A 57,928-nucleotide genomic window follows, 5' to 3' on the forward strand; every position below is an offset into this window, starting at 1 on the left:
TCTGATAAGATAATTCAATGAAAAATAAATTGAAAAATAAAAACAGTGTTCGGTATTTTTATTTATTTATTTTTACATTGGGTCCACCTCCACAATTTTCTTTAAAATGGTGACTTTTATTTCCGACTATGCTGAATACAAAAATATTTTCGTATTCAACACCGTCGAAAACCTATAAAAGTCGCCATTTTAAAGAAATTGTGGAGGTGGACCTGGACCTAATGCAAAAATTTACCCATTATTCTTTTTGTTGTTAAGAAGAAAATTCAATGAATATAATACGAAACTTTAAGAAATTAAAATTCAAATAAAAAACATTCATTGTAAGGTAAGTTTCACACAAATAACTGATATGAAACAAAATTTTAATGATTTTTTATTCGAATCAAGATAATAATTCATTTTTGAATAACAACCAAACGATAGAAAATTTTAAAAATATATCAATTTTTTATGTTTTAATCATTTTCAAATCAAGATAAATATTTTTTTGTATAATAAAATAACGATAGTAAATAAATGTTTTCTAACATGGCGTTGGCTGCTGTGATTTAATTGATTCAGCGTTTCAACACTTTTCAGCGTTTTATGTAAACTGCTTAGAAAATTATGACGATAGCACATTCCTTATTTTGCATAAGTACCGTCAACAGTTGTTAATGGTTAAGATAATGTAATTTTATTAGGAAAGAAAACTAATTGACAGCATGTTCACGACATTTTACATTCGTCTTCTTCTATATGCTACCAACTACAGCCGCATCAAGTTGCCTACGATCATTTTATAACGTCTTTCTAAGGCAGCTAATTCATTGATATGCAAATCAATGAATGGCAAACCACACGCCCTATGATCCTTAAATATCATCTCACATAAACCCGTGCCCAGATCGGCACTCATATTCCCAGAGCTTCAAGGTACAACTAGCCTTTCAAATCTGGCTAGATACAGCTGGTCTTCAACATGGCAAGACACAACTAACCCACACCGCATAATGACGCCAATTCTAAAAAAGTCTGACTGGAATTGTAACATTTCTCTCCTTAACAACGCACGTCTCAAAAGTCCGAATTGAATCATATTTTAATCTCTCCATTTCACAACGACGACACTTCCAACCCGAATCGTATTTTGATCGCTTCATTTCACAACAACAACGGTTTTCATAAAGTCTGGTCTCGAACCATATTTTAATCACCCGATTTCATGTCGATGATGGGTTTCATAAAGTCCAACTCGAATCATATTTTAATCTCTTCATTTCATGACAAATTTTCACAAAACCCAACTCTTGCATCAGTCATATCAACTTTACATTTTTGCCGAAATTAACTTGCAATGTTATTAAAAAAAAAAAAAAAAAAAAATTGACATCATGTTTACGACATTTCACATTCGTCTTATTCTATTTGCTGCCAACCACACCGCTTCCTCTCGCCTACGGTCTTTTTATAACATATGTTTTAGGGCAAATAATATAAAACTACAGATAATTTAATTTTTTTAAAAGAAAACTGCGACGATTGGTTTTATTTAAATGGGTGATCACGCATATTAACTTACTCGAACCATTACTTATTGTCTACGTCATGACACGTCATAGGAAACAGACAGTGTTAGTCAATTTGCTGACCCCGCCCAATTACATTACCGATTTCATGTTTGTTTGATTTTTGTAATGTTACTCTGTTAATTTTCGGTCTATACACTCGAGATTTGACATAAAGAGTATTGAGATTTGGAAAAATCTTTTTAATTGGTTTTCTGCGAGAAATTTGGCTGTCAAGGGGTGAAAATTCAACGATTTGACCTTTGAAAACTCTACCTAACTCCTCTACCAATTTTGAGTCTAAACACTTGAAATTTTAAATGTAAGTTACTTAGGCATGAATTAAACTTATTAATTTTATTTGAGCCCAAAAAATAAATGTAAAGGGGTTAAAATTGGGGTCAAAGTTTAAAAAATAATTTGACCTCTGCGGTCTCTACCAAATTATTCAGCCGATTTTTGGTCTAAATATTTGAAATTTTACATAAAAGGGTGTTCAGAGATAGGGCAGACTTTTTAATCGGTTTGGGTCGAAAATTTGAGCTTCCAAGGGGTCAAAGTTCAAAAGATTTGACCTTTGCGGTGTGTAGCAAACTACTCAGCCAATTTTGGGTCTAAACATTTGAAATTTATACATAACGGGTATTCAGACATACGGCAAGCATTTTAATTAGTTTTGGACCGAAAATTTGGCTGCCAAAAGGTCAAAATTGAATGAGTTAACCTTTGCAGATTCTACCAAATTCCTCCGCCAATTTTTGGTCTAAACTCTTGAAATTTTAGATGTAGGTAACTTGGACATGAATAAAACTTTGTATTTTGATTTAAGACCAAAATAATAAATGTTAAGGGGTCAAAATTGGGGCCAAACTTATAAAAAATTGACCTCTGCGGTCTCTACGAAATTACTCAAATTTTGGTCTAAGCATTTGAAATCTTACATAATGTGTATTAACACACAGGACAAGTTATCAACAGTACATAGGGCCCGGGCAAAGCCGGGCTTAACTGCTAGTTAAGAAAAAGAAAAAAAGTTGCCTAACTTCTTTTTTAAAATGTTTTCATCTAATGAAAATATCGTGGGTTCGTGCGTTTCCTCTTAATAGTCGTATGTATTTGTATTATTTATGTTATTTTTAATGTTATTATTAATGTTATCAACCTTGTTACATTTAAAAAAAAATTCGTCACAGCTTTCTGTTTTTAGAGTCTTGATCTTTAAAAAATATCGCGTCCTAAATTATGAGATGAAAAAATGAACGAATCTCCTAGTAAACGAGAGTTGTCTCCCTCTGCACGGGGACAGATTGTAAAACATTACCCTAAAAGACAGAGTACAATTCACTGCAGGCTGGTTTATCGTTAAGACTTTTCTCAATGCTATAACCCGCAACAACACAGTCGACATGACACCCTAAACCATCCTGCATTTGCTTCATGGAAGAAATTCTTTTCACGAGTTTTGAAATAAGATTCTAGCTATTCGTTGTGTCTCTTTGTGAAACGTCGAGTTAAGTGTGTCGTTTCGACTACATGATTACGAGTTGTGTTGCTCTCCTTTTGTAGGAAGTTATGCTGTTAACTACAGATACTAATTATTATTTCGTATTTTCAATTTTACGCCGGGAGTGACATCCAGTTATAATTGTTTTGATGACATTAACGCTGGCTGAAACAAAGTGTTTTAATATTAAAAAAAAACAAAAACACTAGCAATCATATAGAAAAGAAATTCTGTCTGAAATCTGAGAAAAGATTTGCCGAAAAATACGCCATCCCTACACGTCCCTACATCCATACAAAAATTACGTCCCTACATCCATACAAAAAATACGTCCCTACATCCCTACGAAAAATACGTTTCCTACACTCCCACAAAAAAATACGTCCCTACATCCCCACAAAAAATACGTCCCTACATCCCTAAGAAAAATACGTCTCTACATCCTTACAAAAAATACGTCCCTACATCCTTAAGAATAATACGTCTCTACATCCCTACAAAAAATACGTCCATATATCCATACAAAAAATACGTCCCTACATCCCTAAGGAAACTATGTCTCTACATCCATACAAAAATACGTCCCTACATCTTTAAGGAAAATACGTCCCTACATCCCTAAGGAAAATACGTCTCTACATCCATACAAAAATTACGTCGGGATCCTACATCCATACAAAAAATACGTCCCTACATCCCTAAGGAAAATACGTTCCTACATCGCCACAGAAAATACGTCCCTACATCCCTACAAAAATTACGCCCCTAGATCCGTAAGAAAAATACGTCTCTACATCCCTACGAAAAATACGTCCCTACGTAAATACATCTCTACATTCCTAAGAAAAATCAGTTTTGAGTGAAGAGCTATTCTTGTAATAGAAAAATAATCAAATAAAAACAGATAGCAAAAGTCCATGAACAAAGCTTTTTTACTAGAACTGTTCGCCTGTCGAACTCTGTTCCACTAGCCTGCTTCCTAGCTGATTACAACATGGTTGTCTTCAAGTCCAATGTAAACAAGTTCTTGTTGATCTGTCCTTTTAAATAATCAAAATATGTCATCCCGATTATTAAGTCTTGAGTGGCAATTCATTCTTGTAAACCTTTATCCACGAGTGGTTTCTGGGCCTTGGTAAGTGGTGACCTCTATGTAAGACCCCCCCCCCAACAAAAACAGAACAGTTGTTTAAAACAGAGATGACAAAAGAAATAATTCTACCATAGAGAAAAGAAAATTGTCCAATTGTGAATACTGTAGTTGTCCCAAGCAAAAATTAAGAGTATAAGTTCAATCAGAGAAGCTTTGAATTGTAAAAAATTCCAGGTAAAGAATATTAACTCCATCACACGGTGGTTCACAGTGACCAACATAGTTATGGTCAGCCAGTTCTGAAATCAGCAGCGAATATTGCAAACCTGTGGACCAGAGTAGGTTCGAAATCAGTTTTGATGGTGTGTAATCATGTCTTCAGCTGACCTCTTAGGCATCTTCGGCAATCTTGGAGTGGTTCTGGAGCTATTGCTTCGTGGATAACTTGTGTTGTGGTGTGCAGTGTGGCTGAACCAACAAAGTCTTCTCTTTAAAAGAGGGATAATACTGCATCGCATCAAGATTAGTGCAGTTAGATTATATTTGATACTGACTGGTTCTTTTTTGACCTGGCCTGAAGCTTTTTGTGCAAAAGATAGAAAAACTAGTTAAGTAAAATAAATATTGCGAATAACACTTTCTAGAAATGGCACAATAAAAACATTGGTGTCTAACAAGGCCCTGAAAATTTGTTATGAATGTCTTATGCTCATGTCAAAGGAATATTAAGTGTGTATTACATAAAACAACTCCATACAACCCACAAACAAATGGTGTTGCAGAGCGAATGGTACAAACAATAAAACTTTTGTATACATATTGTTGTAGGGATCAATAGCTTTTCACTAATGGTATGGAACGTGGCAGTGGTTCAGTGATTAATGCTATGAACTGACGACCTACGTGTCTCAAGTTCGAATCCAGCTTGTTCCACAAAAAATTACTTGCAGTTAGAATGTTGGCAACCTTCATGTGGTCACTTCCGTAAGTATTTTCTAGAAATAATTCTGACTGTAAAAATATTGGGGGAAAACCAATGTTAACAATAGAATCATTGGATTCATACAATACTAACCTGAGTGCCCGGTGTTACTCGGGTGTTTGGAGGTGTGTGTTGAGCAAAAAAAAAAAAATAAATAAAAAGTGGTAGTAGGCAGGCAGCCAGGCTTGAACCCGTGACCCGAAGGCAGAAAAGAAAGTGAAAGAAAATCTGACGTCTTACTACTACTCCATGACATGACCAGAAGTTCGGAACGTTAAAATTAAGCAAAAAAGTCAATCCAACCGATACGATGACTTGCAAAAATGGCTCTCAAAAACTCGACCCCTCCTTGTAGAAAACTGCCCAGTTGAGGGTGAAGGAATGAATGTTTTGGGCCAGTTTTTCGATAATTGTCGTTCGAGGCGTCGAGCTTCAAAATGATAGTAATCTCGTGAAAATCCGTCGCTTCTGTCGAAAGTTTTAGACAAACATACAAACATACATACATGCATGCATACGCACATACATACAGACATTTAAACAGACAGATGAGATTTATATTATAGATGATGATGACTTATTGTATGTATCTATTGCTTTTTTTTGATAAAAATCAAACTGCCAGGAAACGCACAGGATCAAATAATTAAACAATAACAATACTGCATTGAAAAAAAAATATTTGTGCCAATAACACAGTGGAAGAACAAAAAGTTAAAATAGGTAGAATCAAGTATTAATGTACCAGGTGGATTGCTATTTGGGTCTAAGCTTGAAAATCCGACAAGATAACTTTACATGTAAGAGATTAAAAATACACGGTAGATATAGATATAAATATGAATAGAAGTTCTCATACCTGAAACCAACGCAATCAGTATTCTCAGAGGAAGTTGGTGGTGCATCTTTTCTGATGGATGTAACTCAACTAACAACATATCATATATTACATGTGGGAAAGCAATTTTTATAATTAAGAAACAAAAAATAATTTATTCACTATTCATTTGTGTATGCTCGGCCTAACTTTCACAGGAAACATGAGTTGGAACAAATACATTGAGAGCATTGCCAAGGCTGCTGCAAAGAAGGTGGGCTTTCTCTACTGTGCTAGAAAGCTACATACGCCTGAAAGTATCCTGCACCTTTATAAGGCTACCATTCGCCCATGTATGGAATATTGTTGTCACATTTGGGCTGGTGCATCTGCTGCTTGTCTTTCACTCCTGGACAGGGTTCAAAAGAGAGTCGCCAACCTGATAGGTCCTGAACTGTCATCTAGACTTCAGCCCCTGTCCCATCGACGAAATGTTGCATCCCTCTGTCTGTTCTACAAGTAATTTAATGGTGAATGCTCTGACGAACTACAAGCACTTGTACCCTCGATGTAAATACCCCCGACAAACCTGACAAGCAGCAAAATCCCACCCCTACACAGTAGAGATCCCTAGATGTAAGAAAGCCTTCTACTCTAATAGTTTCTTCCCCAGGACTGCTAGATTTTGGAACTTCCTTCTGGGATTCTGCTTTCCCAACTGTACTGACATGCAGAAGTTCAAGTGTAATGTGAACAGACATCTTGCTGCTCATCTCCCTTCATAATGTCCCTGCAACTTATGTCTCAGATAGTAGTCCCCTACTTCAAAGTGGCACTGTGACTTGTTTGGTGTGAAAATTGAATTTATATATATATATATATATATATATATATATATATATATATATATATAATTAATGAAAACAAAGGGATGTAGTGTTTACCTGATATACACAATGGTAAACCTCAAAACTACTATAAATAGCAGTATTTATATATAAAAAATGTGACCTTCATCCTCGGCTTAAAAGGAAAAAGTGATTTCAAGTGGGGGGAAAAAAACAAAAAAACGTGAAAGCTCATATTTTTTTCCCCACTTGAAATCACTTTTTCTTTTTAAGCCGATGATGAAGGTTCTCATTTTGGATTTCTCTCTTCTTACTATTAGGTCCCATTTGACTAGGGATAGACTTCTCTTTGGACTACTGCACTGCCCGGGAAAAAAACAATTTGCATTACTTCAGCTGTTTTGAAAACTTTCCAATCGGATTATATGCATCATCACGCTGGACTTATTTTAGAATACATTCTATCTAAAGAACTATTTTGGATCAACTCTAGAGGAGTTTCACTCAAGCTGAAATATTAGGCACGGTTTGTTTTTATATTAGTTTTTTACATATCCAATATTTTTTAATTTTTTAATTTGACAATTTATAACTACAATAAATTGCGGTTTCACTTAATGCCTTAACTAGCAAATTCTAGCATTGCTACAAATATAATTTGCTGATTTCTTTATGTCCTCTGATGAGAAGAATAATATAATGGTCAACATCATGAATTTTGGAATATAACTTTTTGTCATTTATTCTCTCTCTCTCTCTCTCTCTCTCTCTCTCTCTCTCTATATATATATATATATATATATATATATATATATATATATATATATATATATATTATTAGTTTTTTGGTAAAAGAAATCCAACAGAGTGCTCAATTAAAAGGAAAATCCGAAATATAACAGCATAGTATATTTGAATTTGTTTGTTTATATATATATATATATATATATATATATATATATATATATATATATATATATATATATATAAACATATATATATATATATATATATATATATATATATATATATATATATATATATATATATATATAAACGAACAAATTCAAATATACTAGTATAATGAACTTCAAACTAATATTTTTTCCAAAGTTCTTAATGCAAAGAAGGGCTTGTAAATATACATTATATAAACATTTAAAAACCCTACATAAATGCCACTATGTTTCAGTACTTCCTGTGACTTGTCGGGGCGGAAACGTGATAATGAAAACAATCTATCCAAGAGAGTCAGAATTAGAAATTTCAGCTCATCACATTCTCTAATTTGAATCAGCTGCCCAGACGATGACTCAGTCGCTCAACTTCAATCCACAATGAGGAGAGAGAGTAAGGTTCTGAATATTCGTGCATACTATAAATATCCAAACACAGTGTTTTTCTCTATTTTTTTTTTACTGTTTTTGTTTTCAGAGACAGCACACACGTCCTGCTTAGTTCCTCGACAGACATAATAAGAAACACAAATATAAACTGCCAAACATAACAACAGCATATATATCCAAGGTTGTGCAAAAAAAGAAGTGCCTCTCATTGCCTTCTGCTGCCCTTGTCAGGCTCTTTTTGCCTTTTGCACCAATGAGCAAATGCCACTTTTTTTTTTTTTTTAGTTTGAAGAGCTGGTAGTACAGAGATATTCATTAAAAAGTTTTTCTTTTTATTTCTCTTTTTTCTTTCTACAAAGAATCCAGAATGGACCCTAGCATACTGCTGCTAGGGTCACTGTTATCTCAGAATATCTCAATTCCTCTATTCGACTTTCTTTTTTTATTTTGCATAATTAATAGTCATTTCAATTTAGACCATTTCATTTTTTTCTTTGGCTGAGTTAGACTGGCCGGTGCCATTATCATCTGGCATCACAGACCTCCTGCATGAATTCATTGGCTCGTTTTGAGACGTCAGTCAGCTTACTACTTGTAATTTCAACATTTTAGGGGTTAATTTCTGGAACCTTTTTATTTGGCATCCCACAGAAGAGACGTTGCGAGCCTGTCTCTGTCTTATCGTTATTTTCATGGCAAGTGCTCGTCTGAGCTCCAATCTATGGTCCCCCCCCTCATCAAACATTCACGAGAAACACTCGTCTGGCTGCAAATACTATCAATAATTTCCCCCACTCTTTATCTGGGCCTAAATCTAAATGTAGATTCCATGAACAAAGCTTCTTTCTTAGAACTGCACGCCTATGGAATTGTTTTCTGTTTTCCTGCTTTCCAGCTGACTACAATATAGCCGTCTTCAAGTCTAACGTAAACACGTTCTTGAGCTGTTCCTCTTAAGAAATTCAATTTGCCAAATTTACACTTTTAATGATTACTATATTGTCCTTTTGACCACGGTTCACTCTTTAACCCGTATCGTCGAGTGGCCTCTGGACCTTGATAAGTTGTGATTTCTTTGTAAAAAAAAATGAAAATAAGAATAAACCCAACTTATCATCCAATTTGTGAATGATTAGCTGTTGGCCATTAAGAATTGATCATTTTAAGCCCTCCGCAGCCCGAAAATCTGGTGAAAAAGGTACCAGTGTGAAAGGGGTTATCTTGGCTGCCACCTAATTTTGTTCCCTCAATCACGCCATAATTTAAGGCTTTTTGTTTGAGCCTTTGCAGTGTTTCTCTATTTTTTTTTTTTAACAAGAGAAGTTTTTACCTTTACTATTGTTTCCCTTTCTTTGACTGAGGTTCGATAATGAGGGAAGTGATTCGCATTCAGCTCTTTGTTACAGACCGACCCCCCCCCGCCCACTTCCAAGATTTCGATGGATAATGGTAACCACTTTTTTCCACTGAGAAAGTGACAATTTTACGACTGGTGTTACTAAGGAGTAATTTATTCAGCCTCTTACTATTGGTTAGAGTAAAAAGTTAATTGGCTTGTTTTTTTAACCAGTCTGCACTCAATATCAACTTCTGATCCACCCTGGAGCAATATACAGCCTTAAAGAAGTCTTAATTTTCCTCACTTTGATAGGTAAGTGGACCATGTTATTCCACTCCATCTTCTGACCATTCGCTAGGTTCACTGTTAAGTCAGAATATCTCAATTCTCCCATCTTTGTTGTCAGCTCCTCAAAAATTGTTGTTTTTAGAAGAGAGATCTCTAATCCAGTGTTTATATTAATCTACCTCTTATCCATGTTAGAGATTTGGTTGCAGAGTTTGAATCTCTGAGCTCTTCTTTTTGAAATTCTTCTTTGCATTTTCTCTTTCATCGATTGGATCCATTTTTGGATCGCTTCCATCACATTGTGGACACCCATGTCCTTTAGACTTCATATTTCTTCAAGGCCCTTCCTTCTTTGTGAGAGACTTGGCATGGTTACATGTCAGTGTCCCCAACTTTTTATCAGGTCTGTGGTATAGGGTGGATTTCAAGGAAATATTTCCTTTTTCTGGAGTGAAATCATTTGCTTAATTCTCAGGTGATCATGGAGATATTTTCTATTTGGTATTTTTGTTCTTTGTTTTATTTACTGAAACACTTTTTTTTCTGTCAAGTTTTCACCTAAGTAGTCATCTATATATAAAGTAGTAACGTTTGTGTGTGTATGTGTCTCTCTCTTACAGCCCACATCACTGAACCGATCATGACCCAAACTGACATGATGATGTCCCCCCCCACATAGAGACGGTGCACACCATTTTTCAAGGTTAAAGTCCAAACATATGTATATATACTTTACTACAGCACACACCACTCGAGCGATCATGACCAAACCTGACATGATGATGTCTAGAGATAGTTCCCACCATTTTCAAGGTCAAGGTCAAAGGTTAAGGTCGGGAATTTGCTAGTATATATATATATGCATGTGGGAGTGGAAGTCAATATTTGTACAAAGCATTGCTAGATATCATGGCCGATGGCGCCTGTCCCAGTGACTTAATGGATAGAGCTACTGATTATAAACTTGGTTGTTGGTTCGATCGTGGGCTTAGAATGAGTGCTGGTCTAGCCACACTGAAGAGCTATGATACAACAAAATAGTCTGTCTTTGGATGACTATATAGATGCCACTTCTTGGGTCGAGAACTTTCGATCATTGATATAGCCTGCTACTGCTTTAGCATAAATGCAAAGCTCTTTGCAAATAAACAAATGGAATACTGTGAGAGTGGTAGTTCATATTTATATAAAGGTTGTTAGATATTATTGCCAATGGCGCCTTGGAAGTGTTAACGATGGACAATGTATGAGCCGGATTCTTTGTATTCCTGTTTGTTGATTCATATTTACTAGAAGGTAGACAGAGAAGCCAAGACAGAACTGCCAATTCAGATAGTGAATCATGTCGGGGTCACCAGTTTAGAAGATTGCTATGGTGTGTTGAAACAAAAAAGAGGAAAATAGCATTTCTGGAGATATTTTTCACTTGGATTATTGCTAGTAGTTTCAAATGCTATCTGTCATGTCTTGTTGCTGGGTTCCCATAGGCCGCACAGTTGCTTTATGCTTAGTAACATGCAAAAAAGTTTTTTAAAAAAAGAAGCAGGTGGGGGAACTCTGTAAAAAGTACAGCCCTTATTAAAACTTTGGAATTCTTTTCTTTTTTTTTATGTTGCCTTTCCATTGTTTTGATATTTTATTCAGAAAGTGAAGAATAATATTGACATTTTATTTGGAAATTCAAGAATCGTTTAACATTTTATTTAAAAAAAATCAAGAATAATTTTGACATTTTATTCAGAAAGTCAAAAATAATTCTGACATTTTATTTGGAAATTCAAAAATCGTTTAACATTTTATACACAAAGTCAATAATAATTTTGACATTTTATTCATAAAGTCAAAAATAATTTTGACATTTTATTCAGAAAGTCAATAATAATTTTGACATTTTATTCAGAAAGTCAAAAATGATTTTGACATTTTATTTAGAAAATCAAGAATCATTTTAACATTTTATTCATAAAATAATTTTTTTTTTTAAATACGGCACCATCTCGCATGTACTTACAAGACCAATGTTACAGGGTTAATTAATTCATATTTAAAACTCTTCAGTCCATAAATTATGTCCATAAATTATATTTTTTGTTCAAATCCGACCTCAAGACAAAAACTATAATCCAACATAAATAACACAAATCAGACAAAATTATTTGTAATGTAATTAAAGCAATTGCAGCGTGGAACTCATTAGTTACTTTTTTTTTGCACACAGTCTAAGAAGGATAGACTGGTGGTTGGCGTACCAAGAAGTCATAGGTTTGGTTTGGTTGTTTTTGTTTTACGGCATATCAACCCATTTTAGTTTATTTAAAGCTGAATCCAGTTATTTGGAAGAAAATTTTTTTAATCAGAATTTTTTTTTTCAAGTCGGTTTCTATTTAACCCATAGTTGGGACCCAAGCAGGTACTACCACTTTGGGTCAGAGTGGATCTGGAAGCAATGGCAATTAAAGGGTAGCTCCATACTACCCAAAGCCCGCAAGCTGAGGCCTCACCATTGGATATAGTTTAAGGTCATATCCAGGACCATAAGCCATAGTCTATATATATAAAAATGTAATTCTGGGTTCGTTCAAAATCGATAAAACCATATTTCTACATTACCAATTTATTTGAAATTTTCAAGCAATCGATTTTTAGAGTCGATGGATGTTTCTATGCTATTAAAATAAATTAGCATCGCCAATTATAAAAATATTAAATAAAATAAAAATATTTTTGTAAGCCGATACTGCGGATCTGTTTTGTTGGTAGAACTGAACTTCCGTTTCAATTCATTTCATACACCACGATTTGACGAGATGAATTAGAAGATTTCATTTTCTGTTTACTCGATAAGTAAAAAAAAAATTCATTTGTTTATCTTCCAAATTTTTTAATTTAAAATTTTTTTCTTTATTATATCAGACAAAAAAAAGTTGCTCACTTGCGTTTTGAGTTGAAGCATAAAAGTCGAAGTTTTTTTTTAAACAGTTGTTTCGATATAAGAAAATATGAACTCTTTTATTATTAAAACTATAAATTGTTAGGTGAAAGTACAGATTTTTGTCGAAGAAAATTTACGGATTGGGAACGTGCTTAAATAATATTTGGTGCTAATGCATAGAGTGACCCGCGCTATTTTTTAAATCGTATTTCCACGTTTAATTAAAGTTTTATATGTTTTTTATTTGATTGTAAGGTTAAAGTACAGATTAGGTTCAAAACACCGTCCCCTCCCCATGTAAAGAATGGCTTTTTAAATAATAACGTTATTATTTCAGCACGGATCACTCTCTGCATGAGTACCAATTAATGTTTTGTTTTTTGCTTTTTTTTTTACTGTAGTTGTTTTTTGTTTTTTTAAGAAAACCTTTTTTTAAAAAAGTTGAAAGTACACTTTTTTTCTTTTTACAGAAGTTGTTTTATATAAGAAAATATGAATGCTTTTTCTTTATTAAAGAAATTGGGTACTCATGCACTTATTGATCCGTGCTGAAATAATAACATTATTATTTAAAAAGCCATTCTTAACATGGGAAGGGGAGGGTGTTTTGTACCTATTCTGTATTAAAATTGAATTAAAAAAAAAATGGTAAATTTTTAGATTTAAATAATAATGTTATTATTTCAGCACAGATCACTCTCTGCATGAGTACGTAATATTTTTACTTTATTTTTTTCAGCCATTCTTACCATAGAGAGGGGATGGTGTTTTGTAACTATTCTGTGCTTTCAACTAACAATTTATTATTAAAGAAAGATATCGTGAAATTATAAAAAAATAAAAAGATTATTGTGAAAGTTGAATTTAACTTGAAAAACAAAAAAAACGTGAACAGTGCGTTCAACATTGTAGCAGGAGCTTATTTGGCAATAAGGTTACGTTAGTCGATTAATGGGTGCTAATGCACTTACTGATCCGCGCTATTTTTTAAATCGTATTTCCAAGTTTGATTAAAGTTTTATGTGTTTTTTTGGTATTTTTTTAGATTAGGCCCACCTCCACAATTTTTCTTTTAAATGACGACTTTTGTAGGTTTTCGACTATGCTGAATACGGACATTGCATTGAAATTTTGCAGAAATAAGTAGTTATCGAGATATAAAAAGTTGTATAAATGCATTGTAATCTCTGGCGGCCATCTTTTTTACGCGCGCGCGTCATAAAGAAATCTACGCATGTAACAAAGATGGCCGCCAAAGAATATAATGCACAAAACAACTATTTATATCTCGATAACTACTTATTTCTGCAAAATTTCAATGCAATGTCCGTATTCAGCATAGTCGAAAACCTTACAGTCGTCATTTAAAAGAAAATTGTGGAGGTGGACCTAATCTAAAAAAATACCAAAAAAACACATAAGACTTTAATCAAACTTGGAAATACGATTTAAAAAATAGCGCGGATCAGTAAGTGCATTAGCACCCATTAAATCGACTAACGTGACCTTATTGCCAAATAAGCTCCGGCTACAATGTTGAACGCACCGTCTCACATTTTTTTTGTTTTTCAAGTTAAATTCAACTCTCACAATATCTTTTTATTTTTTTAATTTCACGATATCTTTCTTTAATAATAAATTGTTAGTTGAAAGCACAGAATAGTTACAAAACACCATCCCCTCTCTATGGTAAGAATGGCTGAAAAAATAAAATAAAAATATTACGTACTCATGCAGAGAGTGATCCATGCTGAAATAATAACGTTATTATTTAAAAAGCCATTCTTAACATGGGGAGGGGAGGTGTTTTGTACCTATTCTGTACTTTAACCTTACAATTGAATAAAAAAAATATATCATAAAACTTTAATTAAACTTGGAAATATGATTAAAAAAATAGCGCGGATCAGTAAGTTCATTAGCATCAGAAATTGTTAGGTGAAATACAGAAAGTTTCTACCAAGAAAACCGGTATTTTTTCAGCCATTCTTACCAAGGGGAGGGGATGGTGTTTTGTCACTATTCTCTGCTTTCAACTAACAATTTATTAAAAAAACAAAAGGTAAATTTTCACATTAGGTCCACCTCCACAATTTTTAACATGGGTAGGTTGGGGGTGTTTATTCCGAAAGCTGTTCTTAACATGGGGAGAATGGTGGTAATTATTCCAAAAGCCGTTTTAACAGACCAAAGACAGGTAAGAGGTTAAAATCCGTGGTTAAGCATGGGTGTTGATTTATTCGAAAGCTGTTCTTAATATGGGGAGGTTAAAAGTGTTTATTCATGGCCGCCAGTAAATTATAGTGCATAGTACAGGTCTTTATATCTCAAAAACTACTTGCCTCTGCTAATTTTAAATTAGATTTTCTTATTCAGCATAGTCGAAAATTGTGGAGGTGGACCTAATGTAAAAATAATATGCTATGGTACGCGGTACCAAAAATAAAATTAGACAGAAAAATACTGCCTTCGGGGTTGTACTTGGACAAAGACTTGAAAAAGTTGTCAACAAAAACAAATATATAACAAGTACATATTTTCAAAGCATAATTTTTAGTGTTTTTATTGCTTTTGTACTACTATACATATAGATTCGAAAAAGTTGTCAAAAAATAAATGTATAACAAATATTATCAAAGACAAGATATGTTACTTTATTACCAAAATGGATAATTTTTTAGTTTTTTGAATGTAAAATGTTTATTCGGCTCGAAAAAACACAGCGTTTACTGCTATATTTGAAACTTACAAATGGCGGCAGACTCTGTGTTAAACACGTTAAGTTTGGGAAAATGAGTTTAAACTAAAAAACTATACAAAATACTGCTAAAAACCACCGAATACCTGTCTGCCTATGTCACGGTAACATATATTGAGTGAATTTCTGACAGTATTTTGTATAGTTTTTTAGTTTTAACTCATTTTCCCAAACTTAACATGTTCAACACAGTCTGCTGCCATTTGTATTTTTCAAATATACCGATAAACACTACATGTTTTCGAACCGATTAAACATTTTACACTAAATAAAAACACTAAAATCTTATCCAGTTAGGTAGAAAAGTAACTTATCTTGACTTTGATAACATTTATTTGTTATACTTATTTTTCAACAGCTTTTTGTTTCTGTGTTTAGTAATAAAAACCCATTTTATTTACTGTAACGTTTAGTCGGCTCGAAAAACAGTGTTGATCAGTGTATTTGAAAAATACAAATGGTGGCGGACACTGTTGATGAGGTTAAGTTTGGGAAAATGATTTAAAACTAAAAAACAATACAAAATACTGTCAGAAACCCACTGAATATGTCAGCCTATGTTACGATAACATATGATCAGTGGGTTTCTGACACTGTTTTGTATAGCTTTTTAGTTTTTAATTGATTTTCCCAAACTTAACGTATTCAACAGAGTCCGCAACCATTTGTCTTTTTCAAATACATCGATAAACACTGTGTGTTTTTCAAGCCAATTAAACATTTTACATTAAATAAAAACATTAAAAAATTATCCAGTTAGGTAGAAATGTAATTTACCTTACCTTTGCTTTAATTTATTCGTTTTTGGACAACTTTTTTGAATCTGTGTATAGTAACACCCTCGCCCAAATATTAATTAAAAACTCACATTTTTTAATACAATAACAAAAAAAAGACTCTATTTAGCGTTTCAACGTTTTAGCAACGTTCAGCTTAATCCACTGAATGTTGGTTGAGCCCAAGCCATGATTGACGGTAACTCCTGAGGATCCGGATCCAATTCTGCAAGAGTACCATTTTTTTTTTCATTTTCGCCTTTTGATTTACTTTTTTTTTTTTTTTACTGTGCTAAGAATATAGGAAACATGCATTTTCTCTTTTTATTAGAATTTTCAATTGCACCAAATTGAGCCACAGCAACGCATGGCAGGGTACAGCTAGTGCATTAATATATCATTTTCAGAATAATATTAAATGAATATAAAAAAAACACATTCTGTTTTACTTGAGTGAGAAAAACATAAAATAGTTAATTAATCAAAAGTTTCACTCGGCCATGGAGACTTGCAATAGAGTATCTATAATTATATAGACAGTTTATATGCAAAAGAAAAGCATCAAATGTGTGGTATTTTTCCTCCCCTACTTGAGTATTTTTATGTCTAATATTTCTGGTGATAAGTAACAAGTTACTCCTGAGTCAATATAAACATGTCGGCCTTTCTTTTTTTTTTTTTTTTTAACATTCAATACAAAATTTCATTTTATTTGGTAAAAACTCATCTTAACATCCAATTGAAATAGGTTGACGGATTTTTCAATTTAATACTTTATTCACTAACACCATGGAATTATAATAATAACATATACCAATCATGTCATTAAAAATAATTAATAATTACAAGGTATAGGGGTTTCAAGATTCGTGGTTATTATTCATTGTAGAGTTGAAAGATGTCGGATTTTACTTCCAAAGATAGATTTTAAAGTTATAACTATGGAGAGTTCAATTTCAAGAGAGATAAAAAGCACAAAAATTTGGGCACATCAGTAGATGTTCAAACATCTAATTTCTAGAGTGCAAGGGAGATAATTCTGTAATCGTACTTATTTTAAGAGCTAGGGAAAAATAGTATTAATATTTATGGATTAAAATCAAGTAAACCGAATGTTTTGTTAATTACAAGCAAACGTATACACATCAGCACTTAACGGAACTTTGATACAACAGTTTTCTCCAGCATTAGAGCTATTTTTCATGTTTACACAGGTATTTGATAAAATTGTGAAACTGGAACATTCACGATGTTGTTGACAGACTTGGTCACAGCTGAGACCATTGCAATTTGGCATAAATTCTACGCCACAGACTTGATATTTTTCATTATCAGTCATCCTTCTCACTGTTAAATAAAAACAATTATAATTTCTATTAAAAAATTTCAGAAGAATCATTAAGTTATGCAAAAGTTGCAATAAAAGTTAATAAAAATATGTTACTAAATCTGTTCTTTTACTCTCAAATTAAGAAAAATTGGACAATGATTTTAGAAAAATTAATGTAAAATCACAAAACTAAATTCAAAATTTAAACATTTGAAAATTTTGTACCTTCAGTTTTTCCCCTTTTAAATTTTATCATTGAAATTTTACTTTTTAAATTTTAGATTCAAATTTTATGCATTAAAATTTTACATGTTCAGATTTTACACTCTTTTATTTTTCCCTTACAAATTTTACCCTTCAAAATTTTACCCTTCAAAATTTTACCCTTCAAAATTTTACCCTATCTGTCATGTCTTGTTGCTGGGTTCCCATAGGCCGCACAGTTGCTTTATGCTTAGTAACATGCAAAAAAGTATTTTAAAAAAAGCAGCAGGTGGGGGAACTCTGTAAAAAGTACAGCCCTTATTAAAACTTTGGAATTCTTTTCTTTTTTTTTATGTTGCCTTTCCATTGTTTTGATATTTTATTCAGAAAGTGAAGAATAATATTGACATTTTATTTGGAAATTCAAGAATCGCTTAACATTTTATTTAAAAAAAATCAAGAATAATTTTGACATTTTATTCAAAAAGTCAAAAATAATTCTGACAGTTTATTTGGAAATTCAAAAATCGTTTAACATTTTATACACAAAGTCAATAATAATTTTGACATTTTATTCATAAAGTCAAAAATAATTTTGACATTTTATTCAGAAAGTCAATAATAATTTTGACATTTTATTCAGAAAGTCAAAAATGATTTTGACATTTTATTTAGAAAATCAAGAATCATTTTAACATTTTACCCTTCAAAATTTTACCCTTCAAAATTTGCATTGTAAATTTTAGATATTCAAATTTTATCTTTTAAATTTTACATTTCAAATACTATCCTTTCAAATGTTCTCCTTCAAATTTTACACATTCAAATTTGACCCTGACAAATTTTACCTCCTCAGATTTTATCTTTAAATTTTACATTTCAAATTTTATCACTTTCAATTTTAATCTTTTAAATTTTATGATTTAAAATTTTGCATCTTCAAATATTACACTTTCAAATTTTATCCTTTAAAATTTCAAACTTTCAAGTTTTAGCTTTGCAAATTTTACATTAAAAAATTTGATAATTTCAAAATTTTACCCTTTCAAAAGTTACATTTTTAAACTTTATCTTAACAAATTTTAATTTTTCATATTTTACTCGCTTGGCATAATTGGCTTGGTATTAACGAATGTGTTTTTCTAGTCATTTGTATAAGCACCACAAAATGTGTATTGCTTTTCTTTTTTTTAAAATAATTGTTTACTTGGAATCGTGGTACAATGGATAAAGACATTGATTAACAATCAATTGTAAATGATGTAACAGTCACCATAAAAAACTATTTTCTCTAATGGATTAATACTTCCTTGCTGACTAATGCGGTCATGCACTGACCAGTCAGCCATGAGGATACAGTCACCGCTTTGATACAGGATTGGAACTGAGAGCATACTTTTTCCGCCAGTGTTGGCGGGAGCTGGGTGCAATCAGGTGGATGCTGACAGACCCTGGTTGTGGCAGCAGGACTCACTCAGTGCTGGCCTACAAGTCCAAAGAGACCCACGCTTGGCTTCAGAAGGAGTGCTACGACTTTGTACTCTTCTCTCACTGCTCCCTCTTCCTCCCCCGACCTGAATCTGCTGGACTACTTCTGTTAAGTTTTGAGACATTGTGTTGGACAAAGATGGTGGTGTAGTTCAGATCAGTAACCAAGATGGCGACCAAGAATCAAATGCAGTCCGTGGCATACTTAACCTCTTAAGTTCTGAGGTATTGTGTTGAACAAAGATGGCGGCGTAGTTCAGATCAGTAACCAAGATGGCAGCGAAGAATTAAATGCGGTCCGTGACGTAGTAAACGGCGAACTGATTGAATCCAAAATTCGACAATTTTTATAATAATTTTGGGACGTTTTCATTGGTTGTTTAGCACAGCCGATGGTTATAAAAATGATTGGCGAATCCATTCGTCTCATACCCCCATTACAAGTCAAAAACTCTTTACAACTTCATTTGGTCATATGTCAAGAACATCACCAACATGACCTCCCACAATATCAAAGCCAGCCTGATCGCTGCCATCCACTGTGTATTTGATGAGATCCCACCAATACTGGTGGAAAACGCATGCTCCCAGTTCCGAACCTGTATCAAGGTGGTGATTGAGGCTGAAGGCGGCTACATTGAACAAATGTCAACTCTACTATGTAATTAAGTTATCTGAATTGATTTTTTTCAATAAAAGTTTTAAAATAAAGCTGTAGTGTTGTTTTCTTTAGGGCGACAAAGTTATCATTCCACTCTGTACATAAATAACTTGCTAGTTAAAATCAAATATCAGTTTGCAAATCATTTAGGTCTGACATGGAAAATCCGACTAAATAACTTTATATGAATACGTTATTATAAAATGGTCATTCTTTATACTCACACCAGCTTTTCTCACAGATATAATTAAGCTTTATAGTTGAGGTATGCCCATCGAAAATCCATTTTTCTAAGTATACATAAATGGCACTTGTGTCACCCACATTTGGATTTCCTGGTCGCCACCAGTCGCTAGGAAAGTAGGTGCTGTCGTCTAGCCACTTCCAACCTATCAATAAATAAAAAAGGCTTATATGTAATATATCTTAGATCAGGGTTTCACAAACTTCAGGATACCATGGAGCCCCTGAGCAGGGCGAAGGTTTTTCATGGAGCACTAACAAACTAATTTCTAAAATAGATCTGAAAAACATTAATTTCAAATTTTAACTTACACTTGTTCATTTTTTTTTTTTTTTTACATAGGCATCACCACATTATCAAGGCCAAGAGGCCACTCAAGGATAAGGGTTAAAGAGTGTACAGTAGAAATTGGACAATATAGTAATCATTAGTAATGAAAATTTGGTAAATTTGATAACTTATATGGAACGGCTCATCAAGAACTTATTTACGTTAGACTTGAACACAACCATATTGTAGTCAGCCGGAAAGCAGGAAAACGGAAGACAATTCTACAGGCATGCAGTTCTAAGAAAGAAGCTTTGTTCATGGAATCTACGTTTAGGTTTAGGCACAGATAAAGAGTGGAGGGAATTATTGATAGTGTTTACAGCTAGACGAGTGTATCTTGTGAAAGTTAGGCGAGGGGGGACCATAGACTGAAGCTCAGTCGAACACTTTCCATGAAAATAACGATACATCAGAGACAAACTCGCAACATCTCTTCTGTGAGATAGAGGGTGAAGGGAAGAGAAAAGGACATCTCCTACGAGGCTACGAAGTCTATTTTGAACTCTATCAAGGCAGGACAAGTCCTTTCTAGCAGCTCCTTCCCAGATGTGGCAACAGTATTCCATCCTTGGACGTACCTGGCTCTTATATAGATAGAGAATTGCATCAGCAGTGAGATATCTACCGGATCGATAGAAAGATCCCACCATTTTTCCAGCGGCCTTGGCAACAGATTTGATGTACGTGTTCCATTTAAGATCAGGAGTAATGGTCAAGCCCAGAAGCTTGTCAAAACTTGAGGCCTCCTGAAGACGAGAGCCATTCATTTCAATTGATGCCAGATGTGGATCAGAATGTTGATGATGAGAGAAGCTTGGTTTTAGATGCATTAAAGGTAACCAGCCACTCCTTTCCCCATTGTACTATGTGCTCAAGATCAGAGGAGAGAGAATTGGAGAGAACTTGGTCATTTACTGTCTTAGATGTGCTACAATAAATGGTAGTGTCGTCAGCATAAATGTCTACAAATGATGTAAGGATGTGATTTGGAAGATCATTTATGTAGATCAGGAAAAGAGTTGGGCCCAGGATGGACCCCTGAGGGACACCGCATTAATACTGTGAGCTTCTGATTTCTGCCCCTCAACTACTACTCTTATGAACCTATCAGAAAGAAATGATTTAATAATTGAGAAGACATTTCCAGCTATACCATAGCTAGAGATCTTGTGAAGTAAACCTTTATGCCATACCCTATTAAAGGCCTTAGATATGTCAAGAGCAATTGCCCTAGAAAGGTTGTCTCCGTCGAGAGATTTGCTAATCCTATGAGATATAACTGTAAGCACATCTGCTGTAGATCTAGCAGAACGGAAACCATATTGAGTGTCACTAAGAAGGTTATTTTTGTTGAGATGGTTGATTACTTCTCTATTTAACACAGATTCCAGCAATTTACTCATGACGCATAGAAGACTTATTGGCCTGTACTGAGAGGGGGATGAACGATCACCTGAATCCTTAAATACAGGGCATACTGATGAAATTTTCCAGGGAGATGGGAAACTATTCTCCTTAAGACAACGTTTAAACAGTTTTGTAAGTATGGGCACTAGTTCAGGTTGAAGTTTTTTGAGTACTATAATTGGAATACCGTCAGGGCCAGTTGCTTTACTGGAATCAAGGTTTTGATTAGCTTGGCAACATCACGTACAGATATACGTATATCACATAGCGTGTTTTCTGATACAGGAGGAAATATTGGGGGTTGGCGGCCTTGGTCGCAAAGGGTAGAATTAGCTGCAAAGTTCTTTACAAAGAATTTGGCTTTGTCTGATGCTGATGAGATTACCTCAGGTCCATTGATGATAGTTGGGATAGAGCACACGCTTCTGTTCAGGATTCTGTTTGCTATTTGCCAAAACTGGTGGGAACCAAGCCGCTGTTCAGCTACTTTGAACTTAACGGATTGAGCATACAACTCTCTTGCGTTCTTTATTACTTTCTTACAATGGTTGCTGGCAGTCCTGAAAGCGGCTTTAATTTCCATACATCGATTATGTTGGAAGCAGTGGAAAAAGTGATTTCTGTGAGCAATGGCAGCAGCACATTCTGGAGAGAACCATGGCTGGCTATTAGGTTTGATGAAACTTTTTAGAGGGTATGAAACGGTCTATACCTACAATTAACCATTCCGTCAGGTCTGATACTATAGAGGACACATCCTTTTTAAACACGGAATGCAGAGGTAGATCAGATATAAATGTACGAAAGCTATCCCAGTCAGCCTTAGCGTATCGGTATACTGTACGATGGAGAGGTACGTCTGGGGACTTATTACATTTCATTTTTATCTTAATTGATACAACAGAGTTGTCGGAAGATCCAAGAGGCGACAGAACAGAAACTGAACATAGTCTAGTAGGCTCGCATACTGGCCGTCATTGTTGGGCACACGGGTGGGTTCCTGAACAATCTGAGTGAGGTCATAGGCAATGGAGAAATCATGACAGAACCTCCCCTCATCATCGGTCTTGTTTGAGTGGGTCAACCATTCGATGTTGTGAGCATTGAAGTCTCCACATATGTGAATGTTAGCTGAAGGATAAACAGATAGGACTTGGTCAATTTTCTCAGATATGCTTTTAAAGATAGTAACTCCGCTGTTGTGGGGGCGATAGAGAGTAAATATAAATGCAGTAGTGTGAGCTAAAGCAACCCAGAAGCACATATAGGGTAAGTTAGGATCTTCCCTGGAGATGTTCTTACCACATGGAAAGCTATCTTTAATATAGGCACATATTCAATGCCCATGGCGATCTTGGGGGTTAGATTTAGAAGTTAAGTTAGAGTATCCTTTAATTGCGAACTCTTCTAGGGAAATAGCCTGTCCAATGCCAGTTTCACTTAAAAATAAAAGGTCTGATTTAGTCTCCTGTAATTGGGTTTCAACCTCTGGAAGGTTAGGACGTAGACCCCAGATGTTGGAGAAAGAGACATGGTAGTAGGGGTCTACGTTGGAAGTTGGAGAACCGGGTTTAATCGTGTATTTTTTCTTGAAACTTGTCATGATGAAATTTTGGAATTTGTGGACTAGGTCGTCAGATTTACTTAGAGCAGGACAGAGAGGGGAAACTAAGAGAGAAAAAGAAATGAAGAATTTTTTTTTTTTATTTGTAGCTAATGATAAGGTAAAGCCGTAACAATTACCCACTAGTATGGCATCGAGAGGCCCCACCAGAAGCTACTGCATGGTCCAGAATCCATTCACCAAATGGCAATACAGCAGCTCCAGTACTTTGCACCTGCTGATAGGACAGCCTCCTTAGTGGTTAATCCAAGGTTCGGGTCCCTGACTATCAGGCGGATAACGTCAGCCCAGACAAAACGTTTACCTCCAGCACCCTTACTAGTGACATGGCTACAAAGATAGACATAGAAACAAAAAATTTCCGCCATCTCTGCCAACTGTTCGCACAAAATACTGCCAACCTAGAAAACAGCTTTTTCAGAAAAATCACTCATTAAAAAATGAGGACTGAGGGACAAATAAGAAGAAGCGAGAGTAACAGGAGCTGCCGATAATGCATCCACAATGCGTTTTCTACTCTCTATTAAAAAAAAAAAAAAAAAAAATTTATTAATTATTCTACTTAATAAAAGTCCAACAGACGTGTTTAAGGGAAAGTATGGTGATAGATTCCCCTCTCACGAACGAAAAATGAGTACAATTTCGTAATCTATTTTTGCAATCAACTCGGTAGATAAATAAACATTTATGGACGAGAAAAAACCTAGGATTTAATAAAACAGAAATACATAAATTAAATATTGTAAATTTATTTTTTTATTATTTTCATGTAACTTTTTCATGAACCATCCTGCAACTCTTTACACCTGTTATGTATCATATCTATTTCCTGTAAAACAGATCAATAATTAAATATTTGCAGCCATTTAATTTTTCCACATAAAGCATTTGGTCCTTTTAAAAGAGGGCTTCTGGGGTCTGTCAGCCTCACTCACAGAGGCCCAGGGAAACCTGTATTAGATGATAAAATCTGTAATTTTAGAAAGCCAATATACTAAAGAAGAAGAAGAAGGAGAAGAAGAAGAAGAAGAAGAAGAAGAAGAAGTAAATCTATACTCCTATAACCTTCTTAGTGACACACAATATGGTTTCCGCTCTGCAAGATCTACCGCAGATGTGCTGACGGTTATATCCCACAGGATTAGTGAATCTCTTGACAAAGGCTTCCTTTCTAGGGCAATTGCTCTTGACATATCAAAGGCCTTCGACAAGGTATGGCATAAGGGTCTACTTCACAAGATTTTCAGCTACGGTATAACTGGAAATGTTTTCTCAATCATTAAATCATTTCTCTCCGATAGGCTCATAAGAGTAGTGGTAGATGGACAAAAATCGGAGGCCTGCAATATAAATGCTGGAGTCCCTCAGGGGTCAATCCTGGGCCCAACTCTCTTCCTGATCTACATCAATGACCTCCCTAAACACATACTTAAATCATTCGTTGACATCTATGCTGATGACACAAGTATCTACGGCAACACATCAAAGGCTGTAAATGACAAAGTTCTCTCTGATTCTCTCTGCTCTGATCTCAAGCGCGTGGTTCAGTGGGGGAAGATGTGGCTGGTTACCTTTAATGCATCCAAAACCAAACTCCTATCCTTACATCATCAACGCTCTGATCCCCATCTGGCATCAATTGTGATGGATGGCTCTCCTCTGGGTGAGGCCCCGTGTTTTGACAAGCTTCTGGGTTTGACCTTTACTCCTGATCTGAAATGGAACACGTACATCAAGTCTGTTGCCAAGGTCGCTGGAAAGATGGTGGGATCCTTCTACCGCTCCAGAAGATATCTCACTACTGATGCAATTCTCTATCTATATAAAAGCCAAGTATGTCCAAGGATGGAATACTGTTGCCATATCTGGGCAGGAGCTGCTAAAAACAGCCTATTCTGCCTTGACAGAGTACAAAATAGACTTCGTGGCTTAGTAGGGATGCCCTTTTCTCTACTCTGCAACCTCTCTCCCACAGAAGAGACGTTGCGAGCCTATCCTTGTTTTATCGTTATTTCAATGGCAGGTGCTTGTCTGAACTCCAATCTCTGGTCCCCCCTCGTCAATCTTTCACGAAAAACACCCATCTAGCTGAAATCACTGTGAAAAATTTCTGTGCCTAAATCAAAACGCGGATTTCATGAACAAAGCTTCTTTCTTAGAATTGCACGCCTGCTTCCCACTGGACTACAACTTGGATGTCTTCAAGTCCAACGTTAACAAATTCCTAATGAACCGCCCCCTTAAGTAAACACTTCATCAAATCTCCACACTAATGTACTGTACTTGCAATAACCCTTATCCCTGAGTGGCTTCCGGGCCTTGATAAGTGGTGATCACTGTGTAAAAAAAAAAAAAAAAAAAAAAAAAAATTCGTTTTTCTTTTGTGTTTTTATTCATATTAAAAACCCTCTTTTCTATTAGTATTTATTTGCTTTCCCACCAAAATAAAATTTGACACGAGGTCATTTTTAAAGTGAGGTCAAACCAGCTCTCCGGAAAAAAGGGAAAAGGTACGCTCTGGTTGGGTCCAGAAATAGTAATTGTCCCAGTATAGAGGGGTTCCCCTCCATTGACTGGAACAAATTACCTTAAGTGCAGCATCTGAAGAACACGGTATTTATTTGCTCCCCCACCGAGCAAATTAGGCACAAGACCGATTTTTAATGTGAGGAGTGAAGGGGAAATGGGGACCAACTCCCCGGGGAGTAGGGGAGCTGGATAGTGACAATTGGTATGAAGGGTTTCCCCTACATAGACCAAGGTCTTATATGTGGGGTTGCCCCACATATGGTCTTTGCTTGCAGTATCTGCCGGAACAGATACTACACTTTGAGGTATTTATTTGCTCCCCCACTGAGCAAATTAGGCACAAGGCCGATTTTTAAAGTGAGGAGTGAAGGGGAAATGGGGACCAACTCCCCGGGGAGTAGAGGAGCTGGATACTGACAATTGGTATGAAGGGTTGCCCCTACATTGACCAAGGTCTTATATGTGGGGCTTCCCCCACATATGGTCTTTGCTTGCAGGAACAGATACTACACTTTGATCCTGGCCCGAAGGCCAAGAACAACAGAAAAAAGGCAACCTTCTTTTCTATTCGTTTAAAAAGAAATTACAATTTTTTTATATATGGGTTGTGGAATTGCATTCACTAGCAAAAGATCTAGCTAATTTTTATATTCTTTTAAACATTCATTTTAATTAATTTCCTATTAGTTGCTTCGGTTTTCTAATGGGATAATCATCTTTAGTCAACTATTACGTATAATTATATTCATGCAGATATTCTACATTATTTATACTTGCATAATATTTGCATAAAAAGTTTATAGTAAAAACAAAATTGTATCCATATATATTTATGTATACGTATATATTTTTGTTTAACAAATTTTTCCTACCAAACTCCTCTTAGAGTTTTTGGTATAAAGACATGAAACTTAATATATAAGGTATTTGAATCCATGCAAAACTTTATATTTGGGTTTTAGCCTGAAAAAATAGGTGCAAAAGTGTGAAAATTTAAAAAAAAAATGAAATTTGCCAGGTGAAGGTCGAACGCGAGCATTACGATGTATAACGTAGTAGCTATTGGTGCATGTTTTAATTTTTAGCCTTGCAGTAAACATGTTTTCATAGCCCAGCCATTGACGGCAGAGGCAAAATAAATTGTGAGCCGAACGTTTTGGTTTCGATTCTCAGTGGTGGCGCATAAGTCTTTTTTTTATATATACTTTTTTAATCATTACTCTATATTTCTGGTGAGTTAACGTGGTACTTGTGTCCAAAAAACAAACAAAATATATAACTGATCTATTTAGCGTGAAGTGCCTTTAATACCACTAAAGTTGTGTACATTAAGTATCACCATTTCCTTGCGTAAAATTGCCAAATTTGAACGCAAAATCGTCGACATCATCATTTTATGCATAAATTAAATTACGTGTTAATTTGGCGGATGGTCAAAAGCACTAAAAATGAATAATGGTGTTAGAAATTTCAGAATGCAAGGGCGATAACCGCGTGATTGTAAATCACGCGATTATTTCGACCAATCGTATTGCATTGCTCAGTTGCTGCGGAGGAATCAGAAGTGGCGGGAATTTTGTGTTTCAAAAGACAGATTTCAACTTGACGTCGAGCAAAGCAGACGCGCGTAATCTCGCTCTATGCCTAATGAACTAAGGCATGGTTCTACCCCATTTATTTCTCCGCTCATTTAAATGCGGATATTAGCCGGAGGCTAAAATGTTCTACGGATTAATTACTTCTTTATCACTGCCCGCAAGAGGGCATATTATTTTATGAACATCGATCGCAAAAAGTGTGTTGTTCGTATCGACAGTCTGGAAGGATTTCAGAACCCTCAACCAATTCTACGAGCGGCCGATTCTACTAGCATCTTCAACAAGAAGAAAACTACCTTCGCCTTTCAAGGCATGAACTACAACTACCTTCGCCTTTCAAGGCAAGAACTACCCGCCATTTGGCAGAAGCTAAAGAGGGCACTCTTTTGCAATATGGACTCCTCTTTTACCCTTTTGTAAATAAAATTATTCTTGGATTTAAGGTGAGCCTTTGTTGCTTTTCTGAGTCTCTTTCATTCTGCCATAGGCAAAAATGAGTAAGAGAATTTCTTACAATGGAAGTAATGTATTTTGCTATTGTTTTCTTTTGTTAGATTTTAGGCATTTTTTTTTTTTTACTATTTTTTGTAAATAAAATATGCTAATAAGTAAAATATATATTTCTCATATATTATGAAAAAAAACAAAAAACAAAAAAAAAAAACTTCTCACTGTCTGTGTTAATAAAATCAATATACCTGGAAGAAAAATAAAATTATATTGAATCACCATCAGAACTAAACAAAAAGTTTGTAGATTTTAAAAAGAAATTTATGAATTAATAAACATTTAGAATAAAAAAAATGACAACAATAAATATAAAACTTAATTTTGTAAGACAAATACGCTTCTTTTTAACATACATTGACAAAATAGCTAACTTATTACTAACGTTCTCTGTTGACGGAAATTCCCTAACAATGTCTACTGTATTAATTTTATACTTAATAAGAAAATAGATACTAAAAGCAAGTTGCACCCACTACAAATAAAAATCGAATCACAATTAAAATATTTTAGGTTGTGATTGATTTTGCTATTTTAAAATTGCCAATTTTTATATTATATTAAAATATTTAAAAAAAAAAAAACTGATACTGTTACTCAAAATTCTATGTTTAAAAACTTCATATTGCGGATTACTAGAATTTAAATAGTTTAAATTTTTTTTAAGTAATTACATTTTTTGCAATTCTGTTTTTTTTTTAATTCAACTAATTATATTACATATTAAAAAGAAAAATGCGTTTTTGTTTACATAAAATATTGATTTCATTTTTATTTTGTATTTACAACTTCAAAGTAAAAGAAATAAGAATTGTGTGTTTTTATAAAAAATAGTTTTTTTGATTAATTAAAATCCTCAGCTTTATGAAATGTTGGCATTTTAATGAAACTAAATTTATTTTGTTGCACTCCGGAATTTGGACGGAATTTCAAGCGAACCCTTAATTTACTTCACAGTATTTTTATCTTGAGTCTGATTTTCATAACGTTTCGGTCGATGTACCCTCCGACCTTCTTCAGGTGTATCTTGTCGAACTCGGGAATATTTCTGTCGAACTCGGGAATTTGGATGGAATTTTGAGCGGAACCCTTTATTTACTTCACATACTCTAACCAATTACTCTAACCACCGTGCCACGGGTCTGATCCGTGGTGCAGTAGTTAGAGTGCTTTGAAAAATCAATTGTAAAAAGTGATCTTTAAGTTCATTAAAGTCATTCTAAGTCATTTACTTTTTATTTATTAAGTCATTTCAGCCCATTTTTCGGTCATTTTAGTTTATCTTTAAGAATTTCATGTCAATCCTATATTCACGCATTCATTCATTACACGAGAGCACGCGACTAATCGCTATCGACTCCCCTTGAAAAATCGTGAATTTAATGTTAAAACATTCCTAGGTAATTAGACAAAAAACATTAAATCTCAACGTCAGTTTTCCAGATAAGTCAAGATCAGTGCCTTTCTTGATAGGCGAGCATCTGGATCTGTCCTTTCAGATTAAAGGACTCTGTAAAATGGTCGCTGACTTCAAAAATCACAATGTAAAGTTGGCCACAGAGTTTTCTGGTATCAAAGATAACGTTCTTCTAGTGCATGGTCTGGTGGGTATTGATATCATAAAATATATGGGACCCATGCAGATAATTATATTTAGGGACGGATTTGCGTTTGAGTTATCTGAAGGAATAATCTTGTTTGGGTACATTGATAACTTTAGACCCTGTCGGTCAGTACAAGAACAATCGGAGCTGAATTATAGTCGTATTGTGGGAGAATTTTCTTCCTGTGATATCATGCACGTCTACTTTGTCATGAATGCGAAGTCCGAATATGTCGATCCTTGGAACTGTTTTGACGAAGCTGCGGTAGAAAGAAACGTCGATAAGATGTTTAGCTTGGAAACCTTAGGTATAATCGACAAAGTAATCAGCGATTACGATAAGGGAAAAATAGAGACATTTCGTTATTCCATCGAATACCTGAATAACTGTTATTACATTAGTTTGCCTTGGAATTTGGACAAACTTAGTTTCGTTCCTTCTAATTATCAGGTGTCCTTAGCTGTTTTGGATAGAGTTTTGCACAAGTTATCAGGCAGAGGATTGTATACAGATTACTGTCAAGAGTTCTTAGAACAAAAAAAGGAAGGTATTATAGAGAGAATCAATGTATCCCCGGTAGACTTTGGCAAATATACATGGATACCTGATCGTCCTGTATTTAAAAATTAGTTACAAAACACGACTAAAATAAGGCCTGTCTTCAATTGTTTGCTGAGCACAGGAGGACAGCCATCCCTGAATGATAGTGCATATTGGGGTGTGAATCTCTATACTGATATGTTAGAGATCTTGTTCAAATTTAGAACAAACCGTTTTGTCCTCTTAGCTGACATTAGGAAGGCGTTCCTGATGATCAAGCTGAAGAATGAATTTGATAAAAATAGATTTTGCTTTTTCCTGAAATTGTGTGTTCTAAATATAATTCGCTCATTTTTGGATTCGTGTCAAGTCCATTTATTTTGAGTTATATCTTTAAGTACCACATAGAAAAACATGCCTCTAGTCCCTGTAAGGAAATGCTGTTGAACAATTTTATGTTGACAACCTAGTCAAGACTTACCAATCAGCCTCTGAATTACTACGACTATATGTTAAAGCTACAACTACTATGTTAAAGGGTGGATTTGAGCTGAAAACCTGCTGTAGTAATAGTAAATTAGTATCATGTCGTATCAAGCTGGATAATAATAATTCTTCTCATGGCATGCCTTATGAAAAAGTTTTAGGCTATTTATATGATCCTGTGTTAGATGCGATTAAGGTGATTAGCAGTGGTGTTAAAAAGGTCATCTCTACCAAAAGAAACATGTTGTTAGAAAATTCCTCCTTCTTTGATCCCCATTTTACCCATTACTATCAAAGGAAAAGTTATTTTGAGTCAGTTGTGCAAATTAGGTATTGCCTAGGACCAGCAGGTACCGTGTGATATTATGAATAAATTTTATGTAGATCTTGTGATATTGAAGATATCAGTTTTGTTATGTGTACAGTCTATACTGATTCTTCTGCTATTTTAGTAATATTCTGTGATGCTTCTAATCAATCTTACGGTATTGTAGAGTATTTATAGCAACATGGTGAAGCTAAGTTGTTCTATGCTAAAGCTAGAGTCGCTCCATCTGTGAAGAGGACTCTACCTACCCTAGAACTGTTGTCGGTTTATTTGGGTATTAGACATGTCTCATTGATTAAAATGTTTCCTGTGAAGTTTAGAGAAATTATAGTCGCCGTCGATGCACAGGTTGGCTATTGTCTCAGTCTGTTAATACAAAATGTCAATTTACCAAGAATCGCCTTAAAGACATAAAGGCAATAGTGAATGATCTACATGACCGTACTATCCGAGATACAGAAATCCATTAATGAGACCCCTGACTCATCGTTGCACTGATGATTCTAGTTTGGAAGTGATTACCCCTAGTGCGTTCATTCGTCCATTCCCTATAAACACAGTGTGTTTGAGTCTCAATGAAGGGCCCTTTGCTGCAAGTCCTCCTAATCAAACTGATCTAATTGAAGGTTTAAAGGGTAGAGATTCCTTGTTGAAAAGTTTAAATTGTTACGGTACGAAAAGTACTTATTAAGTTTAAGGGAATTGTCTCAAGACTTATATCAGTCAAATTTTGAAAACAAGATAAGGATAGGTGATGTGATATTAATAAAATTTTTTACTAAAGCTAAACCTTATTGGTCCTTAGGAAGAGTAGTAAAGCTCAACTATGGAAGCGATGGAATAGTTCGTTCTGTACAGGTAAAGAAAGGTGACGGATTCCAAGAACATTCGATCAAACATCTGTACCCCTTGAAACTCACTATTTCCCATTCATTCCAAGTACCCTCTAATAATTCTCATCATTTAGTTGAAGATGATATTAATAGTGACTCTCAGTCGAGACCTGTTAGAACGCAAAAATCTGTTAAAGACAGATATCCTGATTTCATTTGGTATTAATTACATTGTATGGATTTTTTTTTCTCTTAATTAGGAGTGTGTAGAAATTTTATTTTCCACCTTCTGTCTTTCCTTCTCTCTCCCTCCCCTTCTTTACCCCCCGCTTTTCTTGGTGTATCTTGTGCTGCTACTGCTTGTTATATCACGTGTTGAATGCGTGCCTTTCGATTGATAAAAGGAGATGTGTGCGCCATTTTGTCGGAAGTTTTGAACATGAGAAAGAAGTTGACTTGCTATCCCGCATCAAGAGAAAAGACGTTAAAAATCGCAACTTTAAACAAGAGAAACTAGTGGTTTGGTTTCTTTTTCTTCAATCGGGATTCATCAAGGAAGACGACACAGAATTAGTCAGAAAAGACGGTTTAAAAAAAAAATCAGTTGTAAACGAAATTACAACAACCTTTTCAGAAAGAACTATTTTAAGGCCTAGAATTGGTCTTGTAAAAAAAAACAGAGGAATACTATCTCCAGTGAGGCGTTAGAATTCACGTCAAAAGGAACCAAGAAATCTTCTATAGAAATATATTACACCACAGAAGATTTGGATTATTTTCTTGGATTACAGAACCAAGAGGATTGAATTTTTCTCGAATGAGAACATTTAAGTTAATGGTGCAAGGGAGGTAATTTACATGCACCCTCTTTTAAAAAGATTAAGTATTGACGTGTTTTATTTAAGTTCTTTGACACGCAGTAAGCTCTGACTACACCTATATTCTTACCCCCACTATCCCTTACAATATTGTTAATGGAGTTCTTTGAGAATCACCAGAGGGACTAATTTGGCAGACACTATTATTGGTGAACATAAAACTGACTATACTTTTCTTTCCCTATTTATCTTTCCATTTATCAAAAAAAATTGTTTATTGTAGTATTCTTTCGTTTTTTTTTCTTGTTTTTTCTTGCTGATGGGATAACCTTCATTGGACGTCATGATAAAATTCCAGTTACTTTTGGCGAACCTTAAAGGTTCTAGCAACAGTTCAGGAGAGAGAAAGAATACAACTAAAAGATAAGAAATGATTAAGAAAGAGGTAAAACTTACTTTGAGGTAAGAATAGTGTTTTTTTTTTTTTTTTTTTTTTTTTTTTTTTTTTTTTTTAGAAGCAAGGATAATTTATACAGAATTTTTTTTTAGAGAGAAGAATTGTTATTCCTGCTTGAGATAGCATAAAAATAAAAAATATCTCATATTTTCTTTTATCAAATAAATATGCATCTTCAACTTTCGTTTACACATATTTGTCGGCTTTTACTTGGGAAAACATTACTTGACCTGATGTAGCTTCGACAGCTTAGTCGAACGAAAACTTTTCTTATTAGAGAAGGCTCTTTTTTCTTGCTGCGCCATTGAAGATTATACACTTTCCTTTTCACTTCGAATATTTCCTGAGGAACAAGCAAACTATTGTTGTTTGCACCGTCACTTTTTTCACTTGTCTGAGATTTAACATTTGCACTTATTACTTTTCCTCTAGACAAAACTTTTGACTTGATTTTTTAAGACTTCTGTCTGAACTCAGCTGGCATTTTTCTCTTCATTTTCGTCACCCAGACGAAAATTTAACTGACGAAATAGGACCTTCATCTAGAGCCTCCTGACGTCTTGCCGCGATGGGTTACTACATCCAACGACCTTTCACTCCCAAAGACCAAGGCAGCAACTGCCTTTTTTCACTTCACTTTTCGCTTAAATCGGCGAGCAAAAAATCACTCGACCAATCGTTAACAAAGAGACAGTCACGTTCTATCAGTAGCAGTCTACAACTTCTTGCATAGAGGGGGGGGGTTAAAGAAAGAAGAAAAGAGAGAAAGAAGGGTAGATGGAAGTATTAAATTCTGACACATGTTGACGGCTTAACTTTCTGTTTACTTTAACAGGAATCTTTACCAGGAACCCCCTCCCCCCCCAAAAAAAAAAATAGTCTACTTAGAGTGAAGTGTCTTTGGATATCGCTAACAACTGTGTGGATGTTAACGTTTGTAACGCAATCAAGGAATGGATCAAATGATTACTGTTGGCATTTCTTTACCCAATGTTTTTCCTTTTTTTTTTTTTTACATAGGCGTCACCACTTATCAAGGCCAAGAGGCCATTCGAGGGTAAGGGTTAAAGAGTGTACAGTAGAAATTGGACAATATAGTAATCGTTAGTAATGGAAATTCGGTAAATTTGTTAACTTATATGGAACGACTCATCAAAAACTTGTTTACGTTAGACAACCATATTGTAGTCAGCTTGAAAGCAGGAAAACGGAAGACAATTCCACAGGCGTGCAGTTCTAAGAAAGAAGCTTTGCTCATGGAATCTACGTTTAGGTTTAGGCACAGATAAAGAGTGGGGGAAATTAGTGATAGTGTTTTCTGCTAGACAGGTGTTTCTTGTGAAAGTTTGGCGAGAAGGGGGCATAGATTGGAGCTCAGCCGAGCACTTGCCATGAAAATAACGATAAAGCAGAGACAAATTCGCAACTTCTCTTCTGTGAGAAAGAGGTTGCAGGGAAGAGTTAGAATTCTTCTGTGGACCGAATTGGATTCGAACTTGGTATATCAGGGTTGTCATTCTGTGTCATTAACTATTTCGCCACTATCACCTCAATGATGATGATGGCTGTGTAGAGTTGCAGCTTAGACCATAGAAAATCCAGTTTCCTTTTCTATAACGATCTACTGTGGAGTATTTAACAGTTCTCTTCATCACGAGGTACGTTTGAAAAAATACATTTCGCACACAGCACGCTGGCCCATTCTTCATTCTGCTTTCTTCTGTATACTTATATGGAGACGAGTTCTTTGTTCTGCTATCGGAAAAGAATGCGTGTCTTCTCAGTCCAGATCATTTTTGCATACGTCCGTCATTCAGGTAGTAAACGTTATCGGGTTACAAACAGTCAGAGTACGTTCCTTACACAAAACAACAAGTGTAAATGAAGATATAAGCCAAGACCATCTTTAGATGGATAACTTTCAAGCAATATAACGAAAAAAAAGTTTATGCTCACCATTAGAAGTCTTCCTGTATCCGACGCGGTAAGCTTTGCCACGGGTCAGGAATTTGATGATCGATTCTTTTTCCTCTTGACTCGTTATGATTAAGAGAGATGCGTTTTTGTTGATGCAAGATTGCTGACTGCCATCAAAAGAATCGCCAACGTCACTCAGATAAATGCACTTGGAATTGAAAGCTGACCATTTTTCTGCAACGTTGGCTGTAAATAAATTAAAGAAATTAATATGATTGATTATAATGCAAGATATATAACATCATGGCAGGAAGTACACGGCAGATAATTTTTCATGTAAGATTAAAATTTAGTAGAGAATGAAAATTTCCAGTTAGAATTTAAAAGTTTAGAAATATTATTACATAACAGGATATGACGTTATGAGAAGTACGGGGCAAAAAAAGTGAGAGAGTTCCTGCCTCTAGAAACTAAACTATGGGGTTGGGAAAAGAAGATGTTGCTCATTATGATTTACTTGTTTCAAATTACCATAAATCCAATATATGAGCAAAATAATGGAGTCATTTGTTGTTTTTTTTAATACTTCGATTATTCCAGTTACCAAAATAAGTGAAGAGAAAAGATCAACATCTTTACAATTACTACTGTGACTGTAGTAGTCATCAATATGGACATTTTTTTTTCAACTAGGATTTCAGGGAGAAACAAACAGCTGTTTGTGTGGACTTAAAAGACCTATGAAGATCAAAAGATTCACCTACACTAGGCTATTTTAAACAGCCTCACGAAAGCAATTTTATGTCGAAAATTTAATGAGATAAAAAAAGTTGGAGTTTAGTGGAATAAAAATTGACATCTAATCTTGAATTCGTAGCTAGAAAATTTTATTTTCTTGCCTTTGGTAAAAGTTATTTGTAAACTATTTGATTTTCACTATGTTTCTTCTTATTGTATAATCGCAAAACTTTTATTAGGAAAGAAATTCTTGGTGAGACTCTAGAATAGAATTTGCAAAAGTTATGTCATTCTGAACGTTACGACAGGCATCTACATCTATCATGGTTTAATTGTGCTCTAAACAGAAACATTAATTTCGAATACGCCCCTGTCTTATCAAAAATCTACTGTTCGTTTTATACGTAGGGCCATTCTGCTTGTGTGGTGATAAAACTTCTCAAATGTACTTGTGATGTTAGACTGTATAAGGGTGTTAATTTTGGTCAAAATCGAACTGTTCCTTCCTTAATCAGATTTTTTCGATTATCGATTATTAGAGATATGCTGATACAAAACCTATCTAAGAACACAAGCAGACACAGAGTACATTTGTGTGAAATAAAATAAAAATTGGCTCAGCTATTTCGAAGTTCATAGGGAACGAACAAGGATTATATATAAGTAGATAGATTAAAACGAGGTATAAAGCTACAGCATTTTCATTTTGATTACATAGAACATGAAATATGCCATATTACATGTGAGCTTTTTATGATGAGTTCAATTTAAAAAGGAACAAAATGACAAAGTGCTGGAATATGTGGAAGAGAAATTTTGGAGACATTCCAAGATTCAGTTTGAAACCAAATCTAAAACAAAGAACAATATACAAAATTGTTCAAAACCGAAAAAGTCACACAAAAGAAAGTAGATATAAGCCATAGAAAAAGAAACAAACTATAGAAATGGAAGTGATTTGCAATGGAGATTTTGGTAGCGTCACCAGAAATATCTAGAAAAGCCATAATAAAAAGCTTGCATGGCAATATGCATTGCGAAATAACCTTTACACAGAAACATTTAAAACTTGAATCTTGCTGTCTAGAACATACTTAAAACATAGGCAGCTACACACACAAATGTCCAAAATGTGCGAAAATGAAGAATGTTTGCTAGAATAAATTACACAAAATAACAATTATAATTACAGAACTTTGGTGTAGACTTCATATGAATCATGCAGAAGTTGAATTATCTTTGTTATTATTGATTGAGATTGTCGGACTGACTTCCTCATCTTGGTTGTTATCGTCACAACGTTTCGGCCGTTTTGCCCTCCGGCCTTCATCAGGTGTATTGTATCGAACTGGGGAACCGTTTGTTAGGAGTCTCGAACCCAACCCTTTATTATTATTATGGGGGTACCGTGTTCGGACTCCAGCTAGGCTCTGGGACATAGTTGCCGATTCTCTGTTTTGAATGTTACTTTTCACTGCCTTCAGGATTGAACTCAGTACCTTTGGGTAACTGTAAACTTTGATGCAACGTCTAGGACCACTCGGCCATATGTCAGTAGGACTAATAATAAAGGGTTTGGTTCGAGACTCCTAACAAATGGTTCCCCAGTTCGATACAATACACCTGATGAAGGCCGGAGGGCAAAACGGCCGAAACGTTGTGACGATAACAACCAAGATAAGGAAGTCAGTCCGACAATGTCAATCAATGAAAACATCTCATCTCAAAAATACAGACAATTACTATAGAAAGGTTATTAGTTGACTCTTGGCATGGCCTGTAGATTTTTGTGTAAAAACTGAAGCATGCATGGTCCCCTGTGAGTGCACCGTGAATGAGGCATTAAAAAAATGACTAAGTTCAGCATTTGTCCCTCATCCACACCCCAAATCCTAGTTAAATTTGAGTTCAGCACCATGCAAAACTGCTAAATAGACATACACGGAAATATGGAAAAATAGTTAAAAAAATGGAGTGTTTTTATTAGCCCTAAAAGAGCCCCTGGGACACACCCAAGAGTTATCGCGAAGTATATTAAAAAAAGAAATAAAATCATATAGAAATCAGTTAGTTACAACGTTTCATAAAGTTTTATAAAAATCCGAGGCATCAATTTCTTTTTAATAAGCACAAAAGTGTCAATTTTAGCCATTTTTAACTCGAAAGGAGAGCAACCAGAGTTTTCCCGGAAAATCCGTTCTGTTACATTTTTACTCATATCATGTTTGCGCAAAATTTTTTTTAAATTCCAAGGTGTAGTTATTGAGAAAAGTGCGGACAGACAAACGGACGAACAGACGAGGGACAAGGGTAAATTTACAGGTCCACCCTCCTTTTGTGAGGGGACCAATAAAACTAATAAAAAAGAAACAAATATTAGGAATGATAGTTTCTAGAAATGGCATACTAAAACACAAGTGCCTCATGAATTTTTGTGATCAAATGTTTATGTTTATGATTAAGTAATATCAATTAATCCCATATGAAACAACCCCATACAATCCACAGACAAAGGGAGTTGCAGAACGAATCGTACAAACAATAAAACTAGGGTCGAAAAGCATTTTCTTCTCAGCAACAGGAGATTGAAAATTTTCCTCCCGAGACTAATATTGAATTATTCAACATTACCACATGTAGATGGACTAGAAAAACATATTAAAGCTCCATTAAATATGTTTTATTCAACTAATGAAAACGTGTAGTATAAGAGAAATAAAGAAGCTGAAACTGAAAGAGCGACTTTCGTAATGCGAAAAAGACACAACATAGAATTCTGGCGGAAAAGAGCAATAATATTGTTGTCCATATAAACCAATTAAAATCTTTTTTTTTTACACAGTGATCACCACTTATCCAGGCCCGGAAGCCACTCAGGGATAAGGATTATTGCAAGTACATTACGTTAGTGTGGAGATTTGATGAAGTGTTTACTTAAGGGGGCGGTTCATTAGGAAATTGTTAACGTTGGGCTTGAAGACATCCAAGTTGTAGTCTGGTGGGAAGCAGGCAGACGGAACAGAGTTCCATAGGCGTGCAGTTCTAAGAAAATCTAGTCAAGAATGAGGAAGAAACCTGGAGTGAAGATAGTGGTGACACTCTTAAACGATAATATAAGTGTGCAGACATAATTGAATTTTTATTTGCTAGCAGGATTTACAGTTAACAAGAAGATTAATGAAGAATATGCATTTCCTTTTCTCATTCTTATCAAATATTACTTTCATTCTAGTGCTTGCGTACAAACACAATTACTTATTCCTCCCTTTAAATAAAAAATACACCATGTAAGTATAATGCGCTGTTTTTTCATAGTTATAAAATAATGCGAACATTTAACTGTTTATTTTATTTTTAGATGATTATTAAAAAAATGTTTACTGTTATTAGTGGACTGGGTTGGATTAAGTAATTTTTAAAAGATATATTGTAGTGAAATACTATATCGATAATAACATGGTACAACAATAACAAAGAGAAGTTTTTATAGTCAGAAAGAAGGTTTGTTTTGTTACCGTAAAATGCTGTTAGAAATATTTAATATTGTCAATAGTCTGCGTTGGACTAAAAAATAAAAATAAATAAATTGTAATGAAGCAAAATATTATATTTGTAAAAAGATAATAGCAAAAAAAGTAAAAAAAAAAATGATTGATATGTTCACAAAGAAACAGTAATTAATCTTGGTGTTTTTAATTTTGTAATGAAATTATTTTGTAAAGTAGAATTTTTAAACGTAACTCAACTAATAAAGTACACTATATTTACGTGCAAATAACATGAAAGCAAGAAAGACGCACACACATACAACAATACGTAGATATACTTAAATTCACATAATTTGATTAATATATTTATATATATATATATATATATGCATACACATATACTTATACACACACACACACACACACACACACACACACACACACACACACACACACACACACACACAAATTATCTTACTCGCTACTTAATTTAGCTGAAATAATGCGAAGCTCGCGATTTGTTTACAAACAAACGTTTGAGCCCTCTACGAGTAGCGGACGAATGTTTATTTAAATAATCGTTTGGACAGGTTAATTTCGGCCACCGATTCCGTAGTCAAGGGGGTAGGACTGCCGACTGTCATCACGACGGTTCTAGGTTCGATCCTCGGCTTGGGAGAGGTGTTAGTCTAGCGGCACTGATGAGTTGTGATACAACGAAACAGGTCTGTATGTCGATGACTAAAATATATTTTATAAAGCTCCCCTCTTTGGTAGAGCACTCTCGTAAATTATCTTACTCGCTACTTAATTTAGCTGAAATAATGCGAAGCTCGCGATTTGTTTACAAACAAACGTTTGAGCCCTCTACGAGTAGCGGACGAATGTTTATTTAAATAATCGTTTGGACAGGTTAATTTCGGCCACCGATTCCGTAGTCAAGGGGGTAGGACTGCCGACTGTCATCACGACGGTTCTAGGTTCGATCCTCGGCTTGGGAGAGGTGTTAGTCTAGCGGCACTGATGAGTTGTGATACAACGAAACAGGTCTGTATGTCGATGACTAAAATATATTTTATATATATATATATACTAACAAAAGTACCCGTCGTTGACTTGGTTCAAAAACAACCTACAGAAAATGGACTCTGATTTATGAAAGTATTATAGGTTATGAAAAGGAAGGGTTGTAAAGAGATTGCTTCGAATTTGGGGGTATCAAAACCAAAGCAAAATATGATGAAAGTAAAAATAAAATAGATAAACCCCATAATTTATTATACCATACATGTTCACACTGAAACACTTATCACAATATTCTGTGGATCTATATTAAAAAACCTTGTTAAACTTTGTGACATATTTACATTCTATGGAGATCAGGCGCGAACGAACACCCCAAAATTTTATTATACCATATTTCTTCAAACTGAAACATAATTATCAAAGTATACTTAAGCAGGTAGATATGAAAAGTCTTTATTAAAGTTTGTGCCTATTTCCATTCTATGGAGGCCAAGCGTGAACGCAGACCCCACAATTTTATTATACTATCCCCATTTAAGTTAAAACATACTTATCAAAGTATTCTTATGTACATCTATATCAAAAACACTTGTAAAAGTTTTTTTTTAATTTTTAAATTTTTTATTTCCATACTTTGTGGACCAGACGCGTACGCAGACCCCACAATTTTAATGAATCATCATTATGCCAGATCAAACATACCCATTCCTGTGTCTCGATACATCTTCTATCATTATATGTGATCAGTTTTTTTAAAATAGTCAACCATATAGGAGCCTATTCGTGACCAGACACACAGAGAGACCTTCAGCTTTTTATATATATATATATATATATATATATATATATATATATATATATATATATATATATATATATATATATATATATATAAAAACGCAAACAATATATATATATATATATATATATATATATAAAAACGCAAACAAAATTCTTAAATTCATAAACGATAAAAAACCGTTTATTCGAGTGGTAGGACATTTGTACATTATCGGACTGGTGATCGTAATAGCACGTCAGGTTTTTTTTCACGTTCTTTTCTTCCTTCGCGGTACAGGTTCGAGCCTGCCTTCCTACTATCACATTTTTTTTGCTCAACACACATATTCAAACACCCGGGCAACGCCGGGTACCCATGCTAGTATGAATATATATATATATATATATATATATATATATATATATATATATATATATATATATATAGCGTTTCGAAGTTGTTAATATCGCTAAAAAAAGCGCCAATAACAGATCTATATAAGGTTTGTTGTTGACGTTTTTTTTTGGGGGGGGGCGATATTAACAACTTTGAAACGCTGTTATTTTTTATTATTATTGTTTTCGTTATCTTAGCGGTTTGTTGCTATTCATATATATATTAATGAGACGTCCTTAATTTTTATGGGACGTATTTACGTGATAAAAGTTATACCTATGGACACGCATGTTTATAGCTTTTTGGCCGTCATCAGCATGGGCTAGGATTGACAGAGTTATTGCGTAGGGAAATGTACACAGAAATGTACACAGAGAGAGACACACATAGACAGACAGATACTTTCACTTTTATAGATATATAGATATACTAGCATTTCAGCCCGGCGTTGCCCAGGTGTTTGGAGGTGTATGTTGACCAAAAAATAAAATGAATAAATAAAAAGTGGTAGTAGGAAGACAGGCTCGAACCCGTACCGCGAAGGAGGAAAAGAACGGGGGAAAACGTGACGTCTTTGCTGTTACGACCACCGCCAAACCGAAAGTAACGTAGGTTTAAATTAATGCTACACAAGCGAAAAGAGGGGATGACTTTCGGAAATATCGGCGAAAAAAGCGACCTCTCCCTGTAGAAAAGTGCCCAGTCGAGGGTGAAGAAATTAATGTTTTTAGCATATTTTTCGGTATTTGTCGTCTGAAGGGTCGAACTTCAAAACAATACTGATCTTGTGAAAATCTGTCGCCTCTGTCGAAAGCTAGGCAGACATACATACATACATACATACATACATATACATACATACATACATACATACATACATACATACATACATGCATACATGCATTTATATCTTGGTTACTAAAAATTTTCAACCCAAACCGATTAAAAATCTTTCCCTATCTCTGAATACCCTTTATGTAAAATTTCAGATGTTTAGACCAAAAAGTGTCTGAGTAATTTGATAGAGCCCGCAGAGGTCAACTTTTTTTTAAAACTTTGACCCCTATTATGACATTGGACTCAAATCAAGTTATTAAATTAGATCCATGTCCAAGTAACCTACATCTAAAATTTCAATTGTTTATACTCAAAACTGTCTTAATATATATATATATATATATATATATATATATATATATATATATATATATATATATATATATATATATATATAAAGTATGGAGATATATACTTTTTTTGGAAGAATAATATATGCACAGTCTTCCAGTCAAAAATTAAAATACTTCAGATATACATTAAATGTGATCCAGAGTCATTACCCACCAAATAAGCAAAATTCACTGAATTTCAATTTCTTCTGAAGACCACTTACGTTTAAATCATAAATTTTAGACATTTTCTCGAATGAAAATCATATAATTGATAAAATTTGAAATAAGAATTCTAGACATAAGGTTAAGCAGTATGGTATCTGGATTAGTGCAAAACTCTTCTGTTTGGGGAATTATTCAATATCTCAGGTGGATTGTTATTTGGGTCCGACTTTGAAAATCCGACAGGATAACTATCAGATGTTGAAACACACTGTTTTAGTCAGTTGATCAATAGTAAAGAAAAGATAATAGAGTGGAAGCCAGAAACACACATAAAATATGTATACACAGACATATTAAATTATTTGACTCAATTATATATATATATATATATATATATATATATATATATATATATATATATATATATATATATATAAAGCTGAACGTCTGTGTGTGTGTGTGTGTGTGGTCACGAATAGGCTCCTATATGGTTGACTATTTTAAAAAATTGATTACATATAATGATAGAAAATGTATCGAGGATCAGGAATGGGTATGTTTGATCTGGCAGAATGGTGGTTCAGAAAAATTGTGGGGTCTGCGTTCGCGCCTAGCCCCCAAAGTATGGAGAAAAAAAAACGTTTACAAGGGTTTTTGATAAAGATGTACATAAGAATACTTTGATAAGTATGTTTCAACTTCAATAGGGATGGTATAATAAAATTGTGGGGTCTGCGTTCGTGCCTGGCCCCCAAAGTATGGAAATAAAAAATGAAAAAAAAAAAAAAAAAACGTTTACAAGGGTTTTTGATATAGATGTACATAAGAATACTTTGATAAGTATGTTTCAACTTCAATAGGGATGGTATAATAAAATTGTGGCGTCTGCGTTCGCGCCTGGCCCCCAAAGTATGGAAATAAAAAATGAAAAAAAAAAAAAAAAAAAACGTTTACAAGGGTTTTTGATATAGATGTACATAAGAATAGTTTGATAAGTGTGTTTCAACTTAAATAGGGATGGTATAATAAAATTGTGGGGTCTGTGTTCGCGCTTGTACTCCATGGAAATATGGCACAAGCTTTAACAAAGACTTTTCATATCTATCTATTTGCGGTTTCAGTTTGAAGAAATATGGTATAATAAAATTATTGGGTGTACGTTCGCGCCTGGCCTCCATAGAATGTAAACATGTCACAAAGTTTAACAAGGTTTTTTAAAAGGGGTGAGGTCCACAATAACACCTGAACTTTAATTTTAATTCATGTTAGCTTTTATTTATTTTTTGAGTTGAATCATATTGTGTCGAATAAATTCTCCTCATAAATTCACGTTCTTATTAAAGTGAAAGACCCCCCAAAAGTCGAAACTTTAGATAATTCTCGACACAAATTTTGCATAACTCTGTTTTTTCCTTCTCCACTTGCACGTGACACTCTTTCGAAAATAGATAAATAATAAAAAATAAGAACGTTACTTGTTACCGTGTCAAAAGAAGGAAAAAAGTCCGCTCACGTGATTATGTGTCTTTTTAAAAACATTTACATAATCTTTTTATTTTTATTTATATATCTGTTTAAGCTTTTTTTGTCAGTGTACTAGAAGGAATTCAGTTGATTACAACCCTTTCTGCGTGTTCTTTACATTACAATAGTACAACCCTGAATCCGACGACGCAATACTACACCGTTCAATACTGTAAAACTGAAATTAAGCTGTTCTGCTTGAAAAGGGCACCATTTTCTTCTTATTCATATTTATATCAATTCTTTGCTTTAAAAAACTAAAATAATTACGTGTGTACTTTTTTAATATCCCATTTTGCTGTTTCGGATTATTTTACTAAAGTAAGTAAAGCTTCATTATTTTTCGAAACTGTTTTTGTTTCTTTGTTTTTCGATATTTCGTCGATATTATTTAGTAAGAGTGTTTAGCAGAAAAGCCAACAAACGACTACCCGAAAAAATAAATATACAAGAAATAAATGTTACCATAGTCCATAAAAGTTCAGTTCATGTTTTTTTTGTTTTGAAATAGTTTTTAATACTCTTTACTTGAAATAATTTCAGCGAATCGAAATTAAAACGAAATTTGATGCGATAACTACTTAAATGAATTTTTATATAAACTACACATGCCATAATCGAATATTCCTCAAGCACAAAATAACGGAAGACATTAAAATATGTTTATAAATATTCCTTACGTTGACGGAACTTTCTTAAATTGTTAAGATAGAATGCTCAGGTGCCCCTGCTTCAAATTGAAAACGGGGCTCTCCATTTCAAAGTCACTGCAATTTTGTTTTTTTTTTAAACCGGTTCGTGAATTACAAAAAATAAAATTTTTTTACAAACTACTTAAAAATACAAACCAATGAACTTTTCTACCATAAAAGTAACTTTTATTGACTATGGTAACATTTATTTCTTGTATATTTATATTATTATATATATATATATAAGATTTTCTCTTTGTAAGGAAACATCATTTTGTTGGTCACTCTTGGCTACGAATGAAAACAAAGTTGATATAAAAAAATATATATTTTCGCGAAAATTATCTTTACTTTCATCATGTTTTGCTTAGGGTAAAATTTTTGAGTATCAAAACCTATCTCTTTACAACCCCCGCCCTTTTCATAACCGATCATACTTTCATCAATCACAGTCCATTTTCTGTAGGCTGTTTTTGAACCCAGTCAACGACGGGTATTTCTGCTAGTATATATATAATTGAGTTGAATAAGTATATATATATATATATATATATATATATATATATATATATATATATATATATATATATAATTATTCAACTCATACATACATATATATATATATATATATATATAATTCGAATAATTCGAGTCGAATAATTATATATATATATATATATATATATATATATATATATATATATATATATATATATATTTAGGGTGACCCCCCCCCCAAAAAAAAACAAAAGCTAAATGGAGGCCATCTAGAACGAATTTAGGAAAACTCGTCCCGGGAAAACTCATCTCGGGAAAACTCGTCTCCGGAAAACTCGACCCCGGAAAACTCGTCCCCTTTCGCTAGGTAGGAAAACTGGTCCCTTATTGAATAAATATCGATTGAAAACACATTTTATGATCGTTCTTGAAGGAGATATTGTTTTTTAAAATAGACTATAGCCCCCATAAAATTAAAAAAAAAATATTTTTACTTGTTTAATGTTTTTTTTTTTTTTTTTTTTAAATAAAATCGATTTTCGGGTTTGTATTACTGTACACATAGATTCGAAAAAGTTGTCAAAAAACAAATATATAACAAGTAAATGTTATCAAAGGCAAGATAAGTTACTTTTCTACCTAACTGGATATATTTTTCGTGTTTTTATTCAATGTAACATGTTTATTCAGCTCGAAAAGCATACAGTGTTTACCGATGTATTGGAAAATTCAAGATGGCACCCGACTCTCTCTTTAACACGGTAAATTCAGGAAAAGATGTTATAAATAATAAACTAGACAAAATACTGTTAGAAATTCGCACAATATATGTTACCGTGACATAAGTTGACATATATTTGGTGTTTTTAAATAGTATTTTGTCTAGTTTATTATTTATAACACCTTTTCCCAAACTTACCATGTTAAAGAGATTGTCGGGCGCCATTTTGAATTTTCAAATACATCGGTTAACACTGCATGTTTTTCGAGCTGAATAAACATGTTACATTGAATAAAAACACAAAAAATGTATCCAGTTTGGTAGAAAAGTAACTTATCTTGCCTTTGATAATATTTATTTGTTATATATTTGTTTTTTTGACAACTTTTTCGAATCTATGTGTACAGTAATACAAACCCCGATTTTCTAAGTGTCCGTTTTCTACCTAACTGGTTAAGTTCTTAGTGGTTTCACTTATTTTAAAGCGTTTATTATGTTCATAAACGAGACCGCATTTTTAAAAAAAATATATATTAATATAAAAAGAATTTACTTATTTACTGTTTTTTATAAAAGGGTAAAATCGATTTTCCTACCTCGCCGACTATGTTGTTTAATTTATTTGGAATCGTTTATTTGGTAAAGAAAAAAACCCCACAGAAAACAAACAAAAAACATGTCGAGTGTTACGTGAGAACGAGAAATAATGTCCGGTATATCACATCTTAGGGGTCTTGATAATCGCTAAAATTAGAAAATTAAAGAAATTACCAAGGGAGATTTAGTTTAAAAAAAAAAAATAAATCTTAATATTTTTAAAAATATAATTTAGAGAAAGAGTGGGGAGGGGTAAGAACTATATCTCCCTCTGAAAAACAACCAACAAAAAATGAAATTAAAAAGATTCTTGATAAACGATAGCGGAGTTTTCAATAAAATTGATTAATAAATTTATTTAGTGATTACTTTTTCTCTTAATGATTGATTTTAGAATTTTGAAGTAAAAATTTAAAAAATTTAAAAATTAGTTAACGAGAGATTGTTAACACATGGCATCTCTCGCGCCAAAAAAATATTTCGTTTTTAATTTATTAGTTAATTTTTGCAAAATTGACAGGACGACAATAAATGTTGATAATTGATAAAATTATAATTTTAAATAACGCATGAGTGCATTTGGTAAAAAAAACATAACAACAAAAAACTATCATGATTAAAAAACCAAAACAAAAAAGAAACGAAAAATCGAATCGCTCCCTGTTTTTTAATTTTTTGGTTTTGTTTTTTATTATTGTTTTTATGACTCCAAAAAACATCGTTAAAATAAGAACAAAAAAATTTGTAATTAACTTTGTATGAACATAATAAACGCTTTAAAAGAAGTGAAACCACTAAGAACTTAGCCAGTTAGGTAGAAAACGGACACTTAGAAAATCGATTTTATTTTAAAAACACAAAAAAACATTAAACAAATAAAAATATTTTTAAAAAATATTATGGGAGGGGGGGCTATAGTCTATTTTAAAAAACAATATCTACTTCAAGAACGATCATAAAATGTGTTTTCAATCGATATTTATTCAATAAGGGACCAGTTTTCCTACCTAGCGAAAGGGGACGAGTTTTTCGGAGACGAGTTTTCCCGAGACGAGTTTTCCGGAGACGAGTTTTTCGAGACGAGTTTTCCCGGGAACCATCTAGAACATATGCTGTAGAACGGAGAAAAAAGGCCAAAGACCCTTGTGTTTTGATGTGATGTTTTGAATATAATAAACTAGTTATGATTAAAGTTTCATTTTGTTCGAACAAAACACGAATATAAAAACGGTTAGAGTTGGGGCCCGTTTTTTGGGGTCACCCTATATATATATATATATATATATATATATATATATATATATTAGTGATGGATTGGATGATTCCAAAATTTTTCTCGATTGCGATCCAATTACCGATTCTGTTCTAAATTTCTGATTTGGATTCAATTACGGATTCTGATTCTGATTCTTTTAATATTTACAAATATTTAATTAGAGATTTGTTATTTATTACATAAACCCCCGGGTGATTTTCCGGGTATATTTTTTCTAAAAATGCTTTCCTTGTAATGTATTGCAAATTGAAAAACTACGGAAGGTTTATTTTGATTTTAAACAAAGCCAACTTTCGTTCGTCGTTAGTATACAACATGCAAATCGAGATGCAAATAATAATAGTGGGACCTATGGAAATTCCACAGTGTACTCATTCATATGTTATAAATTGATGTATACCCAAAACGATACTGGTCTTGTGAAAATTCATGGTGTAAATAGAAATGCTCTGATTGTATTTCAACTCTTGTTAAAACTGCAAAAGTATTTATCTAAGCTAGCAGGGACGCCCGGCATATCCAGGTTGTAAAGTACGCGTAAATATGATATCTTAATTCTTGCAGATTTCGCATATATTATTATAGAGTTACTGTTCCATCGATTTTTATATATTATAAAGTTGCGATTTCAAAAATAAAAAAAATATGTAGAATTCTTGATAAAATTATTTAAAAAAAAAAAAAAATGGATCACTGGAGTTCCATCAGCTATAATCGAAATCGAATCCAAAACTTATGAAGAATTCTTGGTAAAATCATTTATAAAAAAAATAGATGACTTAAATGCCATCAGCTATAATTTAAACCAAACCAAAACTAATGAAGAATTCAATTCTTAGTAAAATTATTTATAAGAAAATAAATGACTTGAGTGCCATCAGGTATAATTGAAACCAGAACCAAAGTTTATAAAAAATTCTTGGTAAAATTATTTATTATAAGAAATGGGAATCCATAGCAATTAAACAACAATCACTCGGATATAATCGTGACACACAAAATAAACAGACACACATGCTATCGTATTAATATATACTATTGTTAAAAGTCATAAAAACCACACTCTTTTTCTACTATTAACCCTAAGTATGGGTGGCAATATGAAAAATATAGCAATTACATGTGATTTTATGATTTTGCTGATCGGACTTAGAATTAGTTGTAAAAATTACTTAACTGCTAAAAAAATTATAATGTACCGAAATAGGATCAGTTTACATTATATTTATGTGCACAAATGAACCCCCATTCTAAATTGCAAAATAACGTTTCAGTGTGCTCGCACATAATCGCCTAAAAAGTAGAATCTCATATGTTTTGGGTATTTTAAATGTAAATGAAAGTTTTTTTTAAAGTTAACAAACTGCTCAATGTTTGCTATTTATCTATTCTATCCAAAGTTTTGATAAACTTGTGAGATTTTCATCTATATTCTCACTTATGCCAAAATCAAACAAAATAGAAGGAAACATGAAAGGATGTGATGATCAGACAAAACCAGCAAAAAAAAAAAAAAAATTTCAATCATGCTAAATCTTAGATATTAAAGTTTGAAGTTTCTAATTGACATCAAATGACCGTTTATCAAATAGGCGCGAAAAGCTTTTTAAACCTGTGATATTTAATAGGCAAGTGAACTTTAGAATATTTACTTTGCTTACAATAAAAACTAATAAAAACAAATTAAATTAGGTTTGGAGAGTCTACGCCTGAGAATGGGTTTTCAAATATGCTTGAAATAACAATTACCACAGCCAGGATTTCCTTGTGTCCAAAGAGGTTCCATAAAACTTAAATTATTTCAGAAGAAGCTGATTATAGACACCCCCAATGTACAGCAGGCGCCAACGAAATTCAACCCCCTCCCTCCTGCCCAGAGCATTTAAAGCATTTTAATAATCATATGAACTCCCTGGATGAGGGCACATAGACATTTAAGCAAATAGATGTGAAACTATTACAAGGACAGTAGGAAAGTTATCTCTCAATAAATGACCAATAAATAAAATAAATTAAACTCTACTGATCAATTTTAAATCTGTAAATGAAATTTATAACGCATTCTGTGGCCTTCTCAGTCTTATGTTGTAAAAGAACAACTTCTAATAAAAAAAAACAGTTTGTGTTTCTTTCACTTTTTATTTTAAAATTTTAAAGAATCGGTTTGGAATTGGAAATTAGATTATAATTTTTCCGATTCCGATACCCTCAAAACTTCCGATTTTTCCGATTCTCGATTCCGATTAATCGTCCCAGCCCTATTGAATCGAATAATTTAATATATATACTAGCATGGGTGCCCGGCGTTGCCCGAGTGTTTTGAGGTGTATGCTGAGCAAAAAAAAATAAAAATAAAAACGGTCAATTTTTTAAACTTTGACCCCTATTACGACCCCTTAAAATTTATTGTTTTGGGCTCAAATCAAGTTATTAAGTTAGATCCATGTCCAAGGAACCTACATCTAAAATTTCAAGTGTTTTGACCAAAAATTGTCGGAGGAGTTTGATAGAGTTCTCAAAAGTCAAATCGTTGAACTTTGACCCCTTAATCGCAAAATTTCTGCCCGAAAAGAATAAATTCGATTTTTCCAAATCTCAATATCAAATTTCAAGTCTTTAGACTTAAAATTGGCAGAGTTATTGCGTAGGGAAATGTACACAGACACACAGATACACACACACAGACACGTTCACTTTTATAGATATACTAGCATGGGTGACCGGCGTTGCCCGGGTGTTTGGATGTGTATGTTGAGCAAAAAAAAAAAAAAGTGGTGGTAGGAAGGTAGGCTCGAACCCGTACCGCAAAGGAGGAAAAGAACGGCGTAAAACCTAACGTTTATGCTGTTACGACCACCGCCAAACCGGAAGTGACATTTTTTAAAATTAAGGCTAGACAATCTAAAGGAGAGGATCACTTTCACAAATATCGGCAAAAAAAGTGACCCCCTTCCCTGTAGAAAAGTGCCTAGTTGAAGGGGAAGATATTAATGTTTTTAGCCAATTTTTCGATATTTGTCGTATGAAAGATCGAACTTTAAAACGATACTGATCTTGGTAAAATCCGTCGCATCTATTGAAAGTTTAAGGCAAACATGCAAACAGATATACATACATACATTTATATATTGGTAACTAAAAATTTTCGACCCAAACTGATGAAAACCCTGAATACCCTTTACGTAAACTTTCAAATATTTCGACCAGAAATTGTCTGAGTAATTTAGAAGAGACCGCAGAGGTCATTTTTTTAAACTTTGACCCCTATTATGACCCCTTAACATTTATTGTTTTGGGCTCAAATCAAGTTATTAAGTTAGATCCATGTCCAAGAAACCTATATCTAAAATTTCAAGTACGTAGACCCAAAATTGTCGGAGGAGTTTGGTAGAGTTCTCAAAGGTCAAATCAATGAACTTCGACCCCTTAATCGCAAATTTTCTGGCCAAAACCTGATCACATCGATTTCCCCAAATCTCAGTACCCTGTATATCAAATTGCGAGTCTGTAGACTAAGAATTGACAGAGTTATTGCGTAGGGAAATGTACACAGAGAATAGATACACAGATACACAGACACACACACAGAGACACTTACACTTTTTTATATATATATATATAGATAGATATATATTAGTGTTGGGATGGTTAATGGGAACCGGGAATGGAAAAATTCGAAACTTTTTTGGGTATCAGAATCGGAAAAATTTGTGCCTATTTTCCGACGCCAAAAACGATTCTTTTAATTGGGTATTTTATTTGATTTTCTTTAAAGAAAAATATTCCACCGCTGATAGTAATACTAAATTAATTAATATATATTAATTTTAAACTATTAGTAAAGCTACAATCGATAGATCATCTCTCACAAGTGTATCTTTACGTTTGAGAAATATCTGCACAGGTAACATGTGTTTTTACGGTAATTGTGCAAAAATAACCATTTTATAGTTTAATATTTAGAGATTTATAAAGAATTGGAATTAATTGTATCGGAATCGGGAATTTAATACGTCATCGGTAATTGTATCGGAATCGGAAAATATTGGAATCGTTCCATCACTTATATACATATAAGTGATGGAACGATTCCAATATTAATTCCAATAATATTATATATATATATGTGTGTGTGTGTGTGTGTGTGTGTGTGTGTATATATGTATATATATGTGTGTGTATATGTATATATATGTGTGTGTGTGTATATGCATATATATAAATATATATGTATATATATGTATATATATACATCTATATGTGTATATATACATCTATATATCTATAAAAGTGAACGTGTCTGTCTGTCTGTCTGTCTGTGTGTCTGTGTGTCTGTCTGTCTGTGTACATTTCCCTACGCAATAACTCTGTAAATTTTTAGTCTATAGACTCGAAATTTGAAATACCGGGTACTGAGATTTGGGAAAATCGATGTGACGGGTGTCAGCCAGAGATTTGGCTGTTAAGGGGTCAAATTTCAACGATTTGACCTTTAAGAACTCTACCAAACCCTCCGACAATTTTGGGTCTAGACACTTGAAATTTTAGATATAGGTTCCTTGAACCTGGATCTAACTTAATAAAGTGATTTGAGCCCGAAACTATAAATTTTAAGGGGTCATAATAGGGGTCAAAGTTTTAAAAAATTAACCATTTTTTTTTTTTTTGTTTTTGCTTTTTTTGCACAGCATACACCTCCAAACACCCGAGCAACGCCGGGCACCCCTGCTAGTATATATATATGTATACATACATATATATATTTATATATATATATAAATGTATATATATATACATACACATATATATGTATATATACATGTATATATATACATACACATATACATGTATATATATACATATACATATACACGTATATATACATGTATATATGCATATATATGTGTATGTATATATATACATACACATATATATGTATATATACATGTATATATATACATACACATATATATGTATATATACATGTGTATATATACATACACATATATATGTATATATACATGTATATATATACATACACATATATATGTATATATACATGTATATATATACATACACATATATATGTATATATACATGTATATATATACATACACATATATATGTATATATATATACATACACATATATATATATATATACATGTATATATATACATACACATATATACGTATATATATACATATACATATACATGTATATATATATATACACATATGTATATATATATATATATATATATATATATATATATATATATATATATACCTCAAGAAAAAAAGTTACTATTATTGTACTTCCCTTTAATCTCTTTCGCTCAGTAAGGGAAAATGTCTCCAATCTAACAGCTTTCTTAGCTGGAAAAGTATTAAAAAAAAAAAACTGAAGCAAAATAAAATATATCTGTGCCAATAAAACAGTGAGACAAAGAAAGAAAGAAAGAAAATAAGCAGGATGAAGTATTAATGGGCCAAGCGGATTGCTATTCAGGTCTTAGCTAGAAAACCTGACAAGTTAACTTTATGTGCTAGAGGTTAAAATTTCACGGTAGATATAGGTATAGATATAAGTTTTCATACCTGAAATGAATGTCATCACTATGATGGAAAGAAAGCTAAAAACGTGCATCTTTTCTGATGGATGTAACTCAACTGATAACGTACTCGATTGTAAGAATCAATACAATTTTACGCATTATTTATTAATGTTATTGATCCACTGCTTTCCTTTTGATAAAAAATCACTCTTTCGGTGCATAATAAAATCATAAGCAAGACAGTAATTAATTGTGTATGTAAAATCAATTTCGTTGGTGCGTAGGTAGCGTATCCAGTTTGATTATATTTACAAGTAATTAACAAACATGTACGAATCTGGAAAAATATTTGATGATTGTATGAAAGCAAATGAAAACAATGAAAGCATTAGTTAACTCCCCTGGCAATCAGTACAACTTAAACAATGTAAACCATGGCTCCCCCCCTCCCCGAACAATCACAGTAACATAAAGCATTAATTCTTTCCTCTGCAATAATCATTAATTCAAATAATGTAAAGCATGGATTGTCTCGCTTTGATAAACTATTGCTTACATGATGTAAAGCATGCATTATCTCCCCCTGCTATCTCTACTGTGTAATAAAGCAAACATGTACGAACCTGGAAAATATACTGTCCCCAGGATGTGTTTGTTTAGAAACATACGATCCTTGAACAGTTACCATTAAACGCATACTAGCAATCAAAACTCTGAAGACAGGAAATCCTATAAACAGGTTTATTGAAGGTAGATACGATAAAAAACTGAAACAAAAAAACAAAAAACATTGTTCAGAATATAAAGAGAAAAAGTCCAGGAACGAAAAGTTATAAAAGGGCTGAATGGGAAGTCGTATGCGTAAGGAAATGAACAACACAGCTAGGAATAAGTAGGCTGAATACATGGATAAAGAAAATAAACAAAGTTCGTAGTTGAAATGAAATAATATAAAAAATAACATTAAGGTATTAAAAAGTGTCTTTAAGAACGGGATAATACAATATTTCTTACCGGAGATGGCTTAAAACGGCGAAGGATAATGGGAGATAAAAAAAAAAACGAGCCATGCGGCTAGAAAGGCAGCTAGAATTAGGACACAAAAACACCGGTCAACCTGCTGGTGTTGAGTAAGGGAAAACTCTATAAGGAAAAATTTCCGGCTAAGGGAGATAACTGTTTAAGGGACAAAACTGAGAAACATAATACTCCTCGCCTGGCGTCTTAGACGTCATAAGTTTTCTAGTTCTTGGTGCAAAAAAGGCCAGTCTCGGTAATGGGTTTGAGGAGGAGCTTGGTGCCATCCTTTCTGGAAATCCTGACATCCACTTTCCTCACTTGGTTGTCTTGACTGGGGAACACACATGTGATCAGTCCTAAGGGCCACTCGTTTCTCACAGTCTGATTGTCTTTGAGCAACACCACGTTCCCTGGTTCAAAGTCGGGTTTATCTGATCTCCACTTTGTGCGTGTTTGGATTAAAGACAAGTATTCTTTTCTCCATCTGCTCCAGAAAGTTTCAGCCAGATGTTGGATGAATTTCCATTAACTTTTGACGGTATCTTTGGGTCCATAATTGCGTTTGTGTATGAAGGATATGCCCACTTTCTGAGTGAGGAGGGCAGCCTTAAAATGACCATTCTCAAACAGCTTTTCCATGAATGAAAAGAAGTGTCTCTGTGTCTCTGACTTCTTGTTGAGGCTGCGCTTCAATGAAGAAAATCGTCTTTGTGCTAGTTTCTTATTATGAAGGAGACAACATCGGGGAGATCGGAAAGGTAGTGGAGCAATCCAATTGTTGTTTTTGTCTTTTTCAGCCCCCTTTTCCATAAGGAAGGTAACATCTATAAATATAAAAGCGAAAATGTGTGTATGTATGTATGTTTGTATGTTTGTATGTGTGTTTGTGTGTCCGCTAAAAACTTTCGACAGACGACGAAAATTCACAAACTCGGTATCATATCATCCTTCGCACGAAAAATATCGAAAAATTGGCCCAAAACGTTCATTTTTTCACCCCGACATCGACAATTTTCGACAGGGGGGAGTCAACAAAATCGGTCCTCTACGGTTCTACGCATGCGTCCGATGACGTCATGACCTGATTTACTTTAAATAGTTGAAAAACTGACTAAATTTCATGTACGTCGCGTTAGCCCAGTTGGTAGTGCGTTGGTTCGTTATCTAAACGTTTTGGGTTCGAATTGTGGTGTGAGATGTCTTTTTTTTTTTTCGATTTTTTAAATTTAAATATTGAACCAGTAGTATTTAAGTCATTTTTCACGTAACGTTCGTTTTTCTGTTTTTTTTTTTACTTCGCTTATCCACCCCCCCCAAAACACCCGGGTACACACCGATTTTTAAAATTGTAATATCGAAACAGGCTTATTTAAGCCATTTTTACGTGTTCGTTTTTCTGTTTTCTTTTTTGTTTTTTCGATTTTTACATTTAACATCGTTCGTTTGCCTTACGTTAGTTGTTTTTGTGTTTTTTTTCGATGTTTTGATTACCCCCTCCCCATTTTTTATGTTTTCTTTTTTTACTTCGCTTATAACAAACAAACCTGGTCATTGACCTCATTTGCTGAATAGCTATTGCTTACATCATCATCGTCTTCGTCGTCGTCGTCATCGTCACGCTCTACGACTTCCATGCGCACCCCTGTCAGTTTGGTTCTTACTTAAATAAATTCAAACATCTTTCAGTAACTCATTCTAGCTGGACGATTTTATTTTCAAACTTCGCCTCAGGGCTTCGGGTTCGATCCTACCAATTTCTACCCCCCCCCTCCGGTTTCTTTTTTATTTAACAGCACACACACCTACAAACACCCGGGCAACGCCGGGTACTGTTGCTAGTCCTCAATAGAAGGCGCTACCTTTTCATTGTCCTTTGTCTGTCAGAATGGGTAACCTTCCATTTCGGTAGGGTATGATCTATCACTGGTGCTGTACCTTTCTCATCTCAACATTATTTGGGCATGGTTCAAAAAGGGTAGGGCGTCCCTTTTCGGATATATAGGTATGCAATATTTTTATGATGGGTGGAGGGTGAAACTTCCCTAAGCAGATGTTGTCTACTATGACCCATCCCAGGTCTAATTTCTGGGCATATAGAGCATCGTGGGGCCGTTTATTTGTTGACGCACCTTGTGGATTCTTAAGATGTCTCGTCCGAGAAGGAGTATGATAGGAGTTTTAGACTCCATGGTGGAGATGAGATGAGCTATCCTTTTAAGGTGGGGATGATGGAATGCTGCTTCAGGGGTTGGGATGCTGGACCTATCATTAGGTATTTCATAACACTCGACCAGGCTGGGGAGTGGGATGCTGGTTTTTCCATCTAGGGATTCCATTTGGAAGCCTACGCCTACTGCTCTTCTTCCTGTGGTCTGTATTGCTCGGTCACAAGTTTTCAGCAAGTAAGGAAAACTCGGTCCATCACTCTTGAAAGTGTTGAAGAATTCTGTGCGTGTCAAGGACCGGTTACTTTGTTCGTCTATGATGGCTTGCATCTTTACCACCTTGTCTGGTTGGTCAGTTGGGTAAACATTAACCAGGCAAATCTTAGAACACGACTTTTCCGACAGGTCGCCGCTGCAAACCTGTGTGCATTGTGAGACCAATCCGACTGCTGCTGAGGAGTCGTCCTCCTCGCCGTGCTTTGTAGTAGGTCTCACATCGACGATCCATGGAGGTGGCCCTGGATGAAGAGCAGTGTTGTGGTCTTTGCTGTCACACTCCTTGCATTTAACGTTAGTTCCGCAGAACCTGGATGTATGTGCTGTAGATGAGTAACATTTGAAGCAGATGCCATTTTCTCTTATGAAAGTCTCACGTTCTTTCAAGGGTTTCTCTCGAAAGGCGCAGCATTTTGACAATGGGTGGAAGACCTTGTGCAGTAGGCAATATTGCATGGGTATGTGCTCGTTCTTGTTTTTTCGACTCTCAAAGTTGGAAACTGTGGGGGACACTTCAGTTTTGTTCGCAGATATTGCTCTGCATTTGCATTCTTGTGGGGGGGGGGGGCGGGGCCCTGTCCATCGGTGGGTTAATCCTGAAACTTGGATCATTTTTTATCCTGTGTGACAAAGTTCACAAACACTTTGAATGGAGGGAACATGACTTGGTGGTGCTCTTTGTACTCAGAGCCGACAGA

General features: G+C 34.0%; 1 protein-coding gene across 1 annotated transcript; it reads right to left on the reverse strand.

The window, feature by feature from the left end:
• Positions 1–18,111: 18,111 nt before the first annotated feature.
• Positions 18,112–53,877, reverse strand: LOC145278326 (C-type lectin domain family 6 member A-like). Its single transcript, XM_080130618.1, has 3 exons — positions 53,813–53,877; positions 35,178–35,384; positions 18,112–20,305 (listed from the first exon to the last, which is right to left on the reverse strand). The coding sequence occupies exons 1-3, from the start codon at positions 53,859–53,861 to the stop codon at positions 20,124–20,126; spliced, it is 438 nt and encodes a 145-aa protein (XP_079986744.1). The 5' UTR covers positions 53,862–53,877; the 3' UTR covers positions 18,112–20,123.
• Positions 53,878–57,928: the final 4,051 nt, after the last annotated feature.

The sequence above is a fragment of the Euprymna scolopes genome, chromosome 6 (genome assembly GCF_053919585.1).
Source record: "Euprymna scolopes isolate OS-2025 chromosome 6, ASM5391958v1, whole genome shotgun sequence".
NCBI classification, from domain to species: Eukaryota; Metazoa; Mollusca; class Cephalopoda; order Sepiida; family Sepiolidae; genus Euprymna; species Euprymna scolopes.

Bases quoted from the DNA above. Each gene is read 5' to 3' on its own strand.
- LOC145278326 (XM_080130618.1), bottom strand. From the start codon at position 53,861: ATGCACGTTTTTAGCTTTCTTTCCATCATAGTGATGACATTCATTTCA. The intron at 35,385-53,812 runs GTATGAAAACTT...ATTTATTTACAG, and splicing joins AGTGATGACATTCATTTCAG to CCAACGTTGCAGAAAAATGG. The intron at 20,306-35,177 runs GTGAGCATAAAC...ATTTATTGATAG, and splicing joins ATACAGGAAGACTTCTAATG to GTTGGAAGTGGCTAGACGAC.